At 45.4% G+C, this 71927-nt stretch overlaps 1 protein-coding gene across 5 annotated transcripts; it reads right to left on the bottom strand.

Moving 5' to 3' along the window:
• Nucleotides 1-20836: 20836 nt before the first annotated feature.
• LOC128332035 (uncharacterized) lies at nt 20837-47717 on the bottom strand. 5 transcript variants are annotated; one of them, XM_053266250.1, is made up of 10 exons: nt 46633-47717; nt 43779-43886; nt 43182-43330; nt 35132-35212; nt 30574-30610; nt 30074-30141; nt 26264-26314; nt 22800-23231; nt 21693-21734; nt 20837-21043 (listed from the first exon to the last, which is right to left on the bottom strand). In XM_053266250.1, exons 1-10 carry the CDS (start codon nt 47671-47673, stop codon nt 20950-20952), a joined length of 2103 nt encoding a protein of 700 aa, XP_053122225.1. In that variant the 5' UTR covers nt 47674-47717; the 3' UTR covers nt 20837-20949. The 5 variants fall into 5 exon arrangements, with proteins under 5 accessions (XP_053122225.1, XP_053122224.1, XP_053122226.1 ...); XM_053266249.1 differs by having other exon boundaries at nt 20837-21046; nt 46633-47716; XM_053266251.1 differs by lacking the exon at nt 35132-35212 and having other exon boundaries at nt 20837-21046; nt 46633-47716.
• Between the last annotated feature and the right edge of the window lie 24210 nt (nt 47718-71927).

The following is a 71927-nucleotide window of genomic DNA, read 5'->3' as shown; positions in this document are numbered from 1 at the left end:
ACATTTCAGATATCATCAAGAAATTTGCTCATGCTAAATCTAGAAAATGTAACTTTGTAATGTAATGTAATTGTGGTTTTCTCACTTTTGACATTTGAAATTGATACCTACATCATGTAAATGTAAATAATAGTATTACTGAAGTGTAAGACATTTGCTGTATTATCTGGCTGTATAGCAAATGAAAAAAATGAATTACTTTACTATGTAAGTAAATAATTTATGTTTTAATATTTATGTTCATTTTTAAAAATTTGGGGCCCCTTCATAACATATGCTACAGGCCCCACACTAGCTTAATCCGGCCCTGTTCTTAAGCAAGTAGAGAAGAATTACCAGTGTTAATCAGAGAGAACTGCTACATAGATGGAACGTTGCCTGATCTGAATAAATGCTTTTGTTGTTTGTTTCCTGACTTTTTTTGACAAACGATTTTATTGGAGTAATTTGAATTTTCTGATAAAGTTTTACTGGTGAGGGTGTTGAATTTTATTTCCTTCTGGTTGCAAAACCTTAATTCCTCATAGTGGGCTGGTTTTTACAGCTCTAATGAGAGCAGGAGACATGTCCAACCCAGGTTTGGGAGCTGTGTGTGTTCCCGTTTCCCTTAATAACTAAACGCACGTCAGAAAAATGTTTTGCAAATGCAGATATCGTCTTAAGATCACAGTCTTGCAGCAGATCAACACTAGAGGGAAGAAGAAACAACAGCAAAGGTTTGGAGTTTGCAGTTACTCAAGCTTTCTTTGACTCTGTGCTAGCACCACCTTCTGCCGTCGATCTGTTAAAGAGTAAAAAGCAAAACTTCAGAACAATGTGTGACAATCAGGCTTGCTCTCTTCTCTTCACAGTTCTGGTCCTCAGGTCTGAAAAACCGAAGGCTGTTCAGGTACTAGAAATGCAGCTCTGGATTCGACCCCACAAATTTTGTTTGAGAATCTCATCACAGAGACCAGGTGCATGGGGGAAAATGGAGTAGGGGGGACTGCCCCTAGGCCGTGGGCCCCACCAGGGTGCCCCTCCCCACTAGGGCACCCCCCCCCAACTGCTAGCTGCTGCTGCACCTGTCTCCTTCCCGTTTGTGACATGGCCCATTCAGTCGGTGAGTGCTTTCTGCGCCGGTCCAGTAGTGTTGTTCTTTCCTCTCCCTGGCAAGCAAGGGAGAGAAGCCCCCAGCTGGGCCAACACAGAAAGCGTTCTCCAGTTGGATGCGCCACACATCCTGCTCAGCCCCAGAAATGCCTCCTGCGTTGGTGTACTGACACAGGGTGGAAGGGGTATGGCCGGCCGGGGGCAGCACAGCCGGGGACAAGCCTGGCATCAGAGGAAGGGGCAGTGGCAGTAGCAGTATGTGTGGGGGGAGACCCGGTGCTGGCAAAGGAGACATCGTCGGGTGGCGAGGGGACAGGCCTGGCAGCATTGGCAGGAAAAGGGCAGGCACCTGCCTGTCCAGGGTTGCTGCCAGCCTTCCTACAGCCTGGACAGAGACTGGGAGTGGGCGAGGTACTCAAAACAACTTTCTCTGGCTCATCTTTAACAAGCAGAGATCCCATTTCTTTTTTGACTATGTCTTAGTGGGAACTGATTAGTTTGTTATTGTTTTATGCCTAAGTCTATTGCAATGCATGCAGAGCATCCTATATTAAGTCTGCTCAAAGGGGAAGTGGGTAGTTGATGTAGGGAAGAGCAAACTGGCATAAGTAAAAGGTTGTGCAAATTAGCTACCTTTAAAAAAATGTATCTGACAATCCTACTTTGTACTACATTGTCTTACAGACCAGCTCTAAAATTGTTGGAAATTCTCAGTTGTGAGAGAATCCCTTTCTCATTATAACAGAGTGCACAGAGGCACAACACAGCGGTAGTTTAGTTAGGCATGCGTGTATGCTGAGAGTAAAGTAACTTGGAGCCAATTCATAGTTTCAAATCAATATAAAAGGCATTTATTAAGGAACTCCATTCTAGATAGGAAAGTGAGGAGTTAGGATCTCTAATCTATCTATCTAGCTGGATGCAGATGGATTCTGCATCCTCTCTGCACATATGGTGCAGGGAGAGAGGCTTGCCATGTTGCAAGGTAGAAGGGCAGGTAGGAAGAGAGAGAGGAAGGACGTTGAATCCCCTAAGAGTAGCAATCTACATTTCAAAGGGATAGCATCAGAGCAGTGGAGAAGGGATGACCAATGTCTTGACTCTCTAGCCCTCTGACTTACTAGTCTGTCCTCCACTGTCTGAGGCAAAGAGACAGCGCAAAGTCCTTTAACTTCCAACAAAAATGACCAGGTTAATGAAAGGAAGAAGCAGGCCCAGAGTACTCTACATTTACTTACCCCACGTACAGACGGAGGTGCAGACGGAGGTTGAAATGATGATTGAGGTACAGATGGAGGTTTGGATGGAGAGAGATACAGATACAGGGGTGGTATATACAGTTATGTACATAGGCACGGATGGCACTACAGATGCAGGTGTGGACTGAGGTGCAAACAGGGGTGGATGTGCAGACCTGACAGAATGGAAACAGGCATTAAAGAAAATTTGCTGCCTCTTATTATTATCTTATTATTATTACATTTATATCTTGCTCTTCCTCCAAGGAGCCCAGAGCGGTGTACTACATACTTGAGTTTCTCTTTCACAACCGCTCTGTGAAGAAGGTTAGGCTGAGGGAGAAGTGACTGGCCCAGAGTCATCCAGCTAGTTTCATGGCTGAATGGGGATTTGAACTCGGGTCTTCCCGGTCCTACTCCAGCACTCTAACCACTACACCACACTGGCTTACACCACACATTTGCTTACAGCACTACGCAAACCAACCATATATGCACCTTTGCTCCAAACAGTCTGTCCTCTTTCAGAAGCAGAGGTGCACCTAGGTAATATTGGAGCCTTGGACCTAAAGGTTTCTGGAGCACACACCCCTGCCCCGCAAGTTAAGCATCATCACCCTACACACACACACACACACACACACACACACACACACACACACTATTTATAATACGTGAGTTCTTGAAGGCACAAACAGCAACTGAGGTCACAAGAATGTCAGAATATGAAACAGATATATTTATGCAGATATGCACTAGCAGAAATGTTTACACACAAGTTGAATATATTCCCATCCCACATATTTCTTTTCCCACTCCCTCCTCTGTCTCTAAAGCACCTGGCACAAGTCACAATTACACTTGAGTGCCTGGTGCAGTGAGGGCCAGTGGAGACCACATGACCCAGGGCAGCCTAAAAAGGATGTGGGGGGCCCCAAGGGGTGTGGAGGCCAGTGTTGCCTCTAGCAGGGATTTCCAGATATTGTTCACTACAACACCCAGCAATGGCCTTTGGCTGCAATGGCCTTTGGCTGGGGATTCTGGGAGCTGTAGACAGCAACATCTAGGAATCCCTGCTAGAGAGAACACAGGTGGAGGCCCTGGACTTCGGCCCAAAAATTCAAAGTGCCTTGCTCCATATATCCCATCCAGGACCTTAAGATCTTCTTCAGAGGCTCTCCAAGTGCCTTTGCCAAATGAGGTGAAGCGGGTGGCTACTAGGGAGAGGGCCTTTTTGGTGGTTACACCCCATTTATGGGATAGCCTCCCGAGTGAGCTTCACCTGGCTTCATCACTTTGTTCTTTTAGATGCCAAGTAAAGACCTTTTTGTTTAATCCGGCCTTTTAAATTATGATTTCCAAATTTGATTTTTTAAACTCATTTTAAAAGAGTTTTAAAATTTCTTTGTATTGTATTTTGTATTTTCTCCCCTCCACACACACACTTTTTTTGGTCTGTTATGATTTTATATGTTATGTGTTTTAATTTCATGTTTTAATTTCATGTTGTGAGCTGCCCAGAGAACAATTTGTTATGGGGTAGCTAACAAAGTTGTTCTTCTTCTTCTTCATCATCACCACCACCACCACCTTAAATTTATTACTGGCTGATATCCAGAGCAGCAACCAGAGAAGCTGCTCCTAACTCTGCCAGATTGTTCCAGAGCAGAGGGGAGGGGAGCAATTTTCGTTGCTCTTTCCTTTCTCCATAAGTGCTCTATTTACATTCCAAAAATCCCTCAGGGACATATTATTGGAAGACAAAGGACTTAGGGAGAACAGTGAACATGGCTCCTCCCTCCTGCTGCATGCACACTCTGCTGCTTGGGAAGATTCTGAATGAATTAGGAGCAGCCTCTTGCTCAGGAGTGTAGCCAGCCCGCCAGCAGCCCATGTCCGGCCGTGGCGGGTGCCCCGATAGCCCCGCTCCCACGTCTGATGTCAGTCGCAGGGGATAGCCACGCCCCCGCATCTGACGTCAGACGCGGGGGGCGTGGTCTGGCTCCTTGAGGCTCCATTTGGGAGTTGAAGTTTAACTGCCGAAGGGGCCGCGCGGCCCCTTTGGCAGTTAAACTAAGGCTGGCGCTGCCTCCACAGTGGCCGCGCAGTCCCTTCAGGAGCTAGTAAGGCTGGCGCTCCCTTCGCAGCCAGGAGTGACTCTTCTCTGCCTTTGCAAATGCAACACCAACCTTAGTTTAGGTCCCGAAGGGGCCGCGCGGCCCCCGCTCGGGAGCTATACTACCGCCCCCGAATCTGACATCAGATGTGGGGGGCGTATCGGGGCCACTCTCACGGCCCCTGATTGGTCAGTGGCCCGGGTTCTTTGAACCTGTTGGACCAATTGTGGCTCTGCCCCTGCTCTTGCTGCTCTGGATGTCAGTCACTGTTTTCAGTTCAATTGGGCTGTGGTGCCTTCCCACTGCGCCCTCTCCTCCCACTTAAAGAGAGGCCTAAACATAGTTACATAGCAACATAGGAAGCTGCCTCCCACTGAGTCAGACCATTGGTCCATCTAGTTCAGTATTTTCTACACTGAATGGCAGCAACTCTCAGCTTTCTGGTCGGAATCTCTCCCAGCCATACCTGGAGATACCAGGGAGGGAACCTGGGACCTTCTGCATGCAAGCAGATGCTCTATCACTGAGCTATGGCCCCCTCCCCTATACCAGGCAGCGCACACATGTAGTCACCCATCCAAATCCAAACCAGGCCAGACCTTGCTCGCTACCGCAAGACCAGCTCTCCTCCAAGTGACATTAATGCACATAGTAGATTGGGAGCATCAAATTTTAGCTTGGGAGCATAATAATAAGGAACTCTGCAATTACTCACAGTGTCTTGGAACTGGGCTTTCTAGCAGGGGACGGTGCAGTCATTTGTGACCTGTCAAAGCAAGAGAAGCAGAAGTCAGAGAAATGAATGGGGTTCGAGGCTGCATTCTTCTCCTCCCTAGTCATTTGGTCACCACATTGCAATTACTTCTCAAAGACAGCAGCTTTTTCACAGTCACTCAGCTGTAGCGCTAGATATACAGTGTCAGCTCCAGTGCTGATGCTGCCCGAGGTGAGGTCCATGCGCTCCTGGCCACACCCTTGACACTGGCAGCAGCATCAGGGGACAAGGCCAGAGCTGCCTCTTTCATGCACCCATTCCTCGTCACTGCCATGCGGATGGATTTTGAACTGCAGATCAGCTGTGTGGGAGGAACAAGCTCCCTTTTCACCCTCCTCACTGCTGAACCTGCAGTTTAAAATCCCATCCCCAATGGGGAAAAGCGAAGGAGGTCATGGAGACAGGAAGGGAGCCAGGAGTGGCTGGCAGGGGAAGTGACATCTGGCTGGCGAAGGGCAGGGCACTCAAGCAATACTGTTATTCTGCAAGCAAAAGAGTTTGCTGTCATTATGCTTGAAATGTATGACTGTTTCAAAGTGTGTGGACAGGGCGCTTTCCAGATTGCACGCTATCACAGTGTCACAATGGGTCCCTTAAGTGCGCTTCTGTACTGCCTGTGTTTTGACATCACAGCCCCTGTGTTGTAAGGAAGATGCCTTTCATATATCCGACACTGCCTTTTTGATTTAATTGCTGTGTCACAGCTCTATAATGTTGCATCTGCATTGCACACACACACACACACACACACACACACAGAGCTGTATCTGCCCGTTGTAGGAGGCTTGCCCCCTTATAACGGCTCCCTAATGTGGTTTGAATTTGGGGCCACAAAACGTTGCAGTTTACACCGCTTTTTGCGGTGTAAGGCTCACAATCTGGAAAGCCCCCTGGTGACCAAATGATGGCCAAACTGCACGTGACATGAGATCCATGGTTAGAAGACAGGTGCAACCTGGAAGCAGACCCTTTTAACTAAAATGTATAAACTGTTGCTTCTGGAGGAGACAAGAGAGGAAGTGGTTAAAACGACTATGATAAAGTGGGCTCAAGATTTGGGCATAATATAGAAATGGCAGCCTGGGAAAAGTTATGGAAAAATGATTTAAAATTCACTGCATGTTATACTATAAAAGAAAACTATTATAAAATGATGTATAGATGGTACTTGACACCAAAAAAATTGGCATTAATGTACAAAAATGTTTCAAACAAATGTTGGAAGTGTGGACACTCTCAAGGCACTTTTTTTCATATGTGGTGAACCTGTGGGAAGGCCAAGGCCTATTGGGATATGATATATAATGAGTTAAAGAAAATATTTAAAATGACATTTCCTAAGAAGCCAGAATCCTTCCTGCTGGGAATAACACAAGGAGTAATCTCTACAAATAACTTAACATTCTTCATGTATGCTTCCACGGCGGCCAGAATAATATATGGACAGAAATGGAAGAGTAATGAATTGCCTTCAAAAGAAGATTGGCTGATAAAAATTTTGGAATATGCGGAGATGGCAAAACTTACAACACTGATAAGAAACCCAAACTTAGAATGTTTTAAAGAAGATTGGAAACCATTGTTGTTGTATCTAAAAAAAAATATTTTCCTACTATGGATCTTACAGCAGGTTTTGGAACTTTTTGAAAAAATGCAGGTTGGGTAGATTAACTGTGTTTGTAAGGGTCTAAATTTATATTTTGAATTATTAATATAGCAAGGGTAAATTTTATAGCTGATGTTTCACGAAGAGAGGTGTGCGGGAAGTCCAGTTTCGTTTATTCTGTTTGTTATGAATGATAATAATACTATTGTTAAAATCAATAAAAATTGATTTAGGGGGGAAAAAAAGAGATGACGTCCTTTCAGCATCTTCCTATATTGCTGCTGCCCAATATAGTACCTGCGGGGATTCGAACCAGCAACCTTCTGCTTGTTAGTCAAGCATTTCCCCGCTGCGCCACTTCAGGTGACTAACAAGCCCTCAAAACGGCAACTTCTTTACGCCGGATATACAACATCTTAGTACTAAATCACAGTGATTACATTCAAAGCGAGGCATCCGACATATGAACGGCACCCTGCTGTCAGCGTAGGGACTGCGGTGTCACAGCACAGGAAGTGTGGAAGCACACTTCAGAGATACGTCCTGACCTTGTTGCAGGGTCTAATCTGGAAAGCACCTTCCAGGTTAAGGCTGTCTATTAATGCCAGGTTTAATGTCATGTGTAGCTTGGTGCTCAGTATTTACAGTTAGTTCCTGAATGGACGAGTTAAAAAATAACTGAGGAACCCGTTCTGGAACAGAACTCACATTTTTAGTTTTTGATTCTTTGCATTATGCTGTGTGTACCTATTTCTCTATTGTCCAGGGCTGTTTGTGTTATTGGTAAAACCAAAGGATGAATGGAAGGAAGGCATGAATGAAGGCATGAAGGCATGATTGATGTCCCCCAAACGTCTAGTAGTGGAGGCATGCTTTCACCCCTGATATAAAATGAGAGGCACGCTTTCTTCCTAGGTCTGCAAAGGCTTACTTTTAGAATGTGGAAGCTTAATAGCCACCTGCCCTCACAGGAGCCCACCCCATGTGGTGTTTTCCATGAGCCACTGAGTTGGGGGCTGGGGCAGATCTACCACGGGGCCACTGTGTGCAGCAAAAACCCATCACTCAGTGAGACCAGGTTTTGGGGAGCCATGCACTACCTGCCTCTCGCTCGCTCTCTTGCCTCCCTCTCTTTCTCTCCCCCTGTCACCATCAGCAGCAAAAAGCTGGCATGGGCAAATGACATCACAGGCCAATGACATGTGCCAAGAGGTAACATCATTAGCCCAAATGTTGGCCCTTTGCTGCCGGCAGCAACAGGGACAGAGGCAGGTAGGTGGTAGGAAGGCATCCCCCCCCCAGCTTCCCTCGTGTTCCTGCTGATTTTGCTTTTCCAGGACATTTGCAGAGTTCATGAGTTCTGCAAGCACAGAGGGCAGACACTGGCACAAAAAAGGAAACACACCAGACAGACCCAATCTAAACTAGGGTGCTCCATTCTACACGCCCCCCCCCCAAAAAAACACACTCTTCCCTTTTCCCCTTTGAAGAGAGACAGACAGTTCTGTTGCATGGCAGAATTGAGAGGGCAAGGACTGGCCTTGGGGGGCCACTCAGACTCTGTGGGCCAGGAGGCATTCGTTTCCCTTTGCCATATTAGCGGTACGCCCCTGGACATCAGAAATGTGAACAGCAGCTTGCTGACAGTGCAGGGACTGCAATGCCAAAACACAGGCAGTACGGAAGCACACTTAGTGGATAGTAATGACACTTTTGTAGCATATATTCTGAAAGCGCCCCGGCTATGAAAGTGGATATTAAGCACGGCCCATTCCTATGCATGTCTAAAAGATGCTATATAGAGAACTTGCAAATAAATACAAGCTGAGAGTTTACAGAGAATCCAGAGCCTCCTGCAAATTGTTGCTTTTTTCTTCTGGGATCTGATGGGGAGGTCACATGGGAAGAAGGCTTCTGGTGCAATTTTCAATGCGCCCCCTGCTGGCCACCTCTTGCTTCTCATTACTAACCCACCCCTATTTTCAAATTTATTTTCTGGTGAATGTGAGCTAATCACAAAAAGCAAGGAGTGGCCAATGGGGTGGTGCAGCAAAAATTGCACCAAGGGCCTTCTTCCCATGTGACCTCCCCATCAGATCCCAGGAGAAGAACCAGCAGCAATCTTGGGAAGGCTCTGCATTCTATGTAAACTCTCCGCTTGTATTTATTTGCAAGTTCTCTATATAGCATCTTTTACTGCCGTCTAAAAAACATCCTAGATATATGATAGTAATGCCCACCATTAGGTACAGTGAAGGGAAGTTAACATGGTGTAGAGTTGTTGGTTTTTTATATCAATAACTTGCAAAATCAGATCAAATGACTTGCAAAATTAGATCTCAATCTATTTAGGGCATCGGGAAATTTTCTACAGTTTTTTTTTTTTGGAGAGAGAAAGAGAGAGAGAACCCCCCCCACACACACACACACAAATTTTAAGCAAATGAGGGGAAATTTGCATGGGAAACTTTTTCATATAAATTCCCTCCAGAAAATTCATATCTCTGTTGATGACTGGAGAACATAAGCTATCCCCTTACCCATTTTGCACCTTTCTTCTTTCTGCCCAGAAAGGTCCTTTGAAGGAGAATAAAAAGAAGAAATTAACACCCAGGCCTGATCATTTGCCTTGGAATGCTTATTATTTAATTTAATTTAATTTAATTTATTCAATTTCTATACCGCCCTTACAAAAATGGCTGAGGGCAGTTTACACAGAGATATAACAGACAAATAAGATTGATCCCTGTCCCCAAAGGGCTCACCCTCTAAAAGAAACATAAGACAGACACCAGCAACAGTCACTGGAGGTACTGTGCTGGGGGTGGATAGGGCCAGTTACTCTCCTCCTGCTAAATAAAGAGAACCATCATGTTAAAAGGGGCCTCTTTGCCAAGATAGCAGGGAAGATGGAGGAGGGAGAGAATGGAACAAACTGAAACGTTCAGAGGTGTAACTAGGAAAAATAGCACCTAGGGCAAGCACTGAAATTGCGCCCCTGTCCAAACAGGAATGATGGGACTTGTAGTCAACAATATCTGGAAATCCTTGTTAAAAGGAACACTGTACCATCTAGACATGGTTGTTGATCAAAACCTGAAAACATGAGCCATCTCTGTAAAAGACTTAGAACAACAGTCAGGAGTTATGCGAGGATTCCAAGTGTCATTTTCTCTGTCTCATCTCATTCTTTTTAAAAAACATGACTTTGTCCTGGAGGATCACCTGCCCAAATAGCCACTAGCAAAATAGGGGAAGAAGAAGGTGCTGGTGTGTGTGTGTGTGTGTGTGTGTGTGTGTCTGTTTGTCTGTCTGTCTGTCTATAAACCAGTGAATGATTCCTCCCTTTGTCTTACGATGACTGTTGGCTCATGCTGGGGTATATGTGCATTCACCACACCAGTGCTTACTTTGACACCAAGAGGGAGGAGGATACATTAGTTTGCCACACTAGACAGAGGCATTTGCAACAGGAGCAGACAGCCAAGTTCTGCCAAGGCCAAAACCAGCCCCTGCCAGACTAAGAAATCATTGTAATTTGCCCCTTCCTGTCACAAGCAGTGTGCTGTTCTTTGATTATTGACTCTAACTTCCATCCATAACCCCAGTCATGGATGGAAAATTCAGGGTCCATTTACAAGAGACACATTTTCTACATGGAAGTTTCTTCTGTGCAGGTGTTGTGCAGAAACCCATGTGTAGTTTCTCCCCATTCATATAAGTAGAACAGTGAGAGTGTCCCTAATTGTTGTGAACTCTGAACTCAAAGTTCACAGCAATTAAAGTCACACACAGTTCTATTTATGAATGGGGAGATACTCCTATGCATTGCAATGAAAGGAAAAAATTCTTTAAAAAAATTTTTTTAAAAGCAATAAATCCTACAAACTTGGGTCTGCCTGGGGAGAGTTGAGGCCAGACCTGTCATGCCCCCAGACCCACTTTGAGGTGCCCTGGCACCCCCCAAGGGGGAGAATGGGCCGGGTGGGCTGCCTCAAATACCCATTATACTTTATGGGAGGAATGCAAAAAATGGAAAAATCTAAAATCACAGAAATGTCCGATTGATTTGGGGTTCTGTGAGTGCTTGGCACCTCTGGGTGCCCACCACCCACCCCAGTTTTGTGACGCTAGCAGGCCACCATACCAACACACAGTGACACAACTAAGAAGAAACCAAAAAGCCACCACAGAAACAGACCTGCTGCTGTGCCAACACAACTTCAAAGCCAAGGGGACCACACCAAACAACAGCACAGACTACACAACAACAGCCACAAACCAACAAGCCCTAACGAGATGGTGCAAGGCAGTAAAGCCAACCCGGCGTGCAAACTGCAAAGAAAGAGGGGCAAGCAGGGGTGTATCTAGGGTAGGGCAGGCAGGGCACGTGCCCCAGAAACCACTTGAAGGGGGGCGCCATTTTTAAAAATTAAAAAAATAATAATAAATGCCCACCAAAAACAAAATGGCCAGCACACATGCTCAAATGGCCTCTGTGAGGCCCTAGGCTATGTCAGGTCTCACAGAGGCCATTTGAGTATGCACGGTGGCCATTTTGTTTTCAGCGACTATTTAAAAAAAAATATTTTAAAAAACGGCCATTGCACATGCTCAAATGGTCCCTGCAAGGCTCTAGAGGCCAGCAGGGGGAGGGGGAACTTTTGCAGATCCCCGCCACAGCCTTTAGGAAGCCCCCTGAAGGGGCTACAGGTATTTTTTTTAAAAAAAAAATAATATATATGCCACTGTACACATATTTAGTTTGGCACTCTGTACAGAGAATCAGGGTTTGTGAATACTGAGCTGAAGCTTATGAGCTAGGATTGTATTTATTTGCTCTTACTTTGCTTCTTGTGATAAGTGAGTTAAATGAGTCTTAATAATATGGCTATTAATGGTGAGTTTGTCTTTGAATCAGTGTGAAATCCTTATTATTAAGGCCACTGGGAGTTTCTTGCTCTCTTTCTCTCATTTTAACTGTCTTTCTAAAATACTAGAATATATTCCAAGCAGTGACACAGTTTACTCTGCATATCCTTTAATTATTTTCAGAGTATTTGGGAAATTCTCCCAAATTCAAATTCTCCATTTATTTTTAAAACTTATGTAATAATGATGCTACAATGCATAGTAGAGAATTAGACAGGCACTTCTGTTTAGTTTTCCAAGTACACCTCCACATAGTATTTGGGTATTTCATGAGCCCCAGCATACTGAAATTTGTAGTTTTCCAGCATTTTTTGGTCTGGCTATGTCCACTGCTAAATATTTTTTTAAAATATTAAAAGATTAATGAGCTTGACTTGTATTTTTCAGCTGATATTATGGTAAAGTTATCTGAAAGATGGGTGTCAGATGCTTGGACAGGGGGCGGAATTTCAGTGCTTGCCCTAGTCGCTATTTTCCCTAGATACGCCTCTGGAATGGAAGCTTTTTAACTCCCAAGTCCAAACACCAGACGAGGAGGAGGAGGAGGGATTGAGCACCAATGGGTGTATGTGCTGGATACATATTTCCAACTAAAAGAGAGTGAGAGGGTGAGTATCCTGTGGCCCCACATTCACTGCACTGCCCCACCCTTTATGTTTCTCTTTCCCATTTTTCATGCACAGACCCCTCCCCGCGAAGCAAAATCTCTTTGCGCTGGGAGAACGACAGAGAAGGATCAGGGGCGGGGGGGGGGGACATCTCACCTATCCTGGTTGCCTTTCCTGTATGTGCCAGATAAGGGGAGGGGGGGTCAGTAGCTAATTGTCTCATCCACACACACCCCCACCACACACACACCACTTCCCCTGCCTTGGGGCATGTAGGCTCTTCTGGGTGGCTTTAATGGTTTGTAGGGTTTCTCCATCTTCTTTCTCCACCAAATAGTTTGAACATACATTGCCCAAATTCTATGGCACCTCCACTGGGGAAACTCATCTTAAATGAAGCCTGCTCTTCCCAGCCACCTAAGGGAGAGAGAAAAAGCATGTTGTAGCCAAGAGATTACTTTTGAAATGCCTTTCCATTAAAGAGGCTGTCAATGAGCTGGTCGCTAGTCACCATCACTCTATTTGAGCTCCCCACCCCCACCCCGGTATTCTACAGATCTATGTCGTCCCAAAAATAAAGGACAGCCTTTTTAGAAATCTGGCACATGCTCTCTCTCCTGGATCCAAATTTCAGCTTGGATCACATATTCAAGATGACTTAATGCATACTTTTTACCTCCTCCTCCTCACCCCAAGCCCACTACCTTGTACTTGCAGTCATGGTGGCTGAGGAATGAGAGAAGTGTGTGTGTCCCTGCCTCACTTTTTAAATGCATGCTTAGAGTGAAGTGGGAAATATAATTTGCATTAGCAATTGCGAAGACAGATCCTCGATGGTAGTTATTCGAGACTAATTGGCACAAAGATATTGTGTAAGTTTCAATAATGAGATGGAGGGGAGTAAGAAGAATTTTGTGAAGGTGGTTGTTCATGCTGGCCAGTGAATTGCTGTGAAATGCAAACCTTACTTATATGTTAAAATATACATACGAATCCCGCCCCCACCACCACACACACACAGACACTCACTCAGTTCTGGACTTGTAAAGGTAAAGTGTGCCGTCAAGTCGATTTCAACTCCTGGCAACCACAGACCCCTGTGGTTGTCTTAGGTAGAATACAGGAGGGGTTTACCATTGCCATCTCCCTCACAGTAGGAGATGATGCCTTTCAGCATCTTCCATGTAGCATGTGTATAAATGTATCTGTAAGGGACAGAGAGGAGCCATGAGATTTCATAACCCCATGTGAAATGAGCCTGTTCTTCTATATGCCTTAAAATAACACAGCTTGAGAGGCTGATACTTATCTCCTCAGCTATCCTGGAGACCTTACTTCTTATAAAGTCAGAGCCAAAGGTAGGGAGCTGGAGGTGAGAGAAAATGTTTTTTTGTGTGCCACACGGCGCATGGTGCATTATTTAGGTGTGTGAGAGAGAGTGATGTGCACACACTGCCTTGATAGTGCTGCACAGAACAAAACTCTTCCCACTCACTGATGGTAAGAACTAGAGGGAACACTGGTGGGAGGGCAGGCAGCTCGTGGAAACTGGTGGGGAGAGAGAACTTAAAACAGTGCTATTGTAGGACTGAAGGGGAGATTGTGGAGTGACTCATAGAGTGAATTAAGATGCCATCTGCTTCCGTTTCTAACTATCCTGCAGGAACTGGGCTACATAGGAACACATATATCCAAACTAATTTATTAGTATAGAATTGTGCTTTCTTAATAGTTACAAGTGATATTTCATTTGAAGTATTTATAGTAACCTATAAGTAACAGAAAACAGAGGTCAGATATCAAAAGTTAACAGAAAAAAATAATTATTAAATTTAACCCAAAAGGTATGGTGAAACCTACCCATTCTGCTCAAAACCTGGCACTCTCCCCACATACTTCCCACTGCCCTCTCAGTGCCCCCAGTCCGGCCCTATATAGTTGAGCTTGTATCTTGTGCTCACTGCTACTTTTCCCCCTTCCAAGTTGGACATCCCAGTTAGTCAGCCTTTCCTCACGTCTTGAATTGAGAAACATTTGTCATAAGGCAATGGGAGCACAAATGAAACAATCTAGCACATGGGGTACTCTAAAATCTAAGTGCTGCAGAAATCATAGTAGAAAAGATTCTGCTTCCACTAAAGAAGGTCAAAGCTGTAGGATGAGCTTAAAGTGGTTTTATATACAGATGATATTCATTCATCAAATGAATGAATGAATGAATGAATGAATATCACTTTCAGACCTAGCTAACTCTGCCCTTCCCTTGATGAAACTGATTGCTAAATATGCTTCTCTTTCAGGATGAAAAATTAATTGGTCAAAATCTGATGCACTATATTTGTGTAGGGAATGTCTTTCTGGTAAAAGACACCCTTCTATTACAGCAGCGTGCACAGAGGCAAAACACAGCAGAGTCTGCCTAGGCATGCGTGTATGCTGAGAGCAAAAGAAATTATTTGGAGCTAGTTCATAGTTTCAAATCAATGAGTCTTTATTGGAGAACTCCATTCTAGATAGGAAAGTGGAGAGATAGTATCTCTAATCTAGCTAGCTAGCTGGATGCAGAGAGATGCTGTCTGCATCTCTGCACACATGGTGCAGAGAGAGAGGCAAGCCTGTGGGTGATAGAGGGAAGAAAGGAAGGTAGGAAGGAGGGGAGGCAGGAAGTCCCTGAGAGTAGCAAATTAAAGGCATAGTGTCAGAGCAGTAGAGAGGAGGAATGACCAATGTTTTGATCCCTGTAGCCCTCTGACTCACTAGTCTGTCCCCCTCTGTCATTGAGGCATTAGGTAACACAGAGTCCTTCACTTCCAACAATTTGGGTCCTTGCCAAAAGATATTTCTTTAATTATGTTGGGTGTCCATTGACAGAAATATCAGTTCACATACTTGAGTGTTACTAATTCCAAAGACTGAATGAGTGAGTGAGTGAATGAATGAATGAATGAGCATTACTATTTATATACTGCTTTTCAACAGAAGTTTCCAAAGTGGTTTACATAGATGTAAATAAATAAGTAAAATGTCAAGCAATCTCATTAAATTTAGACCCCCTTCTTAATAAAATTGAGATCAATGTATAACACCAGGGCAAATTACACGTTACAGGGCAAAATTAATGCACTCAAATCTAATGGAATATCTAGAATGATTTGTGTTTTGCTTGGCTTACCGCTGAAGGTACCACAAACTTATTTTATGAAAATTGAGAAGATGTTTCTTACCTTCATATGCTTGCCTTCACACTGCAAAAGCTCCACCTTCCCCTCAAAAAGGGAGGCGTTAACCTACCACAGTGCAGGTATTAACATAATGCCTTTTTGGACTGAAATAATTGGATGTTGGATAAAACTATAAACGCTATTAGCTGGGCTGGGCACAGAGCATCTGCGCCTCTGCCGGCCCGCTTCTCCCTCCCACCCAGCCATGGTTTCTCTCTGGCTTTCAAGCCAGCCCACCCCCTCCTCCTGCCTGCCGCCTCCTCATCCCGGCAGCTGTTTTCTCCCGTCCCCATCGCTAGTCCGGCAGCTGCTTGCAAACTCTTGTGAGAGCTGCCACACATGGGATTAGCACAGGGTACGCCTAGGAGAAATAAATATATAGATGCCTGTCTAGGCATACATTGAGAAGCAATAGCATGCTCCTCTTAGAAAAGATCTGGCCCTAAATTCTAAGTTTTTGAAATATCCCAAGAGATTTCCCCCTTACAACTGTGGCAACATGCAGTGCATGGGAATCTCCTTTTAATGCACCTCTGAATCTTTACTCACATGACTCACTAACATTGTGCAGTGATCCCCAAATAAAGATAGCCAAACAATAATTCTTATGGAAATAATGGACTGAGAAGGGGCTATTTATCTTACCTCAACTAAGATGTCCTTCACTGGAATTTAAATCATTTGCAGTTAAAAGAAGAATGTGGTTTAAAAGTTAAAACAACAAGCACCCTGGCAATACCTACAGTTGTATCACAGTATAGCAGTTTGGCTCAGCCCTGATGCCCTTGGAGCCTCAGAGCATCCTGAAATTCTAGCTTTTCGGAAATCAGTCTCTAAGTTGGCAATGGCTCACAAATTTTGATGCAGTGTTCTAAGAGCAACCAATCTTGATGTTTTGAAGAAAGAATGATTGGAATAGGAATTCAGTCCAGGAAATCTTACAGGTCCATTGGAAAGCGGTTGTAGCGAATATCCTGAAGTCCTCTCTTGATAATTCAACTCCAGTTGAGGAGGAGGAGGAGGAGGAGGAGGAGGAGGAGGAGGAGGAGGAGGAGGAGGAGGGGGAGAAGAAGAAGAAGAAGAAGAAGAAGAAGAAGAAGAAGAAGAAGAAGAAGAAGAAGAAGAAGAAACAACTAGCATTACATTCTTATCGGACCCTGGACAGATTTTTTAGATTGGGGATCACAACCTTTTGGAGAGCCAGAGTGGTGTAATGGTTAGAGTGCTGGACTAGGACTGGGGAGACCCGAATTCAAATCCCCATTCAGCCATGATACTAGCTGGGTGACTCTGGGCCAGTCACTTCTCTCTCAGCCTAACCTACTTCACAGGGTTGTTGTGAGGAGAAACTTAAGTATGTAGTACACCGCTCTGGGCTCCTTGAAGGAAGAGCGGGATATAAAATGTTAATAATAATAATAATAATAATAATAATAATAATAATAATAAAAATGATGATGATGATGATGATGATGATAATGATGATGATGATGATGATGATGATGATGATGATGATGGCACAGCAGGGAAGTACCTTGCCAAGGGAGCAAGAGGTTGCTGGTTTGAATCCCCGCTGATATGTTTCCCAGACTATGGGAAACACCAATATCAGGCAGCAGAGATATAGGAAAATGCATAATCTCATACTGCAGGAGAGATGGCAATGGTAAACCACTCCTGTATTTTACCAAAGAAAACCACATGGCTCTGTGGTCCAAAGAAATCTTTTTCCTGTGTGTTCCCACCAGCTGGTTCTGGATTTTTCTACAAGAATTTCTCCCTCCCCATCTCCTGGACTCCCTCCACAAAATTTAACCAATCTGCTAAAAAAAACCACCCCCCAAGTTCTTGCAATTGCAAATACTCAGAGCAGGCCATACTCAACAGCTCTCAAACTCCGCTTCACTGAGTTTTGAAAAATGCCAAGTTTTGGGAAATGCCACTCCACACATCAAAGGAAAGTGGTGGGGCATAACAGGCTTTTTTCAAAAGCCACTGAAAATAGAGGACTATTTTAAGTCAGACATAAATTGGGCTAAGCCAAAATGTGCAGCCTCAATTTGGGGAAAAACAGAGTTCTGTTGGTAAAGGTCCCTGATAGCCCGAAGGGACTTCGAAGTAATGGCAGCTGATATGTGAACTCACACTCTTCATCCCGAAGGAGATTCGAACCAAAAGCCATGTGTGTAAAGCCGAGTCAACACTGTCTAGGCAGCACCACTTTACCTTTTGGAGTATGCAGTGTTCCAGGTTACATTGACTTCACCTTTTGGGGGAATATATCACTATACACCTATATTGGAATGAGATAGTTGAGCGAATGAACTTAGCTTCAACTGTTCCCTTTAAATCTTCAAAAATTGCAATTGTTCTAGGTTTAATCTCTCAGATTACAGATTTATCAGTAGCCCAAAGGGACTAATTCTGCAACCTTGGACCACATCTGGATGGCTAGTTGACAGATGTGGTGGAGCTTGCAGCTAGGGAGGAAGTCACCTTCAGGAAGATGGACAAATCCTTCAAATTTCCAGAACTATGGACTTATTTGGGTTCTAAGAGTACATACTCACACAATCAATGTTTGGTTCATGGGAGAGCTGTTTTTCTTCTTATTGTTAAAGTATTTATTTATGTTTAGCTCCTTTTTTTCCTTTTTGAGACTAGTGACTATAATATGCACAACTTGTGTTGTGCTGTTTGATTGGTTTACTACAATTCTTCAATAAATAATAACAAAAAAGGACAAAGCACTTTTTAATTAATGAGTGAAACTCACTATGCACTAGGGTCTGTCATTCTCTCCCCTCAACCTTGAGGGTCCTGTGTCTTGAAGAGTTTGTAGGATAGGCAGGAGTCTAAATTATGCAAATGTTGTGGCATGGAAATCTGGCCACAAGAGCAGCTGTGCCTGTCAGATTTGTAGCTGTCATGCAAATATCTAAAGCAAAACAGCCCTAAGGGTAAAGTTGTGCAGTTGAGCCGGTGTCGACTCCTGGTGACTACAGAGCCCTGTGGTTTTCTTTGATAGAATACAGGAGGGGTTTACCATTGCCTCCTCCCGCACTGTATGAGATGATGCCTTTCAACACCTTCCTATATCACTGCTGCCCAATATAGGTGGGAAACACACCAGCAGGGATTCGAAACAGCAACCTCTTGCTCGCTAGGCAAGTCATTTCTCTGCTGCGTTTCTCTGCTGCGGCTTCAGAGCGGCCCTACTAAAAAGAAATTTGGCAACCCTAACTAGAAATATTCAAAAAAATATTTTTCCATATGCAGCTAGGTGGTTTAAGAGAAACCATTTGTTCTAGGTATATCATCTAGCTTTGCTGTATCTCCAGGTTTGTTAGTTGCTCCATTAGTAGATTTGCAAGCACTGTATCCCTGCAACGTGGCTCTGTTTCCCTATCACTGCAGAATGGGAAGACAGATGAGTTGTGTGTCTACACAGATGGACATTTGAAGCTCGTAAAGCAACCTGTTTTTCTTCATAGTCTCTGTGCAGTCTCTGTGCATATAGGAGCCTAGCAAGCTTACTGCACCGGAAGGTAGGTTACTAATGAGGTTAGGAGAATATATTTTGTAAGACAGAGAAGCCATATTGGGCATCTGCTCTGACCCTGTTCCCCAAATCATAGCGCTCAATAAACGCTGAGGGTGTTGACCAAATAGCTGGCTAGTCTAGTTTGTCTAGCTCAGAAAAAAGGAGGCCTCTCAAATTAGTCATAGAGGATGAGAGACCACTCTGGTGATGTTTTCTTAGCCAGTGAAGAAACAAAGCCCTGGTAACAGACAGTCTATTACTGACTTGGCATGATGAAGCCCTATACAAGTAGCACGAGAAAGCATGTTGCATGTTTAGTGTGAGCGAGGCTCTCCTTTTGATCCTGTGGCAGCAGGGCAAGTCAAGGCATGGCGCTATGGGATAACTCTGAGGGACAAATTACTCTGCCAGTGGTCAGAGGTGTTGTGAACACTTAATACCTCTAAGCTAGGCCTGCTCAACTTAGGCCCCCAGATGTTTTTCGACAACAACTCCCATAATCCCCAGACATAGTGGCCAACAGACAGGGATTATGGGAATTGTAGGCCAACATCTGCAGGAGGGCCAGAGTTGAGCAGCCCTGTTCTATACTCAGCTTACTCCTCCTGGACTTTCTCCCTGCCAAGTAGGAACATCCCCAGGTTCTTGCTCACCTGAGGCAAGCTGTGACTGCCTTGCACTCTGCACAGCATTTAATGGGGCACAGGTTGAGGAGACTGTTTGCTGTCAGAGTCAAACAGTAAGCAATGTCCAAACCACAGCCAATCTGAGTTGTTACAATATCCAGTCAGTCAAACCATGTCCAAGTCGAATTCCACAAACAGAGTCCAAACAGTCCGGAGTCAAAAGCACAGTCAAACAAGCAGGGACAAAGCTGGGTAGCTCACCAAAGTACAATGTTGGTACCAGCAATGTGGTTGTGGCGAAGCCATCTTAAATAGGCTGAAGCCATGTGCTCTCAATCATGGGTCCCTGAGTCAGCAGCTTTCCTTGTTAGTTGAGCCATTCTGCACGTGCATCTCATCTCATCCTGTCTCTTCAACAGATGCCTCTCTACAGCTGAGATTGGCTGCGCCTCCTCCACAGGAGCTGTTGTACTAGCTGCACTCCCTCCTCCACTGTCACACTGCCTGCCTCCTCCTCATCCTCAGAGTCTGACAGCATGCCAATGACACACCTGAAGCAAGCTGTGACTGCCTCACACCCTCCACAGCATTAAAAGGGGCACAGGTTGAGGAGACTGTTTCCTGGCTGGTAGTCTTTTCTCATTACCTTGGCCAGCTTTCAAGACTGGCAAGGGGGCTGGGAAATAAGAAACTGCTGCCAGCAAGCAGCCTCCTCTCCTTAAGCCCATATACCAAAGCCTTTCAAAAGTTAGGTGGGCGTATCCACAATGGACCTTCAAAAGGCAGCAAATGGTGGTTGAGCAAGGCCTCTCCCCTCAGCACCCATCCTGAGGGTCCCCCGGTAGCCCATGTGCAGAGCACACAGGTATTCAATGGCGGATCTGCCCCTGCTGCTGCTATAGTTATGATTGTAAAGTAATGGAGGGACAGGAGTATTCTTCGGCACGCACCATGCACAGGTCTCCCCATTTCAGAACAGGAACCAGAATGCTCTACAAAACCTCCGAAACTTCCAAATGTTGTTCTGTATATAAGCAGAACTCTTGCTGCAGAGACCATGGAGAAGCAGAAGAGGTGTGTCTTTTGGAGTTATGTATTTAATAATAATAATAGTATTATAATAGTAATAATAACAGAACTTTGTACAGAGCTCTACAGATAATATAACATTATTTACAAGCGAACAAAGGTCAATCTTCTTCCGTTGCGCTTCCTCTACCTTCACTTCCTCCAGCTTGGCTTCCTCCAGCTTGGCTTCCTCCAGCTTGGCTTCCTGCACCCGAACTTCTGAAAATATAAAGTAGATTAAATTATTAAATTAAAATGCACTCAGTAAATTTTATTTCCCCCCGGTGAATCTGGGAAACATTTCTTTGTTGCCATTACTATGGCAAACTAGAAACTGTGGGCTGGTTTTCACAACTGATGGATAGGATCAGGATGCACCTTTCCATATAGACATACCTCTTTTCAACAGGGAGACTGTGGATCTTACCTAGCCTACCAAGCCATTCTAGGTCCTTTGAGCTTTTGGCTCTTTTGGTATTTCTTGTTTTTCCATAACCTTCCAACCTTGCTTTGTGGTTTGCCAGCACAGCCCAATTCTGGCTCTTACATTTCTTTTACAGGATTGCAGGTACACATACAAGGTGTCTTGCAGCATTCCCACACTAAACCTGGTCTCCTACAGACTAAAATGGTTGCAAAACCTTAATTCCTCATAGTGGGCTGGTTTATACAATTCTAATTAGAGCAGGAGACGTGTCCTACCCAGGTTTGGGAGCTGTGTGTGCTCCCATTTCCGTTAATAACTAAACACATGTCAGGAAAATGTTTTGCAAAAGCAGATGTCTTCTTAAGATCACAATCTTGCAGCAGATCAACACTAGAGGGAAGAAGAAACAGCAAAGGTTTGGACTTTGCAGTTACTCACGCTTTCTTTGACTCTGTGCTAGCGCCACCTTCTGCCGTCGATCTGTTAAAAAGAGTGAAAAGCAAAACTTAAGAACAATTTGTGGCAATCAGGCTTGCTCTATTTCCTTCCAGGATCTGGTCCTCAGGTCTGAAAAAACCAAAGGCTGTTCAGGTGCTAGAAATGCAACTCTGGATTCCACCCCATAAATTTTGTTTGATAATTCCATCACAGAGACCAGGTGAGTAAGGATAATGGAGTAGCGTGGGGGGGGGGCGGGGACTGTACCTGGGCCGTGGGCCCCACCAGGGTGCCCCAGGGCATCATCCCCACCTACTGCTACCTGGTGCTGCACCTATCTTCTTTCCCGTTGTGACATGGCCCATTCAATCAGTGAGTGCTTTCTGTGCCGGCCCAGTAGGGTTCTTCCTTCCTCTCCTTGGCAAGCAAGAGAGAGAAGCCCCCAGCTGGGTCAACACAGAAAGCGTTCTCCAGTTGGATGCACCATACATCTTGCTCAGCCCCAGAAACGCCTCCTGCATTGGTGTACTGACACAGGGTGGAAGGGGTATGGCCGGCAGGGGATGGCACAGCCGGAGACAAGCCTGGCATCAGAGGAGGAGGCAGTGGCAGTAGCAGTATGTGTGGGGGGAGACCCGGTGCTGACAGAGGAGACATCGTCGGGTGGCAGGGGGACAGGCCTGGCAGCATTGGCAGGAAAAGGGCAGGCACCTGCCTGTCCAGAGTTGCTGCCAGCCTTCCTACAGCCTGGACAGAGACTGGGAGTGGGTGAGGTACTCAAAACAACTTTCTCTGGCCAATCTTTAACAAGCAGAGATTCCATTTCTTCTTTGACTATGTCTTAGTGGGAACTGATTAGTTTGTTTTATGCCTAAGTCTATTGCAATGCATGCAGAGCATCCTATATTAAGTCTGCTCAAAGGTGGAGTAGATAGTGGATGTAGGGTAGAGCAAACTGGCATAAGTAAAAGGTTGTGCAAATTAGCTACCTTTAAAATAATGTATCTGACAATCCTACTTTGTACTAGGCTGTCTTAAAGACCAGCTCTAAGATGACCAGATTAATGAGAGGAAGAAGCAGGCCCAGATTCCTCTACATGTACTTACCCTCGTTTTGAAGCTTCACTGGGGGGCTTTGTCAATGATGATTTTGGTGATGGTGTGTGCGGAGCTCCTTCCACAGGTGCAGGTATAGACGGACGTGCGGAGTGAGGTGCAGAGGGAGGTGCGGACGGAGGTGCGGACTGATGTACAGACGGACGTGCGGAGTGAGGTGCAGACGGAGGTACGGACTGATATTCGGATGGAGGTACAGACTGAAGTACAGATAGAGGTACGGACTGATGGATGGATGGAGATACTGATGGGGGTACGTATGGATGTACAGATGGAGTTGCAGATGGAGGGGCGTACGGAGTTATGTATGGAGGTACGGATGGAGGTAAGGATGGAGGTACGGACGGAGACATATACATGGGCATTGATGGAGGTACAGATGGAGGTGCGGATTGAGGTGCAAAGTGGGACGGATGTGCAGACCTAACAGAATGAAAGCAGACATTATAGAGAATCTGCTGCATCTAGGCCCGCCTGAGCACATTTGCTTACAGCACTACACAAAGCAACCACATACACCTTTGCTCCAAACAGTCTGTGCTCTGTCAGAGGCAGCGGTGCACCTATGTAATTTTGGAGCCTGGACACAAAGGTTACTGGAGCCCCTGCCCCACAAGTTAAGCATCATCCCCCTACACACACACACACACACACATACACACACTGTGACACACACAATATTTTTAATACGTGGATTCTTGAGGGCACAAACAGCAATTGAACTTACAGGAATGTCAGAATATAAAACAGATATATTTATGCAGATATGCACTAGCAGAAACATTTCAACACACAAGTTGAACATATTCCCATCCCACATATTTCTTTTCCCACTCCCTCCTCTGTCTCTAAAGCACCTGGCACAGGTCACAGTTAAACTTGACCACCTGGTGCAGTGTGGGCCAGCGGTGACCACACCACCCAGGACAGACTAAAAAGGATGTGGGGGCCCCCAAGGGGTGTGGAGGCCAGTGTTTCCTCTAGCAGGGATTTCCAGATATTGTTCACTACAACACCCAGCAATGGCCTTTGGCTGCAATGGCCTTTGGCTGGGGATTCTGGGAGCTGTAGTCAACAACATCTGGGAATCCCTGTTAGAGAGAACACTGGTGGAGGCCCTGGACTTCGGCCCCAAAGTTCAGGGGTAAGAGCGCGCCACTGAGCAGAGGCAATTCAGGAGTATATTGACAGTAGCTTCAGGACAAACCAACAAACATCCTTCATCATACAATGCATATTCTCATGGAATTCATTGCCACAAGATGTGGCGATAGCCACAGGCTTGGATGAGTTTGAAAGGAGAGGATACAGATTCATGGAGCAGAGGCCCACTGACAGCTCTATCAAGATAGCTCAATTGAACTTCCACATATAGAGGCAGTATATCTCTGCATACTTGATATTAGGGACAAACACTGGGTGAACATTATTGGTTTCATGCTCTGTTTGTGGTCTAGCCAGTCATGGGTACAGCATGCTAGACTAGATGAATCTTTCACCTGCTCCAGTAGAACTTTTTAATGTTCTATCTGTATCTGGTAACCTCTCGCTTAGATAATTACAATGCATTGTATGTAGGGTTGCTTTTTAAAATGGTCCAGGAACTACAGCTGGTACAAAATAGGGCTGCAAGATTATTAACTAGGACTGGACATTTTCAGCACATTACGCCAGTGCTTCATCAGCTGCACTGGCTCCCAGTCCGTTTCCAGGCCCAATTCAAAGTGCTGGTTTTAACCTTTAAAGCTCTAAATGGCTTGGGGTCGGGTTGCCTGAGAGAGTGCCTTGCTCCCTATGTCCCAACCAGGAGCTTAAGATCTTCTTCAAAGGCCCTCTTCTGAATGCTCCTGCCAAACGAGGTGAGGCGGGTGGCTACTAGGGAGAGGGCCTTCTTGGTGGTTACACCCCATTTATGGAATAGCCTCCCGAGTGAGCTTCGCCTGGCTTCATCATTTTGTTCTTTTAGATGCCAAGTAAAGACCTTTTTGTTTAGTCCAGCCTTTTAAATTATGATTTTCAAATTTGATTTTTTAAACGGATTTTAAAAGAGTTGCATTGTATTATATTTTGTATTTTCTCTCCCCTGCCCCCTTTTTGGTCTGTTATGATTTAATGTGATCTATATAATTAATTCCTGTAGAGGGGATGAGTGGGGATGTGGCAAGCTCTGCCCCCGCTTCAGCCATGACCAATGGCGGGCCCAGAGGGGGTGTCACATGCAAGGGCGGGAGGAAGGAACGTATGTCAGGAGAGCGAGAGGATGACGGGCAGTGGGAGGAGGACAGGCGGTCTCCCTTATTTTTTGGTCCATTATGATTTAATGTGTCATGTGTTTTAATTTCATGTTTTAATTTCATGTTGTGGGCCACCCAGAGAACAATTTGTTATGGGGTAGCTAACAAAGTTGTTCATTATCGTCATCATGATCTTAAATTTATTACTGGCTGATATCCAGAGTAGCAACCAGAATAGCTGCCAATTTTTGCTGCTCTTTCCTGTCCCCATAAGTGCTCTTTACCTTCCAAAAATCCCTCAAGGACATAGTTTTGGAAGGCAAAGGATACTAACAGAGGCAGGGAAGACAGTGAACATTGCTCCTCCCTCCTGCTGCATGCACACTCTGCTGCTTGGGAAGATTCTGGATGAGTTAGGAGCAGCCCAGGGGCGTAGCTATAATTGAGCGAAAGGGTTCAAAGAGCACGGGCCCCCTGTTCCTGAGAACCCTCCAGCTCCATCCCTCCCTATTTTCTTCATTATCTCCCTCAATCTGGAGGGCCGCCAGAGAGAGGGATGAACACGGGACCCCTATCCCCTAGCTACGCCCCTGGAGCAACCTCTTGCTGCTCTGGATGTCAGTCACTGTTTTCAATTCAATTGGCTGTGGTGCGTCACCACTGCGCTCTCTCCTCCCTTTTAAAGAGAGGCCTAAACATAGTTACATAGCAACATAGGAAGCTGCCTCCCACTGAGTCAGACCATTGGTCCATCTAGTTCAGTATTTTCTAAACTGACTGGCAGCAACTTGCAGGTTTCTGGTCGGAATCTCTCCCAGCCATACCTGGAGATACCAGGGAGGGAACCTGGGAACTTCTGCATGCAAGCAGATGCTCTATCACTGAGCTATGGCCCCCTCCCCTATACCAGGCAGCGCACACATGTAGTCACCCATCCAAATCCAAACCAGGCCAGACCCTGCTCGCTACCGCAAGACCAGCTCTCCTCCAAGTGACATTAATGCACATAGTATTCTACACTAGGTTTTTAGATCGGGAGCATCAAATTTTAGCTTGGGAGCAACACTTTACATACTTTGCAGAATATAATATTTTGAGCCAGTTAAATGTCCTATTGATGGATCTGCCAATAAGTGTAGGTCACTACACTGAGTAGTCCCAAATGACTAGTTGAAAGGGAAGAAGTAACAGCCTATAATAAGGAACTCTGCAATTACTCACAGTGTCTTGGAACTGGGCTTTCTAGCAGGGGACGGTGCAGTCATTTGTGACCTGTCAAAGCAAGAGAAGCAGAAGTCAGAGAAATGAATGGGGTTCGAGGCTACATTCTTCTCCTCCCTAGTCATTTGGTCACCACATTGCAATTACTTCTCAAAGACAGCAGCTTTTTCTAAGTCACTCAGCTGTAGCGCTAGATATACAGTGTCAGCTCCAGTGCTGATGCTGCCCGAGGTGAGGTCCTTGCGCTGCTGGCCACACCCTTGACACTGGCAGCAGCATCAGGGGACAAGGCCAGAGCTGCCTCTTTCATGCACCCATTCCTCGTCACTGCCATGCGGATGGATTTTGAACTGCAGATCAGCTGTGTGGGAGGAAGCAGCTCCCTTTTCACCCTCCTGCCTGCTGAACCTGCAGTTTAAAATCCCATCCCCAATGGGGAAGAGCGAAGAAGGTCATGGAGACAGGAAGGGAGGGTGGCAGGGAGCCAGGAGTGGCAGGCAGGTGACGTGACATCTGGCCGGTGAAGGGCAGGTCACTCAAGCAATACTGTTATTCTGCAAGCAAAAGAGTTTGCTGTCATTATGCTTGAAATGCATAACTGATTCAAAGTGTGTGGACAGGGCGCTTTCCAGATTGCACGCTATCACAGTGTCACAATGGGTCCCTTAAGTGTGCTTCTGTACTGCCTGTGTTTTGACATCACAGCCCCTGTGTTGTAAGGAAGGTGCCTTTCATATTTCCAGTGCCTTCTTTTGGGTTTTATTGATGTCTCACAGCCCTATAACGTTGCATCTATATTGCAAAAAAAAAAAAAAGCTATATTTGCCTGTTGTAGGAGGCTTGCCCCCTTATAACGGATCTCTAATGTGGTTTGAATTTGGTGCCACAAAACGTTCCAGTTTACACCACTTTTTGCGGTGTAAGGCTCACAATCTGTAAAGCGCCCTAGTGACCAAATGATGGCCAAACTGCACATGACATGAGATCCATGGTTAGAAGACAGGTGCAACCTGGAAGCAGACCCTTTTAACTATCAGTCACAGGGGGCCCCAATCTGGGAAGGTGCTGTGCAGCGAGCGGCAGAGTCAAGACTTTCCTCCTGTGCTCTATCCACGTGAAAATTCTCCCCACCACACCAAAGTGGCCATTTGCCCCCAAAGTGGTGATTTGCAAAGGAACCATTTTGGCGCTTTCCTGCAGCAAAATGCTTCCCTTCAGGCAAATCGCATTCAAAACGTAAACAGCATGGAGAGCAGTCTCACGAAAAGTAAAGTAAAGTAAAGTGTGCCATCAAGTCAATTTGGACTTCTGGCGCTCACAGAATCCTGTGGTTTTCTTTTGGTAAAATACAGGACGGGTTTACCATTGCTTCTTCCCATGCAGTATGAGATTATGGCTAAAAAGCTGTTGCCCGATATAGTACCAGCGTGGATTTGAACCAGCAACCTTCTGCTTGTTAGTCAAGCGTGATTAGAGTGCTGGACCAGGACTGGGGAGACCCGAGTTCAAATCCCCATTCAGCCATAAAACTAGCTGGGTGACTCTGGCCAGGTCACTTCTCTCTCAGCCTAACCTACTTCACAGGGTTGTTGTGAAAGAGAAACTCAAGTATGTAGTACACCACTCTGGGCTCCTTGGAGGAAGAGCGGGCTATACATGTAGTAATTAAAATAATAATAATAACCCCCCAAAACAGCAACTTCTTTACGCCGGATATACAACATCTTAGTACTAAATCACAGTGATTACATTCAAAGCGAGGCATCCGACATATGAACGGCACCCTGCTGTCAGCGTAGGGACTGCGGTGTCACAGCACAGGAAGTGTGGAAGCACACTTCAGAGATACGTCCTGACCTTGTTGCAGGGTCTAATCTGGAAAGCGCCTTCCAGGTTAAGGCTGTCCACTAATGCCAGGTTTAATGTCATGTGTAGCTTGGTGCTCAGTATTTACAGTTAGTTCCTGAATGGACGAGTTAAAAAATAACTGAGGAACCCGTTCTGGAACGGAACTCACATTTTTAGTTTTTGATTCTTTGCATTATGCTGTGTGTACCTATTTCTCTATTGTCCAGGGCTGTTTGTGTTATCGGTAAAACCAAAGGATGAATGGAAGGAAGGCATGAATGAAGGCATGAAGGCATGATTGATGTCCCCCAAACGTCTAGTAGTGGAGGCATGCTTTCCCCCCCCCCCGATATAAAATGAGAGGCACACTTTCTTCCTAGGTCTGCAAAGGCTTACTTTTAGAATGTGGAAGCATAATAGCCACCTGCCCTCACAGGAGCCCACCCCATGTGGTGTTTTCCATGAGCCACTGAGTTGAGGGCTGGGGCAGATCTACCATGGGGGAACTGTGTGCAGCAAAAACCCATCACACAATGAGACCAGGTTTTGAGGGGCCATGCACTACCTGCCTCTCTCTCTCTCTCTCTCTCTCTCTCTCTCTCTCTCTCCCTGTCACCATCAGTAGCAAAAAGCTGGCACATGGGCTAATGACATCACAGGCCAATGACATGTGCCAAGAGGTAACATCATTAGCCCAAATGTTGGCCCTTTGCTGCCGGCAGCAACAGGGACAGAGGCAGGTAGGTGGTAGGAAGGCATCCCCCCGCCCCAGCTTCCCTCGTGTTCCTGCTGATTTTGCTTTTCCAGGACATTTGCAGAGTTCATGAGTTCTGCAAGCACAGAGAGCAGACACTGGTACAAAAAAGGAAACACACCAGACAGACCCAGTCTAAACTAGGGTGCTCCATTCTACACGCCCCCCCCCCACAAAACCCTTCCCCTTTGAAGAGAGACAGACAGTTCTGTTGCATGGCAGAATTGAGAGGGCAAGGACTGGCCTTGGGGGGGGCCACTCAGAGTCTGTGGGCCAGGAGGCATTCGTTTCCCTTTGCCATATTAGCGGTACGCCCCTGGACATCAGAAATGTGAACGGCATCTTGCTGACAGTGCAGGGACTGCAATGCCGAAACACAGGCAGTACAGAAGCACACTTAATGGATAGTAATGACACTGTTGTAGCATATATTCTGAAAGCGCCCAGGCTATGAAAGTGGATATTAAGCACGGCGCATTCCTATGCATGTCTACTCAGAATGAAGTAAGTCCCATTGCATTCGACGGCATGTACTCCTACATATATGAAGGCATGGGATTAATGCAGATTGCAGCTGTTTATATTCAGCATGAGTTGGGAGTCAGGAAAAGCTCATTTGCAGGCTCGTTCTGGGAAATGGTGGGAGATCGCAATCTGCCCTAGCAACCCCATCGTTTTGTCCTCCATTTCCCAACTTTATTTATGTTCTTGCACATTAGAGAAAGGTTTTATTTAAAAAACTAAAAAACAATTCCAAGCTGCCCAAGGAGTCCCCTGTTGCAACTTCCCACATCAACACCCCAAAGCTGGGTAACCTCTATTGAAAAATAATCGTGGAAGAGACATTGCAGGACATATAGTGGCCACCAGGACCAGGAAATGGCAGAGCATCATAATCAACCACGTTGTCATCAAACCACTCCTCATGTGCCTCAATAATGCAATGCCTGTCCACACTGGTTGGTTCTACAATTGTGTTAAAATTCAGGCAAATGACCATGAACCAAGGGGGGGTGGGGAGGAGAGACAGGAGGGGGATGCTGAAAACATTGGAACGCAACAGGCTAGCAATGACGTCATCTAGATTCTCTGTAATAAGTGAGTGAATGAAAGATAGTGATTCCAAAGGAAAGGGCTAGTGTGGGAGCAATCAAAGATGAGATGTTATGCAACCCATGCAGATCTGAGAATATTCCTTTCATTTATACCTTGCCCCGCTGAATATATCCTGGACCTTCGAAGTCTTAGAAGTCTGGATCTTAGATTCTTCATCATACTGAAATCAAGAAAATCTCAATCAGAATACCGTGTTGATAGAACACACAAATGCAGTGGAAAGATAAATACTAAATAATTGGTATAATCAGTCCATATATGGTTCGCTGTGGTGAGGACAAAAATTTCTGTTTCTAAAATTTCTGTTTGGATACTTGAAAATCACATGAGGTACAGTAAAGGGAAGTTAACATGGTGTAGAGTTGTTGGTTTTTTATATCAATAACTTGCAAAATCAGATCAAATTAGGGCATCAGGAAAATTTCTATAGTGTTTTTTTGTTTGTTTTTTTGTTTTGAGAGAGAGAGAGAAACCACCCCCACCACTTTTAAGCAAGTTAGGGGAAATTTTCGTGGGAAACTTTATCATATAAATTCCCTCCAGAAAATTCATATCTCTGTTGATGACTGGAGAACATAAGCTATCTCCTTACCCGTTTTGCACCTTTCTTCTTTCTGCACAGAAAGGTCCTTTGAAGGAGAATAAAAAGAAGAAATTAACACCCAGGCCTGATCATTTGCCTTGGAATGCTTATTATTTAATTTAATTTAATTTAATTTATTTATTCGATTTCTATACCACGCTTCCAAAAATGGCTGAGGGCAGTTTACCCAGAGATATAACAAAAAAATAAAATTGATCCCTGTCCCCAAAGGGCTCACCGTCTAAAAGAAACATAAGACAGACACCAGCAACAGTCACTGGAGGTACTGTGCTGGGGGTGGATAGGGCCAGTTACTCTCCTCCTGCTAAATAAAGAGAACCATCATGTTAAAAGGGGCCTCTTTGCCAAGATAGCAGGGAAGATGGAGGAGGGAGAGAATGGAACAAACTGAAACGTTCAGAGGCATAACTAGGGAAAATAGCACCTAGGGCAAGCACTGAAATTGCACCCCTGTCCAAACAGGAATGATGGGACTTGTAGTCAACAATATCTGGAAATCCTTGTTAAAAGGAACACTGTACCATCTAGACATGGTTGTTGATCAAAGATTTGGGCATAATATAGAAATGGCAGCCTGGGAAAAGTTATGGAAAAATGATTTAAAATTCACTGCATGTTATACTATAAAAGAAAACTATTATAAAATGATGTATAGATGGTACTTGACACCAAAAAAATTGGCATTAATGTACAAAAATGTTTCAAACAAATGTTGGAAGTGTGGACACTCTCAAGGCACTTTTTTTCATATGTGGTGAACCTGTGGGAAGGCCAAGGCCTATTGGGATATGATATATAATGAGTTAAAGAAAATATTTAAAATGACATTTCCTAAGAAGCCAGAATCCTTCCTGCTGGGAATAACACAAGGAGTAATCTCTACAAATAACTTAACATTCTTCATGTATGCTTCCACGGCGGCCAGAATAATATATGCACAGAAATGGAAGAGTAATGAATTGCCTTCAAAAGAAGATTGGCTGATAAAAATTTTGGAATATGTGGAGATGGCAAAACTTACAACACTGATAAGAAACCAAAACTTAGAATGTTTTAAAGAAGATTGGAAACCATTGTTGTTGTATCTAAAAAAAATATTTTCCTACTATGGATCTTACAGCAGGTTTTGGAACTTTTTGAAAAAATGCAGGTTGGGTAGATTAACTGTGTTTGTAAGGGTCTAAATTTATGTTTTGAATGATTAATATAGCAAGGGTAAATTTTATAGCTGATGTTTCACGAAGAGAGGTGTGCGGGAAGTCCAGTTTCGTTTATTCTGTTTGTTATGAATGATAATAATACTATTGTTAAAATCAATAAAAATTGATTTAGGGGGGAAAAAAAGAGATGACGTCCTTTCAGCATCTTCCTATATTGCTGCTGCCCAATATAGTACCTGCGGGGATTCGAACCAGCAACCTTCTGCTTGTTAGTCAAGCATTTCCCCGCTGCGCCACTTCAGGTGACTAACAAGCCCTCAAAACGGCAACTTCTTTACGCCGGATATACAACATCTTAGTACTAAATCACAGTGATTACATTCAAAGCGAGGCATCCGACATATGAACGGCACCGTGCTGTCAGCGTAGGGACTGCGGTGTCACAGCACAGGAAGTGTGGAAGCACACTTCAGAGATACGTCCTGACCTTGTTGCAGGGTCTAATCTGGAAAGCACCTTCCAGGTTAAGGCTGTCTATTAATGCCAGGTTTAATGTCATGTGTAGCTTGGTGCTCAATATTTACAGTTAGTTCCTGAATGGACGAGTTAAAAAATAACTGAGGAACCCGTTCTGGAACGGAACTCACATTTTTAGTTTTTGATTCTTTGCATTATGCTGTGTGTACCTATTTCTCTGTTGTTCAGGGCTGTTTGTGTTATCGGTGAAACCAAAGGCTGAATGGAAGGAAGGCATGAATCTTCCCATGGATTGATGTTCCCCAAACCTCTAGTAGTGGAGGCATGCTTTCCCCCCTGATATAAAATGAGAGGCACACTTTCTTCCTAGGTCTACAAAGGCTTACTTTTAGAATGTGGAAGCGTAATAGCCACCTGCCCTCAAGGGATCCCACCCCATGTGGTGTTTTCCATGAGTCACTGAGATGGGGGCAGGGGCAGATCTGCCGCTGGGCGACTGTGTGGAGCAAAAACACGTCACTCAGTGGGACCAGGGTTAGGGGAGCCACGCGCTACCTGCCTCTCTCTCTCCCTCTTGCCTCTCTCTCTTTCTCTCTCTCTCCGTCACCATCAGCAGCAAAAGGCTGGCGCATGGGCGAATGACATCACAGCTCAGTGACATGCGCCATCATTTGCCCACATGCTGGCTCTTTGCTGCCAGCAGCCACAGGGACAGAGGCAGGCAGGTGGTCAAGTGGGTGGAAAGCTGTGGAGGGAGGCAGGGAGGGAGAGAGGGTGGCAGCCAGGTGGGCAGGCAGAGGTTAGCTGCAGTGGCAGTGAGAGGCATAAAAAAATCTGGCCATGGGCCACTGCCTGTATCATGACGCTAGTGGCTAGGGGAGCCTGCTAACTGGAAGCTCAGAGTGGTGACTTGCGGAGATGCAACAAGCAGGCAGCCCCTCTCAGGCTGGGGAGTTCTTCTATGCCACTGCACTGGGAGTGACACAGCTCCAACATGACAGGATCGCCTGCCCTCAGTGGGGTCTCCCCTCCCCAGAGGCAGTGCCCGAGCAGTGAGTCATGTAGGAGTGCAACAGATTCTCTGCAGAGAAGCACTTGGGGCTTCAGGAGCTGTAATTATTCTCATGAGCTTATTCCTTGTGGCACATTATTCCTTCTACTTCAAGAGCCCCACCGCTCATTAAGATCATCTGTGGAGGTCGGCCCACAACTGACACCGGCGTGTCCGGTGGCAACTCAGAGTTCGGCCCCCTCTGTGGCCACCCCAAAACTTTGGAATGCACTCCCTGTCGAAACAAGAGCATCAACATTTCTGGTAGCCTTTAGAAAAATGCTCAAAATGCACATGCTTATTAATGTTTTAATTTTTGTACTTTAACCCTTTTGCAAACTGCCTTGAGACATATGTTTGGGCAGTATAAAATATATCAAATAAATACGTCAGATAAACATTGGTTGGGAATTACTGCTGTGCATATTAAGGCACACTTGGTTTTTTGCATGGCTCGCAGACATTACTCTGGGAGTACTTCTGGATCCACACCTCTCCTTGGTTTCTCAGGTTGAGGCGGTGGCCAGTGGTGCTTTCCATCAGCTTTGGTTGATACTCCAGCTGTGCCCGTTTCTTGAGATCAATGACCTCAAAATAGTGGTACATTTGTTGGTAACCTCCAGACTTGACTTTTGTAATGCGCTCTATGTTGGACTGCCTTTGTACGTAGTCGAGAAACTTCAGTTGGTTCAGAATACGGCAGCCAGGTTAGTCTGTGGGTCATCTCGGAGAGACCACATTACTTCTTTGCTGATGGAGCTTCACTGGTTGCCAATTGTTTCCAGGTAAAACACAAAGTGCTACAGTACTTATAACTTGTAAAACCCTAAACGGCTTAGGCCCTTGGTGTTTAAGAGAGCGTCTTCTTCACTATGAGCCACACTGCCCAATGAGGTCATCTGAGGAAGTCCGTCTCCAGTTGCTGCCAACTCATCTAGTGGCTACACAGTGATGGGCCTTCTCGGTTACTACCCTGAGATGGTGGAATGCGCTCCCTGTTGATATACGATCCTCCCCATCTCTGGCAATTTTTAAAAAACATCTGAAAACTCACCTTTTCACCCAAGTTTTCCCAGCTTTTAAAAACTGCCTGTTTTAATTTTATGGTTGATTTTAAATTGTTGAATTGTTTTAACTTTTTATATGTGTTTTAATTGTTTTATGTTAACCCCCCAGAGACAAAGGTTTGATACATACATACATACATAAAACCATTTATTCAGAAATAACTCCATTTTCTCCTTCTCTTTCCCCTTCCCCACCCTTTTCCTTTCTGACTCCACCCCACATAATCTCTACAGGATCCCCACTGGGACAAACTTCTAAACAACAAACATAACAGATATTGAAGCTCTTCTCACAATCAGTGAGAAGAGCTTCCAGCAGGCCTGTGGGGAGAGCGGGTTAACTTACACCTCCCTGCAGATGATCAACAAGCCGTCCCTGGGCGGCCGTTTGACTGCCCACACAATTACTGGCTCTGGTTGGGGTGGTGGAGATTGGCGGCCCCTCAGAAGTCACAGGATGCCCCACGCGAGAGTGTGGGGCATCCTGGAGAAACCTCCGGGACCAGGAGCCTTGTTTGAGCCTGCTGGCCAAGGTCTCCTTGTGTGTTGCCATGGTGGAGTGCCTTGCCATGGTGGCATACGATCAGAAAACCCAGGTTAGCGGAGCACTCACTCCACTAACCTGGGTTAAGGAGAGGGCTACTTTGGCGGCCTAGCTGCCAGAGAATCACTGGGCTTGCCCGCAAGCCCGGTGGTTCTCACGATGATAGAAAACTGGGCTGGGCTCCTTTAGCCCCGTTTACCCCCATTGTGAGAATAGACTCATTGGACAGAATACAACCGTTACTTACATTTTTCTTGAGCTGGGCCTTCTTGAAGGCGGTTGTTCTACTGGTGATGGGCTTGGTGGACCTGGTGGAGCTCCGGGAACTCTGACAAACAGAGAAGAGCCAAAGTTATGTGGAGCTTGCAGAAGACTAATAGGGTCTCAAATGGTTTCCCAACTTGGTATCATTTATCCAAGACTGTTTGGCTGTTATGAACCTGACTGTATTGGCACAGCGACACTGCACAAATTTGCCCTGCAGTGGTTCATATCATGGCCAAGATTGTGTTAGTGGTCGAAAAGAGATAGCCTTAGCTATGAACCGCTTGTATCGAGAACAGAGTACTGGCTACACATTTAGAAAGATCAAATCCAAATTGTGTGCTAAGTAAGGCTAAATCCTGCAACAGGAATAAATTATGTACATGAATCAGTTTGGCATGTCTTTCCATGTTTGCGTAATTCCTTCTGCTTCTACTAGCCAGAGGGAGGGCACAAAGATCTATGCCGAGTGCTGAAGTCCCACATTTGATTAAGGTTAGCAGCTGAATGACAGGCAAACTGTTCAAATGGGGAAGCCATTAATTGTATCTTGAAGCTAAGAGAATACAAGTGCATCTCCTGAATGCCTGCTCAACAGGTTACACAGTTGCCAGGCACAAGAGCTATGCCAGGAAAAAGGTGACAACTCATTCTATGGCTTGTGTTGGTTTTGCTAGTTCCTGTATTGGCACAGGAACTTTCACACCAGGGACTTTCACACACATGACTTTTAGCTCGCATCTCCTCCAGAATGGAGGGTCCGAATTCACATATCAGCTGGATTTACCCCAAAATCGCGGTGGGCTATCAGGGACCAATTCAAACACGATTCTGGCTTTCCCCGAGTTAGGGCTGCGCATTCTGGCTTAGCCCAAATTATGTCTAGGGTAAAATAATCCTCTATTTGCGGCAACTTTTTCGGCGGGGGGGGGGGATTTCTGGTATGCCCTGACGCTTCTCCACAATGTGCAGAGGGACCATTGCCAATAAATCAGCTTTAAAAAAAACAACAACACCTAGGTCTTTCGGGGGTGGGTGGGTTAAAAAACTGTTTGCTGCGTGGATTTGCGGAATGCCAAGAGTCAACAGAGGTGGCTACTTGGCAACTTGTCTCACTGGTCTTCCACAAGGAAGGGGAATTTGATAGCTGTGTTCCTTATTGTCTGTCTGTTTTCCCGACTGTGGCTAGCTTTGCTGGAGAAGAATCCAAGCTGTTATTGAAATGGGCTAAATGGAGAGCCAGTGCCCTTTTGCAATGTGTAATAAGAGAAATATAGCAAAGGGCTTTGGCCACTGGAAGTACTGCTTGCTGTGTACTTCTTCTAGGCTGCCTTCCTTGGGCCAAAAACAAAACAGAAAACAAAACAAAATGCACAACCCTACTGCCTTCCTCCTCCCTACCCCGTAGCCTGCCTTTTCCCAGCAAGTTGGCTGGAAACAGAAGGCTGGAGGGGAGAGAAACTACCTGTGATCAATCATGCAGCTCTGGCAGTGTAAACCTAGGATGGAGTGTGGGTAAAATAGAGCCAGCCACACATGCTTTCGCTGGCGATGGGGAGGCAGAGTTGTGGTGCACGGAGTACAACTTTCGCGAGTAGTCTTTGGGCAGGGAGAGATCGCAGTTGCTTCTGGCTGTGTTAAAGAAGTTTGGTGAACCTAGAAAATCTGTTCCAGGCTGGGCTCAAAGAACAGTGTTGGCAAATGGTGGTGGTGGTGGGGACCCTTATAAAGAAAGGATTGGTGCAAGGTTCGTTTGTGGGGGATGGTTAATGCAGAGGGCGGCTTTTCACTGTGTGTTGGAAACTCAGAGCTTAATTTTCAAAAATTAGAGGTGCCGGGACGCAAGTCTGGGTTTTGGTTGTTGTTATTTTGCATTTTAATTTTTTATTGGCTTTTACAACAGCTTACAATTAAGTAAATATTGACTTCCCGCTTACCTATCTGCACAGTTCATGTTAACTATACATATAAACCATTGCTATAATAATTCAAAATATAGATACTCCACATTACTACTCGATTTTACCAAACCCAACCTGCTGTTATTACTATATTTCAAACCCTACTGAAAAGTCCATATTAGAAAAATATTTATTTAAGTAAAGTAAAAATGGTTCCCAATCTTCTTTGAAAGATTCCAAATTTTCATCCCTTATAAGTGCTGTAAGCTTTGCCAACTCAGCATATTCCAAAATTTTTATCAACCAGTCTCCTTTTGAGGGCATTTTAGTGTCTCGATTTCTGCGCGTATACTATCCTGGCCGCCATGGTTGCATACATTAAAAAATGTTAAATTTCTTGTGGAAAACTCTCCTTGGGTTATTCCCAGCAGGAAGGATTCTGGCCTCTTAGGAAATGTCATTTAAAAATTTTTCTTCAACTCATTATATATCATATCCCAAACTTTGCCTTCCCGCATGACTACCACATATGGAAAAAAGTTCCTTCACATTGTCCACATTTACAACATTTGTTTGAAACATTTTTATACATTAATGCTAATTTTTTTGGTGTCAGATACCACCTATACATCACCTTATAATAATTTTCTTTAAAAGTATAACATGCAGTAAACTTTAAATCAGTTTTCCATAATTTTTCCCAAGCAGCCATATCTATATTATGACCCACATCTTCAGCCCGTTTTTTCATAGTCGTTTTAACCACTTCATCTCTTGTCTCCTCCAAAAGCTACTTATTTAATAATAATAATAATAATAATAATAATAATAATAATAATAATTTGATTTCTTTACCGCCCTTCCAGAAATGGCTCAGGGTGGTTTACACAGAGAAATAATAAATAAATAAAATGGCTCCCTGTCCCCAAAGGGCTCACATTCTAAAAAAACACAAGATAGACACCAGCAACAGTCACTGGAGGTACTGTGCTGGGGGTGGATAGGGCCAGTTACTCTCCCCCTGCTAAATAAAGAAAATCACCACGGTAAAAGGTTCCTCTTTGCCCAGTTAGTTACTTATACATCTTAGAGACTCATCTTTCATCATTTTCACACAACTCCTTCTCAAATCTCAACATTTGATCCACAAATCCAACTTTAAGATCCTTTTTATAAATTTCATTTAGCTGATGATACTGAAACCAATTACTAACCAAATTTTGTACTTCATTTAAATTTTTTAATAAGTCTGAATTTTGGTTGTGACCGCAACAGCACTCTGCACATGCTCAAAGGGGCTTTTTCTTGCTTCACATAGTTTGGAATGGTTCTAAGTGGGCCCTAGTACTAATTAAGCCCTCCCAAGATGTGAATTGACAAGAAGTCAGCCCAGGCAAGCGTCTCTCCAACTTCTCATTCATTTTTGCAAGTCGAGAAATGAAACTTTGGGATAATTCATGTGTGTGGTGTGGAAGGAATCGCTGAAAAATAGAGCCCATTGATTTTGTTCACACAAATAAGTTATCCTAGAGGATCCTTCAGTTCTTATGCATGCTATAAAGATAAAAATGAGCCCCTGAAATTGGGAGTGGTTTCTATGAACATACACACAGAAACATTCGCTGAGATAATACTTCGGGTTTAGTGTTCTGTTGTTTTGACTAGTCAATCTTGCAGAACACCAACTGACAAACCAACAATAACAACAACAACAAGTCTCTCGCCTTCTCCTCTGGGAGGTGATTAGTTGGGGAAAAAATCCAGGAGCAAGCTGTGGGAACACACAGAGGAAAAGATCTGCAGGGAATGCAAAGAGGAGCTGACCCTTTGTGAACCGTCAATTTAATTCCCCAAATTAAACTGTTGCGAATCTGCTGCAAAGCAAATTCACTCTTCAGATACCCCGTGGCATGAAGCCATGTCTGGATAATTTCCAGGAATCTTCCATACATTTTGCAGATTTTGCTTGAAGCCGAAAGTCACAGAAAATTGTCTTTTGGCATTTGCTTTTATGTTTAAAGAAAGAACAGCCGTTTAGGCACCAGGTCCTCATAAAGCCATAGGCTAGAAGTTCTGTGCAGCAATATAGATTTACAATTCCCATCCACATGACAAATGGGGGGAAATGCCTGCTGTGGAGAAGCAATTGGGAAGGAAGCACCACTTTCTGAATTTTAAATGTTACTTAAATTCAGGAGTGCAATCCCGCTTTATTGAACCAACCGGGCTTTTAAAATGTTTTTCCATAAGAGAGATGGAGAAGGAGAATGACTCAGACCTCAGGTACTAGGGCTGGAGATGGAGCCTCTTTTTGAGAAAGGAGGACCTCTTTGGCTGGATCCCCCTTCTTGCCTCACTACAGTGGATGCTGCTGCTTGGAGCTGCCTTCTCTTCTCCTACTAGCTTTGAGGGCTAGAATCTCCAAGAAGGCTCCTTCTGCCCTTCCATCAGCCCCAGAGAAGACTGGGGAACTCAATCCAAGTCAGACAGATGCCTCTGCTCTCTTCTGGGGCCTTCAGCTGAGCAAGAGATTTTGACTGTTACCATACGCACATTTAAACTGGAGGTTAGTTGCACTGAACTCCATGGGATTTACTTCTGAGTAGACATGCATAGGAGCAGGGTGCTTTCCAGATTACACTCTGTTCAGCAGTAAAATGCTTCGGCTTGGCAGGTTCATTTTGAAAACGTAAAGAGCCTGTGCAACCCTCCTACAATGGGAAAATACAACTATATATTTGTGACACACATGCAACGCTGTAGGACTAAAATGGAAGGATGAAATCCGAAAGAAGGCATTGGCAGGGGCGTACCAAGGTAGGAGTGGGCCCAGGGATGAGATTTTAAAATGGGCCCCTCGCTGCCTTCCTCTCCTTCTCCTGGACCCATGACTCTGCTGCAGAAGAACATTAAAGAGACAACACAAACTGTCATCTGAATCCACTCCAAGATATATGGACCCAATGATGGGGAGTTGTTCTCAAACCCAACAAAACAATTTGCAAAATATGGGGAAGGCAACTTGTTGAAATTTGATGCTGCATTTTTAGTATATTGGCTTTTCACAGTAGAGGTTTTCCATGGTAAAATAACAAGACTTAAAGAGCACTGCAAATTAATTTAACATTTTTATTTATTATGTATTTATTCAACTTTTATAGTGCCCTTCCAAAATGGCTCCGGGAGGTTTACAATTAAAACATCCATACAATCCTGCAAACCAGTGCTTGGATGTGGTTCTTTCGGAGTTTTTCCAGTCTGTGGGTTGTCACCAAGTGACTCAGTTTGAAAGCCTTGACCCTTATTTCAAAACACAACCACACCACCTGAGATTTTGTGCTGACATACGTTTATAATAAAACTGCAATCCTGTGTACACTGACTGGGAAGTCAAGCATCTTTACACACACACACACACACACACACACACACACACCATGGCACACTTGGGTTCTTGAGGGCACAAACAACAACTGAACTCACAATAATGTAATAATATAAAACAAGTATATTCATGTAAATATGCATTAGAAGAAACATTTCAACACACAATTTAACATATTCCCACATCCTGCATAATTCTTTATCCACTCCTCTCTCTGTCTCTAAACAATGGAATTCCTATTGAATATTTTGAATATTTGAATATTTAAACAATTGAATTCCTAACAATATAAAGATGTAAAAAAAACCTCTACGCACAAGGTAATGGGTTTTTTTGAGCGAGGATGTGATAGACCTTGGAATTTTTGTTGTTTTTTAATGCAACTTGGGGGCTGGGTGGGAAAGAGACCCACTATTCAGAAAAGCAGGAGTGCTTAGCTGCTCCCTCATGCCTCTCTCTCCTGGCTTGCACTCTTTCCCTCGTCATCGCTGAATGGAGTGTTTGGAAGGAAGGCATTTTCCCCCTCTCCCAGCTTCCCTCCTGCTTCTGCTGCTTCTGCTTTTTCAGGACATTTGCAGAGTTCAGGAGTTTTGCAAGCACAGAGAGCAGACATTGGTACAAAAAAGGGAAACATACACAAGACAGACCCGATTTCCACAAGGGTGCTCCATTCTCCACACACCCCCACACATGAAACTCTTCTCCTTTCCCCTTTGAAGAGAGACGGTTTGCAAACTGAACTCCAAGCTCCATAAGTTGCAAAAAAAAAAAAACCCAAAAAAACAGGGTGGGGTGGGGGCTTACTTGTTCTTGCCTTCTTTGTGGTGTCTCCTGTCCTCTTCCACCTCCAGGTCCAGCCTGGGCAATAGAAGGCATATAGAACCGTCTCCCTCCCCCAACAGCAGGACAGAGCTCAGCAGCGATTCAAACAATTATTCTCAGCTACCTCAGCCTGCCGGAAGTTTGCTTGTCTCCCTCCTTCCATCACATCGGGCTCCCAGCAGCGCCCTCTCGCTCTCGCAAGCATGCTGCATGGGCCGGGAAGCAGGGAGAGATATGACAGGCAGGCAGCTGCCTTTGCTCTCCCTTGCAGGCATACTGCATGGCAGAATTGAGAGGCCAAGGACTGGCCTTGGGGGGCCCCTCAGAGGCTGTGGGCCAGAGACATTCATCTCCCTTTGCCTCATTAATGGTATGCCCCTGGACATCAGAAATGTGAATTAGGGGTGTGCACAAAACCCACTGGCCCAGTTTGCTTCGAAGCTGAACTCACCTCAAACCCAACCGAGCCAGTTTGGTCCAGCACCCCTCGAACCACCACCACCACCAGCCCGTTTGGTTCGGTCTGGGGGGATTCAGAAACCTTTTCAAGTTTTAATTTCTTTTTTAACCTTAAAAGTGATTGTTGAGATGGCAGGGGGGTGAGTGGAGCTTCCCCCTTCCCCCTCCAGCCTTCAAGATGCCTCCCTCGGGCCTTTTAGGCCCATTTTTTGCCTGTTCAGGCCTTAATAAAATGGCGTGGCAGCCAAAATGGCAGCCAATGTGCATGTGCAAATGGCCTCTGCGAGGCCTGGCATGGCCCATGGCCTCACAAAGGCCATTTGCACATGCAAGGTGGCCATTTTTGTTTTGGCAGCTATTTTTTTTAATATATATATTTAATGGCCACCATATATGAGCAAATGGCCCCTGTGGGCCATGCCAGGCATGCTTGGCGGCTGACGTTTTGGCCACCATGCCGTTTTAGGAAGGCATGAACGGGTCAAAAAACAGACCTACAGGGCTCGAGGGGGGCATTTGACCTCTGCGCACAAATCCCCACCACCACCTCAATGATCACTTTTAAGGTTAAAAAAAAAATTTAAACTTGAAAATGTTCATGAACCACCACCGAACCATCGGGGTGGTTTGGTTCTAGGCAGAACCGAACTGGGGGGGTGTGGTCCAGGGGTTGAACCATCGAACCCCCAAACCCAAACCGCAAACCCCCAAACCTGTTTGCACATCCCTAATGTGAATGGCACCTTGCTGACAGCGGAAGGACAACGATGTCGAAATACAGGCAGTACGTAAGCACACTTAATGGACAGTAGTGACACTGTTGTAGCGTATCGTCTGGAAAGCGCACAGGCTATGAAAGTGGATCTTAAGCTCAGTCCATTCCTATGCATGTCTACTCAGAATGAAGTAAGTCCCATTCCGTTTGATGGCATTTACTCCTACATATATGTAGGCATTGGGTTAATGTAGATTGCCGCTGTTTATAACCAGCACAAGTTCGGGAGTCAGGAAAAGCTCATTTGCAGGCTCGTTCTGGGAAATGGTGGGAAAGAGTGATCGATGGGAGAGAGTGATCGCAATCTGCTCTAGCAACTCCACTGTTTTGTCCTCCATTTCCCAACTTTATTGCACATTAGAGAAAGGTTTTATTTAAAAAACTAAAGAACAAAACAATACCAAACTGCCCAAGGAGTCCCCTGTTGCGACTTCCCACATCAGCACCTCAAAGCTGGCAAGCCTCTATTGAAAAATAATTGTGGAAGAGACATTGCAGGACATATAGTGGCCACCAGGACCAGGAAATGGCAGAGCATCATAATCAACCACATTGTCATAAAGCCACTCCTCATGCGCCAAGTGAGTGAATGAAAGATAGTGATTCTGAAGGGAAGGGCTAGTGTGGGAGCAATCAAAGATGAGATGTTATGCAACCCATGCAGCTCTGAGAATATTCCTTTCATTTATACCTTGCCCAGCTGAATATATCCTCGTCTTCAGAGGATTCTTCATCATGCATTTTGTCCACCATGCTCTTTTTCCGTACTTCATCCAGAAGCTGGTACATATACTTGAGCCAAAGAGGCTTATCGAGCATTGAAGAACCTGCACCGGAAGACTGAGCAGAAGAAGGGGATGTGTCAGTGGGTCACAACAAACCAACTTCAGGCTTTGGGGCTGATATCATGCCATTATTTAGAGGTTTTCTAGATGATAGTAAAATATGCTACAAACCGAGCTTGCAAATGAATATAAGCTGAGAGTTTACAGAGAATCCAGAGTCTCCTGCAGATTGTTGCTTTTTTCTTCTGGGATCTGATGGGGAGGTCACATGGGAAGAAGGCTGCTGGTACAATTTTCACTGCGCCCCCTGCTGGCCACCTCTTGCTTCTCGTTATTAATCCACCCCTTCTCAAATTTATTTTCTGATGAATGTGAGCTAATCACAATTTTCTGGTGAATGTGAGCTGGAGGAGACTGTGTCTTTGGGGGACATTCGCTTCCCATCCCAAGCCCTTGGATACGGCAGTTAATAACTCCAACTTAAAAATGCATTTTTAGCTTACCTCAATCAGCCCAATTACTGAAATGATGATTATTATCACTGCAGTCACTGAAATAGCAAACAACAGCTTTTTGCCATAGCCATATTCTGGGATTCCCTGGCTTCCAATCTGCAAGGTGGGACAAAGAGAAGGAAAATGGAAAATAGGCTTTTTTGTGTTTCTACTTTTTCTCCCCACCCCCGAATAAAAAACACCACTTGTATTGCTCTCTGTTGAGTTTGCTCTCATATGGGCATATGCAATTGTCTTATACCAAGTCAAACATTGGTCCATTCAGCCCAGTACTGTCTACTCCATTTTACAGCTGCTCTCAGCCCTGAAGCCTTAACTAAGATGCTAGAGATTAAACCTGAGCTCTCCTGAATGCAAGACATGGGGAATTGCCAAACAGAACCACTCTATTTGAAAACTGAAGTTCACACAATTTCTCCACGGGGTGATCTGCCGAGTTTGTTGGCCATCGTGCAATTTCACAGCATTACCTGCTGACCATCTGCTACCAATCTATGACGGAAATCAAGTCTTTTGAGACCATCACAGATTGGCAGCAAATGGCCAGCAGGTGGTGCTGTGAAATTGTGTGATGGTTAGTGACATCATCTGAAGGCATCATGCAGAAGTGGTAAGAACCTCCATTTTCAAACACAATATTTCTTCATCTGGAAACACCCATGATCTGCCTCTCAGCCACATGCTTCCTCCCAGATGCAGCCACAGGGTGTTTGCAGGCCCTAGAGAATGAACTTTTTGGCCTCTGTTTTCCTTATTAAATGTCATAACGAATAATTAAGAATCTTCTTTGCTCCAGCACCACAGTTTGTAACCTGCACCTGAGCTCCTCTGTTTCTGCTAATTTCCCGTTGCTGTTGTTTAATTTTAATTTGTTCCTCTTCATCATCCATTAGTCTCTATGTTGCTATGTTAGAAAAACAGGTATACAAGAAAAAGGCTTAAGATTTGCATTCCTTCTTAGAAAACCTCTCAAACCAAAGTTCAAAAGCAAATACTGAACATTTACAAAATCCTACAATCCAGGATAATTTCTGATTCCAGAGAGCTGAAAGTGGTATGATTGAGCCATTGTCATTCATGCTGTGCAAAGTCATTTTTATGGCACAGTGTCTTCTTTGGTCAAATAGGTTTTGCAGGTGTTTATAGTTCAAGGTGCAAAAATCGCCCCCATTCAAGGGAGCTATGTGCGAGTGTGAGAAAGGGAGATAGCATGAGCAAGAGAGAGCATGAGAGCACACAGGCCATGTGGATTCTTTCATTCCACCTTGAGTTCTCTTCAAAACCATATTATCAGCTTTCTAGTATGTGCAAAAACCTCATTCCACTCTACTTTGTCCCTTTCAACCCAGATCAACCTGACTCTGCCTCTCCTTGCCTTTGATTTCTTGCTTCTTTACATGCTGTGGCCCTTGGCTGCAGGCCATATCCACAGATGCTGATCCCTTGAGCCAATTTGCACCTACCCAGTCACAGCTGAGTGGCCCACTAACTACTTTCAGCCATTTTCCAGTAAGGAGTCAAACCAAAACTCAACCTAAACTGAAAAACGGGTTCAGAATTGTGTTCAGTGTACCAAAACTGCACCCAAATCTAAACTCTTGGTTGCCTTGAACTGGAGCCAAACCCCTTATCACAAAAAGTGGAAACTAGTTTATTTATTTATTTAACATAATTATTTAACATAATTCATAAGTGGCTAAATAATGTGGTTCAAAACAACCTATTTAATTGTGCGTTTTATATTTTATTTTCCTGTTCTTTTAATCCTGTTCCATGTATTTTGTTTGTAAAAACCATTAACAGAAATGAAAAATTCTGTTAAAATTTTAAATATACATTAAAATGATATTATATATATATATATATATATATATATATATATATATGTATGTAAAAAATATATCATTCACACAACCACTGGGGCAGGGGATGGGGAGGGCGGCGGGAGCGGCAGGATCACAACTACCTTTCCCTGCACAACCTCCATTCCCTCCCAGGCTCACCATTCATCTGCCTGTCCACATGACTGCCACTGCAATGAGCAGTGCAGCAATCTGGAGGCTGGGAAAGCAAAACCTGGCCTCCAGGAATTCCACAGTGCACCACACGAGCAGCACTGTGCATTGAGAAACTCTAGAGGCTGGCTTGTTCCTTCCCTTGGTGTCTATCATTAAAATGGTTGCCAGCAGCCTGAAAGGAGCTGTCAGCAGCCCAGCTGCCCACATGACCAGATGGTGAGGGAGGAGGGTGCATGGACACCCACCTACCTCACCTGGACTACCCAGTCGAGGACTGCTGGGATTGGGACCGATCCTGGTGCTTCTCATGAGCAGCTCTACCCAGGTTGGGCTGCACTGGCCCAGCTAGAGCTGGTCGTAAGAATGACCTCATTGTTTCTCAAGTGATATCATGGTACTTATTTTACAGATACAAGTGAGAGTTTGATATTCTTATTCTGCATGAGAGTTTGACATTATTCTGCATGAAATATATTCTGCAAAAAGGGTTTGGTATTTTCTGCATGAAATAAATTTAAATTGATTCAAAACCAATTCAAATTGACCGAATCAGTTACCAAACCACTTTTTAAAGGCAGTGTCTAGATCAGAACTGCGTTTATTGAAATTTTAAAATAAAGCATGAACAACAAACCCAAATGTTTAATAGGCTGACTCTATGCTTTCAAGAAGCCAGTGCCAGGTGAACTCCCATTGCCTCCCATTGTTCACACCCAGTGAGCAGCTTTGGAGCCACATCCAGGTCAGCTGATTGTTGCCCAAGCTCCCGACAACCCATTAGTAGTCTTGACAACCCCTCAGGCTTGACAAGGTTTGCCTCTTACTTCAGATTTCCCCAGTTTTCTTGGACTTCCTGTGGCCAAGTTGGAGACATACTTCATAGACAAGAAGTATGACTTCCACAATGCGGAGTTATCCATGAAGTTTTCTCTCTCACTGAATAGTTTCATGAGGAGACCTGTTCTGGAGATTAGCGTAGCACAGGCCAACTGGACCCTGGACACTGTACAGTCCATTTTGAGGATACGGAGTGTGTGGGATATGAGGTTCCTCACTGGTGTGTTTGGGATAAGGGGCGATAGCCGCTTGTTCAGCTCAGCTTCAAAAAGGTCCCCTTGAAGCAAGTAGTCATCATCAGTGGGCAAGATGTTCAGCTTGTGGCGAGCAGTGGTCTTCACTTCATGATGCTCCCAGTGTGTCTCATGGGAGGCCTCTGTGTCATCTCCTGGGATTTGGGGTGCCTCTGCGTTATCTCCTGGGATTTGGGGCACACCACCTTCCTGAGTTCCACGCGTGAGCTGGTTGAGCAGCGCCTCCTTTGACATTAATGGTGCATTCTGTGATGTCTGCTCTGAGTTTCCTTCACTAGGTTCATTTTGGGAAGAGCTGGACCTACCCTCCAGCAGCAAACTCTGACTAATGGGACTAGTGGTGCTAGTGGTAGTAGTGGTGGTGGTAGTGGTGGTGGTGGTGGTACTGGGAGCCGCTGTTTCTTCCTCATGCAGAGAGCGGTCTTGCTGGCTTGACTCCCTGACATGTTTCAGAATGATAAGAATGTAACTTATCAAGTCTTCTGTAACTTGTTCTCTGAGTGCCATCTGTAGCAAATTGGCCAGCATGTACAGCTTTTTCAGTTCAGACGTGTCATTCCACTTGATTTGCAGGACCTCTTCAGGTTTCAGCTTACCTAATTCCTGGACCGATTTCAAAAGGTGTGGGTTGAGTTCACCTAAATTGGTGTTTCTCTGCCTCACGGTGACCTTCATTGTTATGTTGCTGTGTAAAGGTTTCTCAGGCACAATGTTCAGTGTACTGCTGGCATTCAGCTTCCTGGTTTCCAATGCCTTCATGACTTCTTTTTGCATCCTGTTCAAAGCCTCATCTTTCTCTGCTCAGAAAAAAGAAGAAAGGAACATTATCATTCAAAGTCCAGAGGCACTTGATGCTCAGATTAGCACGTTGCAAGAAGAAAAGTTGTAAAGGGACAAATGTATTAGTGCATATCATCCTGTCAATTACATGCAGAGCAAGGATGCAACAGTTAGCAAGAAAACAAACTAGCAGGATTTCCCAACAAATTGCATCGGTGCAGCAGGGAATTGCAATTTTTGATGCCCCTCCCCCTTCCTCAGGAAGTCCTCTGTGACACCCAGAAATATGTCCCTGATAATTGCACAGCCCTCAGGGACATGTTTTCAACTGGCACAGAGGGCTTCCAGGGGAAGACATCAAAAACTGCAGTTTCCCCACTACGGTTAGTTGAGAAGTTCTCTTAGGCTGCTTTCTTGCTGCACTGGGGCAGCTTTGCTCTATGTGTCAGCTAGTCAGTGCAGCAAATCATCCTGGATTTTTGGATGGTCAACCGATCTGCAAGGGAGGAAGAAGCTGTGGAACTCGTTTGCCTGGTCAAAGTGGCGGTGGGATTTAGGGTACAAGGAGAGCTGGAAACATTATGAATATATGAAGGCGGCTGCCTCATATGGAATTGAGACCACTGGTCTATTTAGCCCAGTACTGAGTACTCTGATTAACAGATTTTCAAGATCTCAAGCAAACCGCACTTTCCGAGATGTACCATCTAAGTCAGGCCTGCTCAGTTTTGGCCCCCTTGCTGTTTTTGAACTACAGCTCCCATAATCCCCCATTACAGTGGCCAATAGCCAGGGGTTATGGGAGTAGTAGGCCAACTACTACTGCAGGAGGGCCGAAGTTGAGCAGGCCTGATCTAAGATCTTCTAACTGGAGAAGACAGGAACTGAACCTCTTGCATATAAGCCATGTGCCCTCCCACCAAGCTATGCCCCCCTGCCACCATGGCTGGAGTTTGGAGCTGGCTGGCAGAGATCCTAAGAGGATTCTGGAGAAAAGCAGTTTTTGGTTTCAGGATGATGTTTTGCTTTGGGGGCAAAGTTACTGTACATCCAGCACTGCTTGCATCTATGCTGGCTTGACTGATTGACATGTTTCAGAATGATAAGTACTCGGCCAGTCAAGTCAGCAGCGTCATTATCCACCATGATGGAAGCTGTCAACAAGGGGAAGCTAGTTGTGGACTGCATAAGAGACCGCTTCCAAGCAGACCGGCGTGCTACTTGGCGAGGTCGCCCTTGCCTGCCCCTTTTATCTTCTGTAACTTGTTCTCTGAGTGCCATCTGTAGCAAATTGGCCAGCATGTACAGCTTTTTCAGTTCAGACGTGTCATTCCACTTGATTTGCAGGACCTCTTTAGGTTTCAACTTACCTAATTCCTGGACCGATTTCAAAAGGTGTGGGTTGAGTTCACCTAAATTGGTGTTTCTCTGCCTCACGGTGACCTTCATTGTTATGTTGCTGTGTAAAAGTTTCTCAGGCACAATGTTCAGTGTACTGCTGGCATTCAGCTTCCTGGTTTCCAATGCCTTCATGACTTCTTTTTGCATCCTGTTCAAAGCCTCATCTTTCTCTGCTCAGAAAAAAGAAGAAAGGAACATTATCATTCAAAGTCCAGAGGCACTTGATGCTCAGATTAGCACGTTGCAAGAAGAAAAGTTGTAAAGGGACAAATGTATTAGTGCATATCATCCTGTCAATTACATGCAGAGCAAGGATGCAACAGTTAGCAAGAAAACAAACTAGCAGGATTTCCCAACAAATTGCATCGGTGCAGCAGGGAATTGCAATTTTTGATGCCCCTCCCCCTTCCTCAGGAAGTCCTCTGTGACACCCAGAAATATGTCCCTGATAATTGCACAGCCCTCAGGGACATGTTTTCAACTGGCACAGAGGGCTTCCAGGGGAAGACATCAAAAACTGCAGTTTCCCCACTACGGTTAGTTGAGAAGTTCTCTTAGGCTGCTTTCTTGCTGCACTGGGGCAGCTTTGCTCTATGTGTCAGCTAGTCAGTGCAGCAAATCATCCTGGATTTTTGGATGGTCAACCGATCTGCAAGGGAGGAAGAAGCTGTGGAACTCGTTTGCCTGGTCAAAGTGGCGGTGGGATTTAGGGTACAAGGAGAGCTGGAAACATTATGAATATATGAAGGCGGCTGCCTCATATGGAATTGAGACCACTGGTCTATTTAGCCCAGTACTGAGTACTCTGATTAACAGATTTTCAAGATCTCAAGCAAACCGCACTTTCCGAGACGTACCATCTAAGTCAGGCCTGCTCAGTTTTGGCCCCCTTGCTGTTTTTGAACTACAGCTCCCATAATCCCCCATTACAGTGGCCAATAGCCAGGGGTTATGGGAGTAGTAGGCCAACTACTACTGCAGGAGGGCCGAAGTTGAGCAGGCCTGATCTAAGATCTTCTAACTGGAGAAGACAGGAACTGAACCTCTTGCATATAAGCCATGTGCCCTCCCACCAAGCTATGCCCCCCTCCCACCATGGCTGGAGTTTGGAGCTGGCTGGCAGAGATCCTAAGAGGATTCTGGAGAAAAGCAGTTTTTGGTTTCAGGATGATGTTTTGCTTTGGGGGCAAAGTTACTGTACATCCAGCACTGCTTGCATCTATGCTGGCTTGACTGATTGACATGTTTCAGAATGATAAGTACTCGGCCAGTCAAGTCAGCAGCGTCATTATCCACCATGATGGATGCTGTCAACAAGGGGAAGCTAGTTGTGGACTGCATAAGAGACCGCTTCCAAGCAGACCGGCGTGCTACTTGGCGAGGTCGCCCTTGCCTGCCCCTCTTATCTTCTGTAACTTGTTCTCTGAGTACGATCTGTAGCAAATTGGCCAGCATGTACAGCTTTTTCAGTTCAGACGTGTCATTCCACTTGATTTGCAGGACCTCTTTAGGTTTCAACTTACCTAATTCCTGGACCGATTTCAAAAGGTGTGGGTTGAGTTCACCTAAATTGGTGTTTCTCTGCCTCACGGTGACCTTCATTGTTATGTTGCTGTGTAAAAGTTTCTCAGGCACAATGTTCAGTGTACTGCTGGCATTCAGCTTCCTGGTTTCCAATGCCTTCATGACTTCTTTTTGCATCCTGTTCAAAGCCTCATCTTTCTCTGCTCAGAAAAAAGAAGAAAGGAACATTATCATTCAAAGTCCAGAGGCACTTGATGCTCAGATTAGCACGTTGCAAGAAGAAAAGTTGTAAAGGGACAAATGTATTAGTGCATATCATCCTGTCAATTACATGCAGAGCAAGGATGCAACAGTTAGCAAGAAAACAAACTAGCAGGATTTCCCAACAAATTGCATCGGTGCAGCAGGGAATTGCAATTTTTGATGCCCCTCCCCCTTCCTCAGGAAGTCCTCTGTGACACCCAGAAATATGTCCCTGATAATTGCACAGCCCTCAGGGACATGTTTTCAACTGGCACAGAGGGCTTCCAGGGGAAGACATCAAAAACTGCAGTTTCCCCACTACGGTTAGTTGAGAAGTTCTCTTAGGCTGCTTTCTTGCTGCACTGGGGCAGCTTTGCTCTATGTGTCAGCTAGTCAGTGCAGCAAATCATCCTGGATTTTTGGATGGTCAACCGATCTGCAAGGGAGGAAGAAGCTGTGGAACTCGTTTGCCTGGTCAAAGTGGCGGTGGGATTTAGGGTACAAGGAGAGCTGGAAACATTATGAATATATGAAGGCGGCTGCCTCATATGGAATTGAGACCACTGGTCTATTTAGCCCAGTACTGAGTACTCTGATTAACAGATTTTCAAGATCTCAAGCAAACCGCACTTTCCGAGACGTACCATCTAAGTCAGGCCTGCTCAGTTTTGGCCCCCTTGCTGTTTTTGAACTACAGCTCCCATAATCCCCCATTACAGTGGCCAATAGCCAGGGGTTATGGGAGTAGTAGGCCAACTACTACTGCAGGAGGGCCGAAGTTGAGCAGGCCTGATCTAAGATCTTCTAACTGGAGAAGACAGGAACTGAACCTCTTGCATATAAGCCATGTGCCCTCCCACCAAGCTATGCCCCCCTCCCACCATGGCTGGAGTTTGGAGCTGGCTGGCAGAGATCCTAAGAGGATTCTGGAGAAAAGCAGTTTTTGGTTTCAGGATGATGTTTTGCTTTGGGGGCAAAGTTACTGTACATCCAGCACTGCTTGCATCTATGCTGGCTTGACTGATTGACATGTTTCAGAATGATAAGTACTCGGCCAGTCAAGTCAGCAGCGTCATTATCCACCATGATGGAAGCTGTCAACAAGGGGAAGCTAGTTGTGGACTGCATAAGAGACCGCTTCCAAGCAGACCGGCGTGCTACTTGGCGAGGTCGCCCTTGCCTGCCCCTCTTATCTTCTGTAACTTGTTCTCTGAGTACGATCTGTAGCAAATTGGCCAGCATGTACAGCTTTTTCAGTTCAGACGTGTCATTCCACTTGATTTGCAGGACCTCTTCAGGTTTCAGCTTACCTAATTCCTGGACCGATTTCAAAAGGTGTGGGTTGAGTTCACCTAAATTGGTGTTTCTCTGCCTCACGGTGACCTTCATTGTTATGTTGCTGTGTAAAGGTTTCTCAGGCACAATGTTCAGTGTACTGCTGGCATTCAGCTTCCTGGTTTCCAATGCCTTCATGACTTCTTTTTGCATCCTGTTCAAAGCCTCATCTTTCTCTGCTCAGAAAAAAGAAGAAAGGAACATTATCATTCAAAGTCCAGAGGCACTTGATGCTCAGATTAGCACGTTGCAAGAAGAAAAGTTGTAAAGGGACAAATGTATTAGTGCATATCATCCTGTCAATTACATGCAGAGCAAGGATGCAACAGTTAGCAAGAAAACAGACTAGCAGGATTTCCCAACAAATTGCATCGGTGCAGCAGGGAATTGCAATTTTTGATGCCCCTCCCCCTTCCTCAGGAAGTCCTCTGTGACACCCAGAAATATGTCCCTGATAATTGCACAGCCCTCAGGGACATGTTTTCAACTGGCACAGAGGGCTTCCAGGGGAAGACATCAAAAACTGCAGTTTCCCCACTACGGTTAGTTGAGAAGTTCTCTTAGGCTGCTTTCTTGCTGCACTGGGGCAGCTTTGCTCTATGTGTCAGCTAGTCAGTGCAGCAAATCATCCTGGATTTTTGGATGGTCAACCGATCTGCAAGGGAGGAAGAAGCTGTGGAACTCGTTTGCCTGGTCTAAGTGGCGGTGGGATTTAGGGTACAAGGAGAGCTGGAAACATTATGAATATATGAAGGCGGCTGCCTCATATGGAATTGAGACCACTGGTCTATTTAGCCCAGTACTGAGTACTCTGATTAACAGATTTTCAAGATCTCAAGCAAACCGCACTTTCCGAGATGTACCATCTAAGTCAGGCCTGCTCAGTTTTGGCCCCCTTGCTGTTTTTGAACTACAGCTCCCATAATCCCCCATTACAGTGGCCAATAGCCAGGGGTTATGGGAGTAGTAGGCCAACTACTACTGCAGGAGGGCCGAAGTTGAGCAGGCCTGATCTAAGATCTTCTAACTGGAGAAGACAGGAACTGAACCTCTTGCATATAAGCCATGTGCCCTCCCACCAAGCTATGCCCCCCTGCCACCATGGCTGGAGTTTGGAGCTGGCTGGCAGAGATCCTAAGAGGATTCTGGAGAAAAGCAGTTTTTGGTTTCAGGATGATGTTTTGCTTTGGGGGCAAAGTTACTGTACATCCAGCACTGCTTGCATCTATGCTGGCTTGACTGATTGACATGTTTCAGAATGATAAGTACTCGGCCAGTCAAGTCAGCAGCGTCATTATCCACCATGATGGAAGCTGTCAACAAGGGGAAGCTAGTTGTGGACTGCATAAGAGACCGCTTCCAAGCAGACCGGCGTGCTACTTGGCGAGGTCGCCCTTGCCTGCCCCTTTTATCTTCTGTAACTTGTTCTCTGAGTGCCATCTGTAGCAAATTGGCCAGCATGTACAGCTTTTTCAGTTCAGACGTGTCATTCCACTTGATTTGCAGGACCTCTTTAGGTTTCAACTTACCTAATTCCTGGACCGATTTCAAAAGGTGTGGGTTGAGTTCACCTAAATTGGTGTTTCTCTGCCTCACGGTGACCTTCATTGTTATGTTGCTGTGTAAAAGTTTCTCAGGCACAATGTTCAGTGTACTGCTGGCATTCAGCTTCCTGGTTTCCAATGCCTTCATGACTTCTTTTTGCATCCTGTTCAAAGCCTCATCTTTCTCTGCTCAGAAAAAAGAAGAAAGGAACATTATCATTCAAAGTCCAGAGGCACTTGATGCTCAGATTAGCACGTTGCAAGAAGAAAAGTTGTAAAGGGACAAATGTATTAGTGCATATCATCCTGTCAATTACATGCAGAGCAAGGATGCAACAGTTAGCAAGAAAACAAACTAGCAGGATTTCCCAACAAATTGCATCGGTGCAGCAGGGAATTGCAATTTTTGATGCCCCTCCCCCTTCCTCAGGAAGTCCTCTGTGACACCCAGAAATATGTCCCTGATAATTGCACAGCCCTCAGGGACATGTTTTCAACTGGCACAGAGGGCTTCCAGGGGAAGACATCAAAAACTGCAGTTTCCCCACTACGGTTAGTTGAGAAGTTCTCTTAGGCTGCTTTCTTGCTGCACTGGGGCAGCTTTGCTCTATGTGTCAGCTAGTCAGTGCAGCAAATCATCCTGGATTTTTGGATGGTCAACCGATCTGCAAGGGAGGAAGAAGCTGTGGAACTCGTTTGCCTGGTCAAAGTGGCGGTGGGATTTAGGGTACAAGGAGAGCTGGAAACATTATGAATATATGAAGGCGGCTGCCTCATATGGAATTGAGACCACTGGTCTATTTAGCCCAGTACTGAGTACTCTGATTAACAGATTTTCAAGATCTCAAGCAAACCGCACTTTCCGAGATGTACCATCTAAGTCAGGCCTGCTCAGTTTTGGCCCCCTTGCTGTTTTTGAACTACAGCTCCCATAATCCCCCATTACAGTGGCCAATAGCCAGGGGTTATGGGAGTAGTAGGCCAACTACTACTGCAGGAGGGCCGAAGTTGAGCAGGCCTGATCTAAGATCTTCTAACTGGAGAAGACAGGAACTGAACCTCTTGCATATAAGCCATGTGCCCTCCCACCAAGCTATGCCCCCCTCCCACCATGGCTGGAGTTTGGAGCTGGCTGGCAGAGATCCTAAGAGGATTCTGGAGAAAAGCAGTTTTTGGTTTCAGGATGATGTTTTGCTTTGGGGGCAAAGTTACTGTACATCCAGCACTGCTTGCATCTATGCTGGCTTGACTGATTGACATGTTTCAGAATGATAAGTACTCGGCCAGTCAAGTCAGCAGCGTCATTATCCACCATGATGGAAGCTGTCAACAAGGGGAAGCTAGTTGTGGACTGCATAAGAGACCGCTTCCAAGCAGACCGGCGTGCTACTTGGCGAGGTCGCCCTTGCCTGCCCCTCTTATCTTCTGTAACTTGTTCTCTGAGTACGATCTGTAGCAAATTGGCCAGCATGTACAGCTTTTTCAGTTCAGACGTGTCATTCCACTTGATTTGCAGGACCTCTTTAGGTTTCAACTTACCTAATTCCTGGACCGATTTCAAAAGGTGTGGGTTGAGTTCACCTAAATTGGTGTTTCTCTGCCTCACGGTGACCTTCATTGTTATGTTGCTGTGTAAAAGTTTCTCAGGCACAATGTTCAGTGTACTGCTGGCATTCAGCTTCCTGGTTTCCAATGCCTTCATGACTTCTTTTTGCATCCTGTTCAAAGCCTCATCTTTCTCTGCTCAGAAAAAAGAAGAAAGGAACATTATCATTCAAAGTCCAGAGGCACTTGATGCTCAGATTAGCACGTTGCAAGAAGAAAAGTTGTAAAGGGACAAATGTATTAGTGCATATCATCCTGTCAATTACATGCAGAGCAAGGATGCAACAGTTAGCAAGAAAACAAACTAGCAGGATTTCCCAACAAATTGCATCGGTGCAGCAGGGAATTGCAATTTTTGATGCCCCTCCCCCTTCCTCAGGAAGTCCTCTGTGACACCCAGAAATATGTCCCTGATAATTGCACAGCCCTCAGGGACATGTTTTCAACTGGCACAGAGGGCTTCCAGGGGAAGACATCAAAAACTGCAGTTTCCCCACTACGGTTAGTTGAGAAGTTCTCTTAGGCTGCTTTCTTGCTGCACTGGGGCAGCTTTGCTCTATGTGTCAGCTAGTCAGTGCAGCAAATCATCCTGGATTTTTGGATGGTCAACCGATCTGCAAGGGAGGAAGAAGCTGTGGAACTCGTTTGCCTGGTCAAAGTGGCGGTGGGATTTAGGGTACAAGGAGAGCTGGAAACATTATGAATATATGAAGGCGGCTGCCTCATATGGAATTGAGACCACTGGTCTATTTAGCCCAGTACTGAGTACTCTGATTAACAGATTTTCAAGATCTCAAGCAAACCGCACTTTCCGAGACGTACCATCTAAGTCAGGCCTGCTCAGTTTTGGCCCCCTTGCTGTTTTTGAACTACAGCTCCCATAATCCCCCATTACAGTGGCCAATAGCCAGGGGTTATGGGAGTAGTAGGCCAACTACTACTGCAGGAGGGCCGAAGTTGAGCAGGCCTGATCTAAGATCTTCTAACTGGAGAAGACAGGAACTGAACCTCTTGCATATAAGCCATGTGCCCTCCCACCAAGCTATGCCCCCCTCCCACCATGGCTGGAGTTTGGAGCTGGCTGGCAGAGATCCTAAGAGGATTCTGGAGAAAAGCAGTTTTTGGTTTCAGGATGATGTTTTGCTTTGGGGGCAAAGTTACTGTACATCCAGCACTGCTTGCATCTATGCTGGCTTGACTGATTGACATGTTTCAGAATGATAAGTACTCGGCCAGTCAAGTCAGCAGCGTCATTATCCACCATGATGGATGCTGTCAACAAGGGGAAGCTAGTTGTGGACTGCATAAGAGACCGCTTCCAAGCAGACCGGCGTGCTACTTGGCGAGGTCGCCCTTGCCTGCCCCTCTTATCTTCTGTAACTTGTTCTCTGAGTACGATCTGTAGCAAATTGGCCAGCATGTACAGCTTTTTCAGTTCAGACGTGTCATTCCACTTGATTTGCAGGACCTCTTTAGGTTTCAACTTACCTAATTCCTGGACCGATTTCAAAAGGTGTGGGTTGAGTTCACCTAAATTGGTGTTTCTCTGCCTCACGGTGACCTTCATTGTTATGTTGCTGTGTAAAAGTTTCTCAGGCACAATGTTCAGTGTACTGCTGGCATTCAGCTTCCTGGTTTCCAATGCCTTCATGACTTCTTTTTGCATCCTGTTCAAAGCCTCATCTTTCTCTGCTCAGAAAAAAGAAGAAAGGAACATTATCATTCAAAGTCCAGAGGCACTTGATGCTCAGATTAGCACGTTGCAAGAAGAAAAGTTGTAAAGGGACAAATGTATTAGTGCATATCATCCTGTCAATTACATGCAGAGCAAGGATGCAACAGTTAGCAAGAAAACAAACTAGCAGGATTTCCCAACAAATTGCATCGGTGCAGCAGGGAATTGCAATTTTTGATGCCCCTCCCCCTTCCTCAGGAAGTCCTCTGTGACACCCAGAAATATGTCCCTGATAATTGCACAGCCCTCAGGGACATGTTTTCAACTGGCACAGAGGGCTTCCAGGGGAAGACATCAAAAACTGCAGTTTCCCCACTACGGTTAGTTGAGAAGTTCTCTTAGGCTGCTTTCTTGCTGCACTGGGGCAGCTTTGCTCTATGTGTCAGCTAGTCAGTGCAGCAAATCATCCTGGATTTTTGGATGGTCAACCGATCTGCAAGGGAGGAAGAAGCTGTGGAACTCGTTTGCCTGGTCAAAGTGGCGGTGGGATTTAGGGTACAAGGAGAGCTGGAAACATTATGAATATATGAAGGCGGCTGCCTCATATGGAATTGAGACCACTGGTCTATTTAGCCCAGTACTGAGTACTCTGATTAACAGATTTTCAAGATCTCAAGCAAACCGCACTTTCCGAGACGTACCATCTAAGTCAGGCCTGCTCAGTTTTGGCCCCCTTGCTGTTTTTGAACTACAGCTCCCATAATCCCCCATTACAGTGGCCAATAGCCAGGGGTTATGGGAGTAGTAGGCCAACTACTACTGCAGGAGGGCCGAAGTTGAGCAGGCCTGATCTAAGATCTTCTAACTGGAGAAGACAGGAACTGAACCTCTTGCATATAAGCCATGTGCCCTCCCACCAAGCTATGCCCCCCTCCCACCATGGCTGGAGTTTGGAGCTGGCTGGCAGAGATCCTAAGAGGATTCTGGAGAAAAGCAGTTTTTGGTTTCAGGATGATGTTTTGCTTTGGGGGCAAAGTTACTGTACATCCAGCACTGCTTGCATCTATGCTGGCTTGACTGATTGACATGTTTCAGAATGATAAGTACTCGGCCAGTCAAGTCAGCAGCGTCATTATCCACCATGATGGAAGCTGTCAACAAGGGGAAGCTAGTTGTGGACTGCATAAGAGACCGCTTCCAAGCAGACCGGCGTGCTACTTGGCGAGGTCGCCCTTGCCTGCCCCTCTTATCTTCTGTAACTTGTTCTCTGAGTACGATCTGTAGCAAATTGGCCAGCATGTACAGCTTTTTCAGTTCAGACGTGTCATTCCACTTGATTTGCAGGACCTCTTTAGGTTTCAACTTACCTAATTCCTGGACCGATTTCAAAAGGTGTGGGTTGAGTTCACCTAAATTGGTGTTTCTCTGCCTCACGGTGACCTTCATTGTTATGTTGCTGTGTAAAAGTTTCTCAGGCACAATGTTCAGTGTACTGCTGGCATTCAGCTTCCTGGTTTCCAATGCCTTCATGACTTCTTTTTGCATCCTGTTCAAAGCCTCATCTTTCTCTGCTCAGAAAAAAGAAGAAAGGAACATTATCATTCAAAGTCCAGAGGCACTTGATGCTCAGATTAGCACGTTGCAAGAAGAAAAGTTGTAAAGGGACAAATGTATTAGTGCATATCATCCTGTCAATTACATGCAGAGCAAGGATGCAACAGTTAGCAAGAAAACAAACTAGCAGGATTTCCCAACAAATTGCATCGGTGCAGCAGGGAATTGCAATTTTTGATGCCCCTCCCCCTTCCTCAGGAAGTCCTCTGTGACACCCAGAAATATGTCCCTGATAATTGCACAGCCCTCAGGGACATGTTTTCAACTGGCACAGAGGGCTTCCAGGGGAAGACATCAAAAACTGCAGTTTCCCCACTACGGTTAGTTGAGAAGTTCTCTTAGGCTGCTTTCTTGCTGCACTGGGGCAGCTTTGCTCTATGTGTCAGCTAGTCAGTGCAGCAAATCATCCTGGATTTTTGGATGGTCAACCGATCTGCAAGGGAGGAAGAAGCTGTGGAACTCGTTTGCCTGGTCTAAGTGGCGCTGGGATTTAGGGTACAAGGAGAGCTGGAAACATTATGAATATATGAAGGCGGCTGCCTCATATGGAATTGAGACCACTGGTCTATTTAGCCCAGTACTGAGTACTCTGATTAACAGATTTTCAAGATCTCAAGCAAACCGCACTTTCCGAGACGTACCATCTAAGTCAGGCCTGCTCAGTTTTGGCCCCCTTGCTGTTTTTGAACTACAGCTCCCATAATCCCCCATTACAGTGGCCAATAGCCAGGGGTTATGGGAGTAGTAGGCCAACTACTACTGCAGGAGGGCCGAAGTTGAGCAGGCCTGATCTAAGATCTTCTAACTGGAGAAGACAGGAACTGAACCTCTTGCATATAAGCCATGTGCCCTCCCACCAAGCTATGCCCCCCTCCCACCATGGCTGGAGTTTGGAGCTGGCTGGCAGAGATCCTAAGAGGATTCTGGAGAAAAGCAGTTTTTGGTTTCAGGATGATGTTTTGCTTTGGGGGCAAAGTTACTGTACATCCAGCACTGCTTGCATCTATGCTGGCTTGACTGATTGACATGTTTCAGAATGATAAGTACTCGGCCAGTCAAGTCAGCAGCGTCATTATCCACCATGATGGAAGCTGTCAACAAGGGGAAGCTAGTTGTGGACTGCATAAGAGACCGCTTCCAAGCAGACCGGCGTGCTACTTGGCGAGGTCGCCCTTGCCTGCCCCTCTTATCTTCTGTAACTTGTTCTCTGAGTACGATCTGTAGCAAATTGGCCAGCATGTACAGCTTTTTCAGTTCAGACGTGTCATTCCACTTGATTTGCAGGACCTCTTTAGGTTTCAACTTACCTAATTCCTGGACCGATTTCAAAAGGTGTGGGTTGAGTTCACCTAAATTGGTGTTTCTCTGCCTCACGGTGACCTTCATTGTTATGTTGCTGTGTAAAAGTTTCTCAGGCACAATGTTCAGTGTACTGCTGGCATTCAGCTTCCTGGTTTCCAATGCCTTCATGACTTCTTTTTGCATCCTGTTCAAAGCCTCATCTTTCTCTGCTCAGAAAAAAGAAGAAAGGAACATTATCATTCAAAGTCCAGAGGCACTTGATGCTCAGATTAGCACGTTGCAAGAAGAAAAGTTGTAAAGGGACAAATGTATTAGTGCATATCATCCTGTCAATTACATGCAGAGCAAGGATGCAACAGTTAGCAAGAAAACAAACTAGCAGGATTTCCCAACAAATTGCATCGGTGCAGCAGGGAATTGCAATTTTTGATGCCCCTCCCCCTTCCTCAGGAAGTCCTCTGTGACACCCAGAAATATGTCCCTGATAATTGCACAGCCCTCAGGGACATGTTTTCAACTGGCACAGAGGGCTTCCAGGGGAAGACATCAAAAACTGCAGTTTCCCCACTACGGTTAGTTGAGAAGTTCTCTTAGGCTGCTTTCTTGCTGCACTGGGGCAGCTTTGCTCTATGTGTCAGCTAGTCAGTGCAGCAAATCATCCTGGATTTTTGGATGGTCAACCGATCTGCAAGGGAGGAAGAAGCTGTGGAACTCGTTTGCCTGGTCTAAGTGGCGGTGGGATTTAGGGTACAAGGAGAGCTGGAAACATTATGAATATATGAAGGCGGCTGCCTCATATGGAATTGAGACCACTGGTCTATTTAGCCCAGTACTGAGTACTCTGATTAACAGATTTTCAAGATCTCAAGCAAACCGCACTTTCCGAGATGTACCATCTAAGTCAGGCCTGCTCAGTTTTGGCCCCCTTGCTGTTTTTGAACTACAGCTCCCATAATCCCCCATTACAGTGGCCAATAGCCAGGGGTTATGGGAGTAGTAGGCCAACTACTACTGCAGGAGGGCCGAAGTTGAGCAGGCCTGATCTAAGATCTTCTAACTGGAGAAGACAGGAACTGAACCTCTTGCATATAAGCCATGTGCCCTCCCACCAAGCTATGCCCCCCTCCCACCATGGCTGGAGTTTGGAGCTGGCTGGCAGAGATCCTAAGAGGATTCTGGAGAAAAGCAGTTTTTGGTTTCAGGATGATGTTTTGCTTTGGGGGCAAAGTTACTGTACATCCAGCACTGCTTGCATCTATGCTGGCTTGACTGATTGACATGTTTCAGAATGATAAGTACTCGGCCAGTCAAGTCAGCAGCGTCATTATCCACCATGATGGAAGCTGTCAACAAGGGGAAGCTAGTTGTGGACTGCATAAGAGACCGCTTCCAAGCAGACCGGCGTGCTACTTGGCGAGGTCCCCCTTGCCTGCCCCTCTTATCTTCTGTAACTTGTTCTCTGAGTGCCATCTGTAGCAAATTGGCCAGCATGCACAGCTTTTTCAGTTCAGACGTGTCATTCCACTTGATTTGCAGGACCTCTTTAGGTTTCAGCTTACCTAATTCCTGGACCGATTTCAAAAGGTGTGGGTTGAGTTCACCTAAATTGGTGTTTCTCTGCCTCACGGTGACCTTCATTGTTATGTTGCTGTGTAAAAGTTTCTCAGGCACAATGTTCAGTGTACTGCTGGCATTCAGCTTCCTGGTTTCCAATGCCTTCATGACTTCTTTTTGCATCCTGTTCAAAGCCTCATCTTTCTCTGCTCAGAAAAAAGAAGAAAGGAGCATTATCATTCAAAGTCCAGAGGCACTTGATGCTCAGATTAGCACGTTGCAAGAAGAGAAGTTGTAAAGGGACAAATGTATTAGTGCATATCATCCTGTCAATTACATGCAGAGCAAGGATGCAACAGTTAGCAAGAAAACAAACTAGCAGGATTTCCCAACAAATTGCATCGGTGCAGCAGGGAATTGCAATTTTTGATGCCCCTCCCCCTTCCTCAGGAAGTCCTCTGTGACACCCAGAAATATGTCCCTGATAATTGCACAGCCCTCAGGGACATGTTTTCAACTGGCACAGAGGGCTTCCAGGGGAAGACATCAAAAACTGCAGTTTCCCCACTACGGTTAGTTGAGAAGTTCTCTTAGGCTGCTTTCTTGCTGCACTGGGGCAGCTTTGCTCTATGTGTCAGCTAGTCAGTGCAGCAAATCATCCTGGATTTTTGGATGGTCAACCGATCTGCAAGGGAGGAAGAAGCTGTGGAACTCGTTTGCCTGGTCTAAGTGGCGCTGGGATTTAGGGTACAAGGAGAGCTGGAAACATTATGAATATATGAAGGCGGCTGCCTCATATGGAATTGAGACCACTGGTCTATTTAGCCCAGTACTGAGTACTCTGATTAACAGATTTTCAAGATCTCAAGCAAACCGCACTTTCCGAGACGTACCATCTAAGTCAGGCCTGCTCAGTTTTGGCCCCCTTGCTGTTTTTGAACTACAGCTCCCATAATCCCCCATTACAGTGGCCAATAGCCAGGGGTTATGGGAGTAGTAGGCCAACTACTACTGCAGGAGGGCCGAAGTTGAGCAGGCCTGATCTAAGATCTTCTAACTGGAGAAGACAGGAACTGAACCTCTTGCATATAAGCCATGTGCCCTCCCACCAAGCTATGCCCCCCTCCCACCATGGCTGGAGTTTGGAGCTGGCTGGCAGAGATCCTAAGAGGATTCTGGAGAAAAGCAGTTTTTGGTTTCAGGATGATGTTTTGCTTTGGGGGCAAAGTTACTGTACATCCAGCACTGCTTGCATCTATGCTGGCTTGACTGATTGACATGTTTCAGAATGATAAGTACTCGGCCAGTCAAGTCAGCAGCGTCATTATCCACCATGATGGAAGCTGTCAACAAGGGGAAGCTAGTTGTGGACTGCATAAGAGACCGCTTCCAAGCAGACCGGCGTGCTACTTGGCGAGGTCGCCCTTGCCTGCCCCTCTTATCTTCTGTAACTTGTTCTCTGAGTACGATCTGTAGCAAATTGGCCAGCATGTACAGCTTTTTCAGTTCAGACGTGTCATTCCACTTGATTTGCAGGACCTCTTTAGGTTTCAACTTACCTAATTCCTGGACCGATTTCAAAAGGTGTGGGTTGAGTTCACCTAAATTGGTGTTTCTCTGCCTCACGGTGACCTTCATTGTTATGTTGCTGTGTAAAAGTTTCTCAGGCACAATGTTCAGTGTACTGCTGGCATTCAGCTTCCTGGTTTCCAATGCCTTCATGACTTCTTTTTGCATCCTGTTCAAAGCCTCATCTTTCTCTGCTCAGAAAAAAGAAGAAAGGAACATTATCATTCAAAGTCCAGAGGCACTTGATGCTCAGATTAGCACGTTGCAAGAAGAAAAGTTGTAAAGGGACAAATGTATTAGTGCATATCATCCTGTCAATTACATGCAGAGCAAGGATGCAACAGTTAGCAAGAAAACAAACTAGCAGGATTTCCCAACAAATTGCATCGGTGCAGCAGGGAATTGCAATTTTTGATGCCCCTCCCCCTTCCTCAGGAAGTCCTCTGTGACACCCAGAAATATGTCCCTGATAATTGCACAGCCCTCAGGGACATGTTTTCAACTGGCACAGAGGGCTTCCAGGGGAAGACATCAAAAACTGCAGTTTCCCCACTACGGTTAGTTGAGAAGTTCTCTTAGGCTGCTTTCTTGCTGCACTGGGGCAGCTTTGCTCTATGTGTCAGCTAGTCAGTGCAGCAAATCATCCTGGATTTTTGGATGGTCAACCGATCTGCAAGGGAGGAAGAAGCTGTGGAACTCGTTTGCCTGGTCTAAGTGGCGCTGGGATTTAGGGTACAAGGAGAGCTGGAAACATTATGAATATATGAAGGCGGCTGCCTCATATGGAATTGAGACCACTGGTCTATTTAGCCCAGTACTGAGTACTCTGATTAACAGATTTTCAAGATCTCAAGCAAACCGCACTTTCCGAGACGTATCATCTAAGTCAGGCCTGCTCAGTTTTGGCCCCCTTGCTGTTTTTGAACTACAGCTCCCATAATCCCCCATTACAGTGGCCAATAGCCAGGGGTTATGGGAGTAGTAGGCCAACTACTACTGCAGGAGGGCCGAAGTTGAGCAGGCCTGATCTAAGATCTTCTAACTGGAGAAGACAGGAACTGAACCTCTTGCATATAAGCCATGTGCCCTCCCACCAAGCTATGCCCCCCTCCCACCATGGCTGGAGTTTGGAGCTGGCTGGCAGAGATCCTAAGAGGATTCTGGAGAAAAGCAGTTTTTGGTTTCAGGATGATGTTTTGCTTTGGGGGCAAAGTTACTGTACATCCAGCACTGCTTGCATCTATGCTGGCTTGACTGATTGACATGTTTCAGAATGATAAGTACTCGGCCAGTCAAGTCAGCAGCGTCATTATCCACCATGATGGAAGCTGTCAACAAGGGGAAGCTAGTTGTGGACTGCATAAGAGACCGCTTCCAAGCAGACCGGCGTGCTACTTGGCGAGGTCGCCCTTGCCTGCCCCTCTTATCTTCTGTAACTTGTTCTCTGAGTGCCATCTGTAGCAAATTGGCCAGCATGTACAGCTTTTTCAGTTCAGACGTGTCATTCCACTTGATTTGCAGGACCTCTTTAGGTTTCAGCTTACCTAATTCCTGGACCGATTTCAAAAGGTGTGGGTTGAGTTCACCTAAATTGGTGTTTCTCTGCCTCACGGTGACCTTCATTGTTATGTTGCTGTGTAAAAGTTTCTCAGGCACAATGTTCAGTGTACTGCTGGCATTCAGCTTCCTGGTTTCCAATGCCTTCATGACTTCTTTTTGCATCCTGTTCAAAGCCTCATCTTTCTCTGCTCAGTAAAAAGAAGAAAGGAACATTATCATTCAAAGTCCAGAGGCACTTGATGCTCAGATTAGCACGTTGCAAGAAGAGAAGTTGTAAAGGGACAAATGTATTAGTGCATATCATCCTGTCAATTACATGCAGAGCAAGGATGCAACAGTTAGCAAGAAAACAAACTAGCAGGATTTCCCAACAAATTTAATCAGTGCAGCAGGGAATTGTAATTTTTGATGCCCCTCCCCCTTCCTCAGGAAGTCCTCTGTGACACCCAGAAATATGTCCCTGATAATTGCACAGCCCTCAGGGACACGTTTTCAACTGGCACAGAGGGCTTCCAGGGGAAGACATCAAAAACTGCAGTTTCCCCACTACGGTTAGTTGAGAAGTTCTCTTAGGCTGCTTTCTTGCTGCACTGGGGCAGCTTTGCTCTATGTGTCAGCTAGTCAGTGCAGCAAATCATCCTGGATTTTTGGATGGTCAACCGATCTGCAAGGGAGGAAGAAGCTGTGGAACTCGTTTGCCTGGTCAAAGTGGCGGTGGGATTTAGGGTTCAAGGAGAGCTGGAAACATTATGAATATATGAAGGCGGCTGCCTCATATGGAATTGAGACCACTGGTCTATTTAGCCCAGTACTGAGTACTCTGATTAACAGATTTTCAAGATCTCAAGCAAACCGCACTTTCCGAGACGTACCATCTAAGTCAGGCCTGCTCAGTTTTGGCCCCCTTGCTGTTTTTGAACTACAGCTCCCATAATCCCCCATTACAGTGGCCAATAGCCAGGGGTTATGGGAGTAGTAGGCCAACTACTACTGCAGGAGGGCCGAAGTTGAGCAGGCCTGATCTAAGATCTTCTAACTGGAGAAGACAGGAACTGAACCTCTTGCATATAAGCCATGTGCCCTCCCACCAAGCTATGCCCCCCTCCCACCATGGCTGGAGTTTGGAGCTGGCTGGCAGAGATCCTAAGAGGATTCTGGAGAAAAGCATTTTTTGGTTTCAGGATGATGTTTTGCTTTGGGGGCAAAGTTACTGTACATCCAGCACTGCTTGCATCTATGCTGGCTTGACTGATTGACATGTTTCAGAATGATAAGTACTCGGCCAGTCAAGTCAGCAGCGTCATTATCCACCATGATGGAAGCTGTCAACAAGGGGAAGCTAGTTGTGGACTGCATAAGAGACCGCTTCCAAGCAGACCGGCGTGCTATTTGGCGAGGTCCCCCTTGCCTGCCCCTCTTATCTTCTGTTACTTGTTCTCTGAGTGCCATCTGTAGCAAATTGGCCAGCATGCACAGCTTTTTCAGTTCAGACGTGTCATTCCACTTGATTTGCAGGACCTCTTCAGGTTTCAGCTTACCTAATTCCTGGACCGATTTCAAAAGGTGTGGGTTGAGTTCACCTAAATTGGTGTTTCTCTGCCTCACGGTGACCTTCATTGTTATGTTGCTGTGTAAAAGTTTCTCAGGCACAATGTTCAGTGTACTGCTGGCATTCAGCTTCCTGGTTTCCAATGCCTTCATGACTTCTTTTTGCATCCTGTTCAAAGCCTCATCTTTCTCTGCTCAGTAAAAAGAAGAAAGGAACATTATCATTCAAAGTCCAGAGGCACTTGATGCTCAGATTAGCACGTTGCAAGAAGAGAAGTTGTAAAGGGACAAATGTATTAGTGCATATCATCCTGTCAATTACATGCAGAGCAAGGATGCAACAGTTAGCAAGAAAACAAACTAGCAGGATTTCCCAACAAATTTAATCGGTGCAGCAGGGAATTGTAATTTTTGATGCCCCTCCCCCTTCCTCAGGAAGTCCTCCGTGACACCCAGAAATATGTCCCTGATAATTGCACAGCCCTCAGGGACACGTTTTCAACTGGCACAGAGGGCTTCCAGGGGAAGACATCAAAAACTGCAGTTTCCCCACTACGGTTAGTTGAGAAGTTCTCTTAGGCTGCTTTCTTGCTGCACTGGGGCAGCTTTGCTCTATGTGTCAGCTAGTCAGTGCAGCAAATCATCCTGGATTTTTGGATGGTCAACCGATCTGCAAGGGAGGAAGAAGCTGTGGAACTCGTTTGCCTGGTCAAAGTGGCGGTGGGATTTAGGGTACAAGGAGAGCTGGAAACATTATGAATATATGAAGGCGGCTGCCTCATATGGAATTGAGACCACTGGTCTATTTAGCCCAGTACTGAGTACTCTGATTAACAGATTTTCAAGATCTCAAGCAAACCGCACTTTCCGAGACGTACCATCTAAGTCAGGCCTGCTCAGTTTTGGCCCCCTTGCTGTTTTTGAACTACAGCTCCCATAATCCCCCATTACAGTGGCCAATAGCCAGGGGTTATGGGAGTAGTAGGCCAACTACTACTGCAGGAGGGCCGAAGTTGAGCAGGCCTGATCTAAGATCTTCTAACTGGAGAAGACAGGAACTGAACCTCTTGCATGTAAGCCATGTGCCCTCCCACCAAGCTATGCCCCCCTGCCACCATGGCTGGAGTTTGGAGCTGGCTGGCAGAAATCCTAAGAGGATTCTGGAGAAAAGCAATTTTTGGTTTCAGGGTGATGTTTTGCTTTGGGGGCAAAGTTACTGTACATCCAGCACTGCTTGCATCTATGTCCTTGCTTTGTGATCTCTGTGTGCTTGTTTCTGCACCCCGCTAAGTGACCCCCAAATTCCAAGAAAGATGCCTTCTGTGAGAATGTCCAGGTTGCAGTCTTAGTGTGCATATAAGGTACTTTCCAGACACAATCAACTCTGTGAAGCTGAAAGCTTCTGCATAAGTTCAGAGTGGGTTCTTACTGATTGTACAAATGTTCCCAATAGCTTCTAAACTGCTTTCTATGAAGATCTTATTCTCTGACTACACACTGATCAAAGACCTTGCTCTATTTTCTCAGCAGCACCTGCCAGCCAATGCTTTCAGTCACCACATTGTAAAAGAAAGGAATGCAAGAGCTGGCCAACAGGTGGCGCTGAGAAAATAGCACAAGGTCTGTGAGCAGTGTGTGGCCTGAGAATAAGAAGCAGCTACTAAGAAGCAGCATGGAAGCCTATGGGAGTATGTGTAGTGTCAGTAAGAATCCACTTAAACGTGTACCATTTATTGCTGCTGGAAGCAGCATAAATCTCAGCTTTATTTGTTTTAAAGGAAGTTTCTAGCTGTTTGAAAATCTATAAGTGTTACTGGCAAAATCACAACAAAGAGCCTTGTAGCTATATTAACACAATGGAGAGAGAGAGAGAGAGAGAGAGAGAGAGAGAGAGAGAGAGCGCGACCTGCCATCTCTTCCCCAGTTGCTCATTCTGTCTCTCAACAGCATAGTGGGGAAGACGGTTTTCTCTCCGGGAAAAGAGAGAACAGGAGTGTGGTCAAAGGAACCAGAGAGACCAGGGGACCCAGGGCTGTAGTTTCATGGATCCTGGTCCAACAAAAGCAATACGCATGTGACTGCTGAATCAAGCAGCATGGCCAATGTGGACAGAGGTAGAACATGCATGGGGATACTGAGCAGCAAAGAAACATGTGCCTTGACAGCAGACCAGACAGCAGCGATATAGGAAGATGCTGAAAGGCATCATTTCATCCTGCATGAGAGATGGCCCTGGTAAACCCCTCCTGTATTCTACCAAAGAAAACCACACGGCTCTGAGGTCTCCAGGAGTCAACACTGACTCGACGGAGCAACTTTACGTTTACGTTACACCTGCTGGTTAGGATGAAGCTCTCCTGCCCAGATATCGCTTAGCAGATTATCACTCCTCACCCCACACCTTGTTTTTTAATGACACATGATCAGTAAGTGGGAGCGTGGAAGGTTACAGAATATAGATAGGTTGCTTCTCTGACCCTAGGAGTGATCATGTGAGCTGCCCTAATATCTGTTCACCCTTCAGTTCTTCAGTAAGTATTAACAAGTTTGTTTGCTTGTTTTAATAACAACTTACTCTTGCTCTCTGGAGTACGATTACTGGTTTGGCAATCGAAGCTGAAAAATAATTAGAGTCCCAGGCAGCTGACACCCCCCAGAAAAGGATAGTAAGGGCCTCTAGAAAGTATTGCCCTTACACTTTCAGAGGTCACTCTGCACAAAACACAAGGAGGAAGGATACATATTTTTTACCAAGGGAAGAACTCCAGAAATCAAAGCAGACCTGTAAAGGTCCAAAAATTATTTTATCTCCAAAAGGAGACATTCGCAGATCTGCTTTGAATTTTATGCAGTTATGGTCATTGCCATGTGAGGTGTTCTTTATTAGTACATTCTGCCAATGAGCTCATTTTGCAACATTTCTTTTTCTGCTTAGAGGGAAAATTGTGAAATGCTCTTTAACCAGGGGTGTAGCAAGGTTGGAGTGGGCCCAGAGACAAGATTTTAAAATGCCCCTCCTCACTGAAGCTCAGCTCATGAAGTAAAGAAATCTTAAATGAGGCTAAAGAAAGAGATAGAGGGGGGGGATGTATATATTTCAAATATTCATAAAAAATCGTAGGAGTGTCCGATTGCTTTGGGGCTTGGGTGGTTTTTGGAACCCATGGGTGCTCCACAATGGGGAATAATGGTTTGGTTCGAGTCCCATTATACCCTAAGAAAAAAAAGTAAAAATAAAATTCAAAAATTCATTAAAAATCGCACGAATGTCCGATTGCTTTGGGGTTTGGGTGGCAGGTCTCCATGGGTGCCAGATACCACCCTACCCTCTTTTGGAGGTTTGAACCAGTTCAAAACAGTTCAAAATGGTTCAAATTCAAACTGAACTGGGAGAGGTTCAAGCAAAACCAAAACCGAACCTCCCCCTCCTGGTTCAAACCTGGTTCGAATTCGAACCAAACCGGGCAAATTGGTTTTGTGCACACCCCTACCCCTGGTCTCTCTGATTTCTTTGACCACTGTCCTGCCCTCTCTCTACCCAGAGAGAAAACCATCTTCCCCACTATGCTGTTGAGAGACAGAATGAGCAACTGGGAAAGAGATGGCAGGTGGCGCTCTCTCTCTCTCTCTCTCTCTCTCTCTCTCTCTCTCTGATGGTGAGAAGGATTGGACTACTGGCACTGCCCTTAGAGAGAATGCAAGCTACCAAATTCTACCCACTTGCCTGCCCTCTGTTGGGTGGGGCAGTGGGGAAGATTGGGCTTGCTGGACCCAATGCCCGCCACATGTTGTCTAGAGAGAAAACACAGAGATGCCCATAGAGCAGGCCTGCTCAATTTAGGCCCCCAGCTGTTTTGGACTACAACTCCCATAATCCCCAGCCACAGTGGTCAATAGCCAGAGATTATGGGAGTTGTAGGCCAACACCTGGAGGAGGGCCAAAGTAGAGCAGCCCTGCAATAGAGGCAGCTGTTTGTAGAAGGAGCAACCTCATCTTTTCACCTACTCTTTTGTACCCTATGAGAAAAAATAAAAATAAAATTCAAAAATTCATTAAAAAATCATACGAGTGTCCGATTGCTTTGGAGTTTGGAGGCTAGGTACCCATGGGTGCCAGATACCACCCCACCCACTTTTGGAGTTACAAACCAGTTCAAACTGGTTTGAACTGGTTCGAATAGAACCACCCCCCGTTTGGTTTGAATTTGAACCTGCAGCTTGAAACTGATGGCTGGTTTGGGTTGAATTCAAACCATCAAACCACCCCTGTTCGAATTCGAACTGGTTCGCACATCCCTAACCAGGGGATCCAGGGCTGTAGTTCCATGGATCCTGGTGGAACAAAAGCAATACGCATGTGACTGCTGAATCAAGCAGCATGACCAATGTGGAAGGAAGTAGATCATGCATAGGGATACTGAGCAGCCAAGAAACATGTGCCTTGACAGCTAGAGGGTTATGCAGTCAATTACAGGGAGCTTGACAGTCTCCACACAACTAAGATTTGACTATGAGTTATTATTAGTAGCGATGCAGCTTATTGATTAGTAAGATCATAGGGCACTTCACACCATCGGTAGTACTTGGGTAGGAGATGCATCCTACACAAGTTTGGGAGCTGTGTGCACTCCCATTGAGCAGTCATGTGTGAGTAAAAAGCAAGTGTGGGGGGAGTGATTGTCTGGGAAGCAGTAGCTGGGGAGGAAGATTCCCCCCCACCACCACCACCTTATTAAAGAGCTGGGTACAGCTGCTGGTTGCCACCTAATGGCGCAGTGGGGAAATAACTTGCCTAGTGAGCATAAAGTTGCCGGTCCGAATTCCTGCTGGTATGTTTCCCAGACTATGAGAAACACCTATATTGGGCAGCAACGATAGAGGAAGTTGCTGAAAGGCATAATCTCATCCTGCGTGGGAGATGGCAATGGTAAACCTCACCTGTATTCTACCAAAGAAAACCACACGGCTCTGTGGTCGCCAGGAGTCAACAGCAACTCAATGGCGCAACTTTACCTTTACGTTACAGCTGCTGGTTAGGATGAAGCTCTTCTGCCCAGATATCGCTTAGCAAATCACTACTCCCCATCCAAACCTTGTTTTTTACTGACACGTCATCAGTAAGTGGAAGCGCGCACAGTTCCAGAACATGGGTAGGATGCTTCTCTGACCCAAGGACCGATCATGTGAGCTGCCCTAATGTCTGTTTGCCCTTCATTTTTTCAGTAAGTATTAACAAGTTTGTTTGCTTGTTGTAAAAAGAACTTACTCTTGCTCTCTTACTGGTTTGGCAATCAAAGCTGAAAAATAATTAGAGTCCCAGGCAGCTAACTCCCGCACCCCCCCCCCCACCCAGAAAAGGATAGTAAGGGCCTCTAGAAAGTATTGCCCTTACACTCTCAGAGGTCACTCTGCCCAACTTAGAATCATGGAGGAAGGATACATATTTTGGGCCAAGGGAAGGACTCCAGAAATCAAAGCAAAGGTCCAAAAATTATTTCATCTCCAAAAAGAGACATTTGCAGACCTACTTTGATTTTTGTGCAGTTTGGGTCATTGCCATTTGAGGTGTTCTTTCTTAGTACATTCTGCCGATGAGCTCATTTTGCAACATTTTTTCCCTGCTTAGAGGGAAAATTGTGAAATGCTCTTTAATATTCAAAACAATACAGAATTTCATAAACTACCACAGGCCTACCGCAGAGAGTTTCGTTTGTGGTACATGTGTCGGTGCAGTCCAACTTTATCGTATCAGACAAAACTTCAATGTCATCCTT

Source organism: Hemicordylus capensis, chromosome 6, assembly GCF_027244095.1.
Source record: "Hemicordylus capensis ecotype Gifberg chromosome 6, rHemCap1.1.pri, whole genome shotgun sequence".
Classification (NCBI taxonomy): Eukaryota; Metazoa; Chordata; class Lepidosauria; order Squamata; family Cordylidae; genus Hemicordylus; species Hemicordylus capensis.
Note: the sequence above shows the minus strand (reverse complement) of the source record. Positions and strands in the feature narration are given on the sequence as shown.

Coding starts and splice junctions, on each gene's coding strand:
- LOC128332035 (XM_053266249.1), bottom strand. CDS start 47,673: ATGCAAAAAGAAGTCATGAAGGCATTGGAAACCAGGAAGCTGAATGCC. Junction 23,232..26,263: donor AAGCCCAGTTCCAAGACACT/GTGAGTAATTGC, acceptor TCATTCTGTTAG/GTCTGCACATCCGTCCCACT. Junction 21,047..21,692: donor AGCACAGAGTCAAAGAAAGC/GTGAGTAACTGC, acceptor TTATATTTTCAG/AAGTTCGGGTGCAGGAAGCC.